We start from the raw sequence: 72,089 nt of genomic DNA, 5'->3' as shown, positions 1-72,089 counted from the left end.
TTTGTTCAAATAAATGGAGAGTCATCCAAACAAATTTTTGCAATTAAATGGGTCCACACTGGGGCAAATTTTTATTTGAGAGATTTTGCAAAATAGGCCCATACTGGGGCAAAATTTTTATTTGTGAGATTTCGCAAAATAAGCCCATACTGGGGCAAAAATTCTTGTAATACATTTGAGAATTTCGCACAAGAGTCAAATAATATACTTTCAAATCAATCACGCTGCTCTTTTCATGAGTAATAGTTGCATTAATTTAAAAAAAAATAAGGAATTTAAGTGCATGTCGTACTTTGTTAAGCCCCCTGTGCAAGTATTTATGGCTGAAATCGACGAAAAAGCATATGATGATATGGAAGGCCGATATCGAAGAAAAAGAAGAAAGAAAGAAAGCCCCACACTGGGGCAAATTTATTTTGAAAAAAGATGATCAGAAAGAAAAGGAAAACTCCACACTGGAGCAAATTTATTTTGAAAGAGAGATGAAAAAGAAAAAAGAATCCCACACTGGGGCAAATTTAGTTTTTGAAGAAAAATGCAAAATTGAGAAAAATGCAATGAAGAAAATACAAAGAAAGAAAAATCCAATCAAACTGGGGCAAAATTCCTAGATTTCGTTGAAAAAACTGGAGATAATTTCAAAATGATGCAATCTCAGGTAATTTCACACCTTTCATCAAAATTTGCTTTCAAGCCTCAACCTTTTTTAAAGCACCCCACCGGACCTCATTACAAAAAATTTAAAGTCTTGGCCTTCGTCACTTGCTGTATTTCTATTAGAAATTTTCTAATCAACTGGCAAGTGATGTCCATAATGCCTTCATCTAAGCTTAAAAGAAAAGCGCGTTTACTGATGCCAACAATCTTCAACTCACATTCTTGAGTCGATCATGACCGAGATTTTCCGTTGTTCTTTAGACGAAAACCCGAAAGGGCACCTCAAAAAAAAAAAGAAAGAGAAAAAAGAAAGAAAAGAAGAAGGAGAAAAAGAAAAAAGAAAAACAAAAGAACGAAAAACAAAACAATAGGGGTGCGGGTAACCTTGGTGAAAACCCGAAAGGGCGCCAAGGTAGGCTTTTTGCAGTAAGCAAGCACGAGGAGGAACAGCTGGTGACTTGGTTCATTTGAATTTCTCTTCGTTTTATAATACTTCTGCCAACGTTGAATTCCAGAACAAAGATATCCGGAGATTCGAATATGACATCTGTTGGCCGAAAGCTATGTCACTTTGTAAAAATATCTTTTCTGCAAAATACATTCTTGTGAAGCTCATTTTTCTCAATCGCTTGTATTCATGGCATTTTGTAGGTTTAAGTACAGTTGGCTGTGTTGGCATATTCATTTCTGCATGACATGTGAAATTCCCTTGCATGCATCATTTTTAATCATTCGAATTCTGGTGAATAACAACCCCATGGTTTACTCGAAGCATACTTGGATTCAGTCCTCTTTTGGAAATGGTTGAGACCTAGCAAAGTTGGCTACGAAGGTTTCATGATACGGCAAGTGCATACCTAGTCAGTCTGGAAAAATGCCGTAGCAGAAGTTGATGAAGGCATCGAAAGACTCATATTTACACGATTCTCAAAGGAAGACGGAATCAAATGATGGTGGCAATTTCTTCATTCTTTCTCTTTTGCAGAAGAGTTTCATACATGGATGAAAACAACCACACCTTGCACCGGAGTCGGTATCGGAAAGAGTTCCGTAGTGAACAAATGCATACAAGTTCGATCAGAAGGTGCTACAACATGGCATTGCAGAATCAACTATGGACTCAGATTGCAAAAACTCAACCTCTACTGGGGCAAAATTTTGGGCTATTGTCAGGTAAGTATACTGGAAAGTCCCATGTTTAAATTCTCGTTCGGGCCAGTCCTATGATTTAAAGTTTGTTCGGGTCAGTCCCATGATTTAAAAGTTTGTTCGGGTCAGTCACATGATTTAAATTTTGTTCGGGTCAGTCCCATAATTTTAAATTCTGTTCGAGTCAGTCCCATGATTTTAAATTCTGTTCGGGGCAGTCCCATGATTTAAATTTTGTTCGGGTCAGTCCCATGATTTTACATTCTGTTCGGATCAATCCCATGATTTTAAATTCTGTTTGGGTCAGTCCCATGATTTTAAATTCTGTTCGGGTCAGTCCCATGATTTAAAAGTTTGTTTGGGTCAATCCCATGATTTAAATTTTGTTCTAAATTTTGTTCGGGTCAGTCCCATGATTATAAATTTTGTTCGGGTCAGTCCCATGATTTAAAGTTTGTTCGGGTCAGTCCCACGATTTAAATTTTGTTCGGGTCAGTCCTATGATTTTAAATTTTATTCGGGTCAGTCCCATGATTTAAATTTTGTTCGGATCAGTTCCATGATTTAAAGTTTGATTCGGGTCAGTCCCATGATTTAAAAGTTTGTTTGGGTTAGTCCCATTTTAAATTTCTGGTTCGGGTCAGTCCTGTTTTAAATTTCTTGTCTGGGTCAGTCCCATTTTAAAATTTTGTCAAAGGGGTCAGTCCCCATTTCTAAAGCGTCCATCGTTCGAGACGTTCGCAGCCGAATAACGCAGGTGAGTATTTGGTGTCTACTTTTTTATCTCAAGTTTTTCCAAAACTCAGACAAAGAGGGGCAGACTGTAGACACCAAATTTTTAGGATATTTTTGTTTACTATTATTTTTTTATTAGTTTTATTTACTTTAGGTATTTTATTTTTATTTTTTCAGTCATTTTAGCATAGAATTTATCGAAAAAAAGAAAAATCGTTCACAAAAAATATGCTTTATTTCTTTTAGATTTGAGTTTACTGTTATTTACCCAAAAAAAAAGAGCTCGTGCACCCGAGCTACATAAGATCCGTGCCCATTTCTTCATATAACATTTCAAGCAGAAAATGAGAAATGAAAAAAAAAAGAAGAAGATCAGGAAGGCACCGCAACTCCTTGTTTTTTGTTCACCATCGGATGATCCACAAAGCTAATGACTTGGCTTCCATCAGAACCCTTTAGAGGAGGGTTTAGTGTTTTTGTTTGTTATAAAATGGGTGGTTTTTGACGGTAAAAGAAGGAAACCAGAGAGAGGAGTGACGGCTAGGGGTTGAGAGAATAGAAGAATGAGGTACGACGGCTGGGGTTTGAAAATAGAGGTGACGGGCCAAGAGGAAAGGTTAGGTTTTTAGGAAAGGAGAGAGCCACCAGTAGAGAGAGCTAGGAGTAATGGGCTGGGGGAGGACGGCTGATGAAAGAAAAAGTTGGCGGCTGGGTTGGGTAGGAAAAAGCAGAAGAAAAGAGGGGAAAGGAGGAATGAAAAAGTTTTTGAGAGGAAAGAATCTGATGACGGCTGAAGGGAGAGTTTGAGGGCTAGAGAGAGCAAGGGGAGGACTCCAGTAGTGGCTAGGGTTTGGAGAGGAAGGTGACGGCCAAGAAAAAATGAGGGAGAGAGATTGCTGAGCGAGGGAGTGAACAGAGAGCAAGGGAAAGAGGTAGAAATCGAGGGTAAGAGAAAACTTGAGAGGAAAGACTAAGTAAACGGAGGCCGTTGGTTGGGGAAGAAACAAGGGGAAAGGAAATAGGAAAGAGTGGGTTCGGCGGAGCAAAGGAAGAAGAGAAGGGAGCTTGGGCAATTTGGATGAATCAAGAAAGAAGGCCAGGGGAGGAAGATCGTCAAAGGGTTAAGAGGAAACAAAGATCTCAGAAAGCTTCAGACTTGCGTTGTCTTCGTCAAAGCCAGTAGCCGGTCCTCTTTCATTTCTGTGGGTTCGATCATCTTCCAATCTTAAGCATCTCCATTTTCCTCAAGCTAAGACCGTCAAGGTAACCTTTTCTCCTTCCACCTTCCTCCACCTACACATCCTCCTCCTCCGAAACCAAAAGTTTCGCTACTTGATTTTTGTTTTCATGATCTATTTTTCTTTCTTTCGGTTCTTTCATTTTCATGCGCTGATAGATTTAGATCTTGGCTCCATACCACTACATCTGAGTTTTTTTTGTGTTATTGTAGACCCTAAGAGTTTTTGTGTTGAGCTTTACTGTTTTTCTCCTAGTTAACAATGAACTTATTAGAAGATTTGTGAATAAATCCGAATCTGCAAGTCGCTTCCTCTTAACTCCGAATTCACTTTCTGTTGTGGGTGCTCAATCTGGTATTTGGGCAATAGGTTTAGTAAAGCTTTGATGTTTGGTTGAAAAGGTTTTTTGCTCAAAGTGGTGTTTTGAGGTTGAAATCTGCAAGTGAAAAATGAAAGTTGTGGCTGTGTTTTTTTTGGATCGCAGAAAGCCTTCATCAGATGCTTCAACGATTCTTGTTTTCTTGTTGCAGAACATTTCATGGTGTTTTGCATGCTTTGCATGAAAAGAGTTTCCAAAATTGCACTTTGACCCCCAAGTCTCCCCTTGTTTCACTATGGCCCAAACAATTGAAAAATCAATCAAATTGACCCCTCAAATTTCTTTAGTTTTTGCAATCGAAGTCATTACTTGTTTTAATAGGTTGTTCACCTTCCTTTAAACGCCTTGGATTGATTCAATTTCGTGCTTATTCCTATTTCGTGTGATTATTTCTTGATTAAAGTGATGCCTTGACTCTTTTATTATTTTGGAGGGTAAATAAGTGATTTCACTCCATTAGGGCTCCATCTCCAGGGAGGTACACTCTATCCCTTATTTCTTACTTTATTTGACCATACGTGCCCTATGTGATTTTACGTGTTTAATTGCATGCCTCTTAAATGTTTTTATTATTATTTTATTTTATTTATTTTATTTGTTGGCTTTAGTTTGTACATTTATTTTTAGTTTAATTTTGATCATTTGAAAGGCATTTGATTGCCAAAGTTGTAATAGCTAGGTTAGTATTTTATTTATTTTATTCCGTTTCCCCTCTTAGATTGTAGTAGGCTTCCCCCGAATGTAATAGATAGGGCTTGTGTGTTATGTGCTTGTGTGTGCCTATGTATTTATCGCTTTCCTAGGCCTTTGCATCTAGATAAGCATGCTTGTGTGCTACGTGCTATGTGAAACTAGGTGCTTTGCATGTCTATTTGCTTTAGAATTATATTTGATTATGTGGATGAATGCACGTTACCGTGGCTAGTCCAATGCTAGTCATGGTCTTCCCCTCGAACCCTCACAAGTCCAATGCTTGTGAGAGAGCGTTAGTAAATGGCTAGTCCAACACTAGACCCTTAGAAATCATTTTACGCGTTAGATCATGATTGTGTGATAAAATCACTTCATCTCATGCATATCTTTACTTTCTAGGGCCTCTTTTTTCATGTTGCATGATACTTTTCTTATATATGTATATCCCTTCCTCCATATTTTCCTTTATATGTATATTCCTTACCCCTTTGTATGAAAACATAACATTAGACTTGCATTTCATATAAGTATTAGACCTAGGTTAGTACATTTGCTTGATTAGATTAGGGAAAACTCCTTGGATATGGGATATGGACGAGTTTGGCTTTCTAACTTTAGCACGCTCGTATTCCCTCTATTAAAGGGGAAATTGAGTCACGAACATTAGTCCCCCGTACCTGACATGATTGAATCCTTTAGGACATGTATATTTTTATAATTATTTTTATTTTCCTTTTCTTTTCTTAGAGTCTCATAATTTTGTATTATTCGTGACCTCTCCAAAGAGTCCACATTGGGCATCACAATTAATGTGATTGGCACCAATTGAGTTTTGAAAAGAAATTTCGACCCCCCGATACCCTCTTAGGTTTAGGGTTTACATTCATATAGTACATCCAAATGTGATAAATCTTTAGGTTAAAAATAAGAAAATCTTTGACTATATCGCGCAACTAGCCTTGGCTTGGTTGAAATGGTGCCTTGGATTCTTATCCTTGCCTTCCCTTTCTTCAAATGTGATTCTCGAATCTTTTTCTCTGATTTTCGTAGACTTGGAATCGTTTAAAAAGGGTTTTCTACTTTTTTTTTTTAAAAAAATTCATTCTTTAGGTGACTTGGTACATCTCAACTCAATACCAAGTGGCGACTCCGATTTTTTCATTCAAAAACCTTTTTTAAACTATTATTTTGGGTCAAATCGTCGCTTTTTCAAGTCCCATTTAGACCCATGTTCTTCATTTTCTTTTTAAACCAAAAATTCATTTTCCAATCAAAAATTGAATCAAAAGCCATTTTTCTAAATTCGTCTTTTATTTTCTTATTCAAAAATGGGGCGCGACAGGAATTACCGTTGAGTTTATCTCGAATCCATAATGTGTTTCATGTATCTATACTTAAGAAGTACCACCCAGACCCTTCACATGTCTTACAACCAGAGAGTATTGAGATTGATGAGACCTTAGCCTATGAAGAGAAACCGGTTAAGCTTCTGGATAGGAAGGTGAAGGAATTGAGGAATAAACAGATACCATTAGTAAAAGTCCTCTGGAAGAACCATGGGTTGGAGGTCGAAAAAACAATTCAAGAAAAGTATCCAGACCTGTTCGCCAATCAAGGTAAATTTCGAGGACGAAATTTTCTGAAGGGGGAGAGGATGTGAGGACTCGTAAAAACTATTATTTTCGACTCCTATTTTTTGCTCATTTAATTATTTATCTAAATATTTACTCCGATTATTATTTTCTAACCTTATTAGATTTAAATATATGGAATTATAGTTTCATTATATTTTTAAAGTGACTCGTATCAAAAATTAATTTTTAGAATCTCGATTAATGAAAATAGTGAAAACGTGTTTGAAAATTCTAACCAATTGGGAGTACAATAAGCTCGGAAATTTGGAAACTTGTACAATGGTTCTAAAATAAGTAATTTTAGGTTTAAATACTCAAGTGATAGTTAGTGGTATCATCGTTATAAGAATTTTTCGAAAGTTTCACTTTATCGCGTCTAAATTGAAAATACGCGTTTTCACGGGCACGATTAATTGAGGAACTTTAGACCATTATTTTGGGACAATTAAGAGTGAATAATATTTATGCGAATATAAGTGCATTATAGATTTAGTACACTAGTGAAACAAATGCAAGAGGAATCGAGCACAAAACACGCGTGTATGCGCACTATTAGAGAGTTGACTTTTGTACACTTGAAACCAAAATTTGCTAAGCTTCTCACGGAAGCTTTATCATCAGCAAACACTCTTTTTCCCTCTCAATTTGGTCGAACCATCAGCTGCAAAAACAACACCTAAGTTCTTCATTTTTCATCCTCATTTCTCCAACAAAAACACCACCAAAAGCCACCAAATTTCACCCACACCTAGCTCTACACTTGGAGACCTTATTAAACTGCAAAAAGGAGCTAACATTCACGGTTTTGCTGGAGCAAAAAGGACCAAAAATCACTGCCTTGGACATCAACTAGAGTAAGTGATGATCTAAACCTAGAAACTTGGTTTATGGAAGTTGATTTACAGTTATGAGCTCTTGTATTCATGTGGGTGGCTTGTTATTGTTGGAAAATTTGGAAGGTGGGCTCTATGAACTCCCACTCTTGGATTGATGGCTGATATGATCCTTGATGATAGTTTTAATGTTGGTTTAGTGCTCAAAATGGTAGATTAATGGTGTATTATTAGTATAAACTTCAAGGAGTGCATGGGGTAAAAAGTTCCGATTCTGCCCCTGCTTTGAACGTACCTATTTCTGCAGAATTTCGGGGATTTAATGGCTGGTATATGATGTATATATGTTTTATAGATGGTGTATAAAATTTCATTGAAAAATATTGAGGTTTGGTTGGTCAAATGGATTAATTTTGTGAAGCTAGTCAATCTGGAAAACTGTTCCCGTAATGCTCAGACAGTCTACTTGTTTCGTCCATAACTCTGTGCTCCGACATCAAAATCAAGTGCCGTTGGTGGCATTTGAAACTAGACATTCCCAAATTTCCAACGGTATAAAATCCAACCCATAGTTACACCCGAGTAGCCCGTACCAACCATTTTAAGATGACTGTCCTGTTTCTCTATTTTCCTGGAACGAAGTACAGAGGCTGCAACTTGAGGCTCAAATTTGAGCTAGTTGGGTGCTGAATTTCAAAACGAATTCTTCTGTGAAATTATAGTTTTATGAATTTATTTTCCAATGCCACCAATCATGCTTAATTCTGAGTTGAATTGAGGGATTTGTGATCAAAATACGAAACCTACTCTGTTCTTGAAAACCCTAAATTTTGGGCAAAATAGATGCTAGACTTGGTGTAGACTTGCCAATTGAATTTCTTGGAGTTAAAACACTTACCAAATATATCATGAATATTCCTCAGGTTTTTCCTACACAAATGAACCATGTTTGAAGGATTTTCCTTGACCAAATGTTTGGAATGGAAAACCAAAAAAGCTCAAGGCAGTTCTGCCTTAGGATTTTCGAAACTTTGGTTGTTTGGTTGACTACCTTCCCGAAGGTATTTTTCTATGAAATTTGATAGAGGGATACCCTTTATATAGGAGTATTATACTACCAAATTTGGTACCAATCCGAGTCCATTTCACTGCTTGACTAAATTGCCAAAGTTCAAGACTTGATATTGGAAAACCCTTGTTTAACAAGGAAATTTGGGTAATTTTGAGCTACCATATCTTGGTGCTCACAACTCCGTTTCTTGTTCCGCTTGTTTTGTTGTAAACTTGGATTACAACACTATTAGATTTACAAATTTCAAAGGCTAGTTTCAATCAAGTGAATTTTTCCGAATTTTCAAAGTTGGCTAAAAAACCAACTTAAATCTGCCTTATGAACCAAAACAGCAATTTTGACCTCATTTTTGAATATTTTCCATTTGGAATCTTAGAAAAGTGTATTCTAAGAACTTTTACTACTTTCAAATAGGTTTCCAACGGCACCAAGTTTTCCAATTTTTGACATGTAGAATGTGAGATACGATTTTTCAAAGTATCGTATCAAACCTGAAGTTTTTCCAAATTCCAAGGGAAGGGAGTTTTCAAGTACTCCTTATTCCTTCAATATTTCTTGAACATTTTATACTTGATTTCATAAAATGAAAACTCGATTACCCGTGTACTTTAAGAAACTCCATTTAAACCAAGATTTACGAGTAATTGAGGTACGTTTTCATGAAATTTCCTTAGATTGTACTAGTGTACAATCTTCCTTGATAATTAGGATATATGAGTGATATTTCACTATTATTTGCTCAGGCGCACATGAGGACCCTCAAGAGGATCCCACGGTGAACGCTTAAATTTCGGTTGAGACTACTTACTACTTGGTGAGTGTCAAGTGCACGTTTACTTGAACTCCTGTGAGCTTGATACATGCTTGTCTTACTTAATCTACCTGGTTTTGATAAAATGGAGTCGAGTGTGTATTTTATCGCATTCGTACTCATTTGAAATAATTGATTCATGCTTGGCCTGGTTTGCTAGACTTACATATCCTGAATTACATGCTTGGACCTGTCAAATACTTGTATACATGACTTGGTATGCTACGAGTGCATACGTCGTTGGAGAGAATCTCCTCGACATTTACATGTACATGGGGGACGCCCAAACTCATAGGCCGACCTTGGAACTCGAGCCGACATGGGCTTGGTCGAGAACCTCGGTGAGCCATGAGATTCACATGATAAGTTTGATCTATTTAGAGATCTTGCTTGGCATACTCGTGGAGTATCGACTTATAAATGTCGTGCGGGCCCGGAGCGGTGTACGGAGGACGGATTGGAAGTTAGTGGAGTTCTACGGATTGGAAATACCGATCCGGTTGACAGAGTGTCACCGCGGGGAGGCATACGAATGTCATCGACACAACAAGTGAAACTTAACTCCTGAGAGTTACTATATCCTTGAATTGTTTCTGTTTAATTTCACTGGTTTTATTAATTACTTGCAATTATCTCTTAAACTGTTATTTGGGACTGTTATCTGGACTACGTGCTTGCATGTGTGTTTTTGGCCTCACGAGCATTCTGCTCACCCTGTAGATTTGTTTTCCTTAACAGGTTTGAACTCGGAGATGTATTGGAGAAACCCTCCTGATGTACTTTTGTTTAGGATTTCTATTATATTTTGGCTATGCCTTAGTTTTGGGTGTACTTTTGGAATTGAAATATAACATTTAGGGCGTGATGTATATTTGGGATTTATGATGTACTTTGAACATCCGACGTGCGGGTTGGATAATGGATAACTATTGTTAAGGTTGAACGCTTTCGCATTTGCTATATTTAAGTTATTTACTTGTGTTGTGTAGACTGGTAATAAGCTTGAATAGATTTGCTTGAGTCCTGGCGAGAGTTGGGCAGGCGTCCCGCGGATACCCTCTAGTTCGCTTTAGAGAGAAGTGGGGGCGTCACATGTTCTCTTTCCTATTTCAGTCTTATCACATTCCACCAAGAATGGGCTACTCCCTCCAATTGGAAGACAACAAAAGTCACATGTCTCTCCTCTGTATAATGCAGAGCAGCAAAAATGTTGATCATCTTCTCTAACCACCTCTCGGCCACGTCAGGCTCTGGTCCTCCAAGGAATTTTGGTGGGGAGAACTTCTGAAATCATTTGAGGGCTCTATCCTCACCCTCTACATGGTTACCAGGGTTTTAGGTTGAGAAATAGGGTTTTGGTCCTGATGTTCCACTACATGGGCTAACAGATCGGTCATACACTGGATAGCGGCAGCTACCTGAGCATTAGGATCGACTTTAGGTTCAAGATTTGGTTCAGACATTGGTTCTCGATTACCCCCTTCATTTAAGGGTTGCCTACGTCCACACCCACGGTCTCATCCACTACGAGTACCCTCCATTTGGTCTAACCAATCTAGAGTCGAAGCGCGAATATAATATTAAAGAGAAATAAATACATGAACAAGTTACAAAGGTATATACAAGTCAAAACCAAACAGTCAACACAACTTTAACATACATATCACACAGTAACAGTCAAATACAAACAAAAGTAATCCTATGAAAGTAGTGGAGTCATATCCAAAATACAATATACAAAACTAGGCCTAAAAGTACAAAACAGCTAACTAAGAGCTTTCCCCCTAACTAACCTCACACGGGATTAAAACATGGCTCAAAAGAGCTCTAACTTAGTTCCCAATTGAGCCAACGGATTCTCCCTCATGGTTAGAACTAGGTGCATCTTCCCCTCTAGGGGCCCCGTCATCCGGAACCTCCACTTGTATATTAACGCCAATCACTCCCTGAATTAGTGCCTCACACTGGTCTATATACCTCCGGACCAATCTCTAACCTCCCAGACCACCCTAGTGAGACGGTCGTTGGCTACTTGTAACTGCTCTCGAAGAGCATTCGTCCTTTCTTGCTCCATAGCTATGTCCCCTTGGAGCTCCTGAATTCTATCCGCTTGCATCCTCATGATGCCTCTCAATCTTACCATCTTGGTGTGATCCCTAGCAGTGGCACACCTAAGCCTCCGCCTCTTGTCTAGTACCGCCACAACCACACGATCAATATAATAATAGTTCTGGCAATGGCTACAACGTCTAGTTCGACTAGCAGTACTTGTGACGTCCCCACTTCTCCCAAGGGCGAATCCAAGGGTATCCATAGAATGCCTGCCCAGCTCTCGCCAGGACTCGGTACAAATTCAATTCAAATTTAAAGTCCAATACTAACAATGAAAATCGGAATAAAAGTACGAAGTCATTTCCATACGTAAATATTCAATCTTACATCACAATTTCAAACTTACAATTACTTTTCTCAAAATATACAACTTCCAAAAGTTGTCTAAACAAATACATTCAAAATTCTAATCAAATGAGCCATCAAGTAAGCTTCTTCATAATTCCTCCCATTTCGGCTCCTGTTAAAGGAAACAAATCTAACGGGGTGAGCGGATGCTCGTGAGGCCAAGAAAACATGAAAGAAACGTAGTTCAATAGCAATACTACTTACACAATAATGAAAGTTATAACATTCAAGTAATTCGTAATTTATAATAAACACACTTGAGTAGGATGAAAGAGCTCTCGGGAGCTAATTTTCAATTGCTTTGCCTAAGGTTAATTTAATACCTTCTCGTAACGACACCCCATCACCCGGCTAGATAATCAATTTAGTAGCATTTCACTTATTCCATTTATGTTTCTGAAACGACTCGAGAGGCACCTCCCACCCAAATCGGTGTGGTACTTACTATCGTTAAGTTTATAGATCTGAGACAATTCGAGAGGTACCTCCCACCCAATTGGTGTGGTACTTACTATTGTTCAGAGGTCGATGAGACACTGCTCTAATCGATTTCGAATGCTTTAGGGTTCTGAAACGATTCGAGAGGTACCTCCCACCCGAACCGGTGTGGTACTTACTATCGTTCAGTTTATAGATCTGAGATGATTCGAGAGCTACCTCCCACCCAATTGGTGTGGTACTTACTATCGTTCAGAGGTCGATGAGACATTGCTCCAATCGACTTATGCAGCCATAGCATTATTAATCATTTCATGTCATTCAAGCATTTGATACATTCAAGCAGTCATTTCATTTCCATCAAGTCATGTAATTCAAGCACGAGTCATTTATTTCAAATGAGAACGAGTGCGATAAAGTACACACTCGAGTCTATTTTCAAATCTCAAGTCATTGATAACAAGTAAACACGTATCAAGTTCTCAGGATTTCAACTATTCATGCATGTAATATCCATGTACAATTACCAATCATATTCATTCAAGTAATAAGTATCACGTAGTTACACGAGAAAGAGGATGAGGGAGATAAAGTTCACCCTCACCTCGGCAAGTTTACGTATCATGTATAACATTCGTACAATTAATATCTGAATCACATAAGCATTTAACATACACTTGACACTCACCAAATCAACCAAGGAGAAATGTTAGTTGAAGTTCAAGCGTCCACCGTAGGACCCTCTTGAAGGTCCTCGTGCGAGCCTGAGTAATTATTAGTGAATAATCACTTATAAACCCCAATTATCAAGAAAGATTGTATGTTTGTACAATCCTAGAAAAGTTTCCTAAAATGAGTCTAAATTACTCGAAAACTAAAGTTCAAAAGTGGGGTTTTAAAGTACAAGAGAAATCGAGTTTTTATCTTTGAAATTAAGTATAAAATGTTCAAGTAATATCGAAGGAATAAGGAGAATTTGAAAAACTTCATTTCCTTAAGATTTGGAAATTTCAGTTTTGATACGAGATCTTTGGAAAGAATCGTATCTCACTCTTTACAAGTCCAAAATTGGAAAACTTGGTACCGTTGGAAAACTCTTAGAAAGTACTAAAAATTCCTAGAAGACACCTTTCCAGGATTCCAAATGAAAGGTATTCAAAATTTAGCTCAAAGTTGCTGTTTTGGGGCAATGAAAACAGGTTTAGGTTGGTTTTTGGCCAATTTTGAAAATTCGGCAAAATTCACTTGATTCGAACTAACCCCTGAAATTTGGAACTCTATTAAAGTTACTATCCAAGTTTACAACAAAACAAGTAGAATGAGAAACGGAGTTTTGAGCACTAAGATATGGCAACTCAAAGTTACCAAAATTGCCTTGTGAAACAAGGGTTTTCCAAACTTGAGTCATGAACTTGGGTAATTTAGTCGAGCAGCGAAATGGACTCGGATTAGTACCCAATTCATAAATATAATACTCCTATATAAAGGGTATCTGTCTATCAAATTTCATGGAAAAATACCTTCGGGAAGGTAGTCAACCAAACAACCAAAGTTTCAAAAAATCCTAAGGCAAAACTGCCTTGAGCTTTTTGTTTTCCATTGCAAACATTTGGCCAAGGAAAATTCTTCAAACATGGTTCATTTGTGTAGGAAAAGCCTAAGGAACATTCATGGTACATTTGGTAAGTGTTTTAACTCCAAGAAATTCAATCGGCAAGTCCACACCAAGTCTAGCATCAATTCTGCCCAAAATTTAGGGTTTTCAAGAACAGGGCAGGTTTCGTATTTTGATCACAAATCACTCAATTCAACTCGGAATTGAGCATGGTTGGTGACGTTGGAAAATACCTTCATAGAAATATAATTTTACAGGAGAAATCATTTTGAAATTCAGCACACAACTAGCTCAAATTTGAGCCTCAAGTTGCAGCTTCTGAACTTCGTTCCAGGAAAACAGAGAAACAGGACAGTCATCTTTAAACAGTTGGTACGGGATACTCGAGTGGAATTAGGGATTTCATTTTATACCGTTGGAAAGCTGGGAATGTCTAGTTTCAAATGCCACTGACGGAACTTGATTTCGATGTCAGAGCACAGAGTTATGGATGAAACAAGAAGGCTGTCTGAGCATTACGGGGAAATTTTTCCAGGTTTACTAGCTTTGCGAGATTAATCCATTTGACCAACCAAACCTCAATATTTTTTGATGAAACATTATACACCATCTATAAAACATATAAACATCAAATAAAAGCCATTAAAACCTCAAAATTTCGTAAAAAGAGGCACAATCATAACAGGGGCAGAATTGGAAACTTTACATCCATGCACTCCTTGAAGTTTATACTAGCTATGCACCATTAATCTACGAATTTGAGCACTAAACCAACATTAAATCCATCATCAAGCATCACATCAACCATCAATCCAAGAGTGGGAGTTCATAGAGCCCACCCATCAATTTTTCCAACATAACAAGCTACCCATGAGAATCCAAGAGCTCATGAGTGTAATCTAACTTCCATAAATCAAGATTTGAAGGTTCAATCGTTTGTTACCTCTTTAGATGATAAAACCAGAAATTTTGGTCACCAAAAACTCCAAGAAAAACCATGAGATGATGCCCTTCTTCTAGCTTAAGTTGCTCTCCAAGTGAAGTGGAAGTTATGTGATGATTTTGAGAAGATTTGATGAAGGAATGAAGCAAGAAGTTTGGAAATCTTTGGGTTGTTTTTCTTCTCTTGGTGCACGGCTGGAACAAGGAAGATGAAGAGTGGCGTTGGTGATGAAGAAGCTTCCTTGTGAAGCTTATAAATTTGTGGACAAGAATTACTCCAAAAGTCAACTCTTCATTCGCGCGCGCACATGCGCGTTTCGTGCTCGATTCTTCTCGAGTTTGTTTCACTAGTGCACTAAACCTCTAATGCACTTGTATTCATACTATTATTATTCACTCTTAATAGTCTAAAAGTAATGGTCTTAAGTCCTTCAATTAATCGTGCGCGTAAAAACGCGTACTTCTAATTTAAGCGCAATAAAATGAAATTTCTAAGAAATTCTTATAACGATAGTATAACTAACTAACATTTGAACATTTAAACATAAAATACCTATTTTAAGACTATGGTACAAGTCTCCAAATTTTCAAGCTTATTGTATCCTCGATTCAATTATTATTTTCAACCGCGCATTCACTATTCACACTTAACGAACTTCCAAAAATTAAATTTTGAAACAAGTCACTTTAAAAATATAACTAAGCTATAGATCCATGTAATTAGGTCTAAAAAGATTAGAAAATAATATTCGGGGCAATTGACCAAATAAATAATTAAATGAACTAGAATTAGGAGTTTAAAATAAGAAAATTTGTGAGTTCTCACACGAGTCTAGTATTAATTTCTCAAGTCTCCAATTTGTTGTGCGGTACGACTTTCGAGAAATTATCGACGTACGCATAATAAAACTTTATTTAAATCGATCACATCTAAGTTCTCAATTAACTTGTCTTAACCTACTAGTAATCATTCATAATCCTCCAAGATTGTTGCACTGTCGAATCAAATATTATCTCGAAAAATATATATTCACTTATTCCTCGATAATCGAGTCACAAAAAAAATTAATTTGCTAATAGGATGTTTTAATAGTGTAATGAGATATGGTTCCATAAAATTGAATTTAAAATGGTTAAAATAAATTTATTTGGAGAAAACGGGTGAATAGACAATTTATTAAGCCATTAAAATAAGCAAAATTTTGGGTCTTCATAGTACTCCAACACCGGATCGGTCTTCCAGGCCTCTCCTCGTAATCTATGACGCGAAAGCGCCTTCGAGACGGCTCACCTCCGCCCTCTCCGCTAGCTCCATCCATGGCCTACAAAGATAACACAGTTTAAAGTTTAGGCAGGGTTAATCATACTTAATGACACCCTAACACACCCGAAGTTCTTAAGAATCAAATTTCTAGTCCGCCCAAGTCATTTCTAACCTAGGCTCTTATCTCTTTAGTATTCGGGTACGAGAATCCAAAATAAGATAATTAATAACTCGAGCTGGCCTGTCCCAAGAGTAAATCATTTACATTTGAGATTTCTACCCAATATACATATCTAATGTCCCCAACAATAGACATTTGTTCCACACTTAACAAGTCAATCCCTACAGTCCGAGAACCCTTTCTTGACATGAGCTCGATAAGAGCTCTGATACCAACTGTGACAGCCCCACCTTTCCCTAGGGCGAACCAAAAGGGTTCGGTAGACTGCCTGTCCAACTCTCGCCAGGACTACTAAGTCAAAACACACGTAAACCTTACATAATACGTGAAAGAACTGCGAGAAATGAACGATCGAAAACAGATTCCTGATGCCACGTCACAATCGGCCCGGATTGCAGGCCGAATTCAAGGTAGTGACCATCCAATTTTTTTTTTCAAATGCCCTGTCAATTCGGCCAAATATCCAACCAAGATTTGGCCGGATATACGACCGGATCCCTTGAGAAACTTTCCCGCCAAAACTTTTTTTCCTCGTTCAAGATCCGCACTCACTTGATTCCCCAACGGATACAAGTAAACTTCACATAAACCCAGAGAACATACAATCTCAATCAAATCCACTGAAGAGACATGATTAAACATTTATATACATACATTGGAAACTTTACAAGCCAAAACGTGATACTTGATCAAAATACAATTAGGGTTTCTGTTACAGAGGAGCATAAACAAAAGTACGTCAATAACTAGCTCAACTCTTATCTTCAAAAATCATAGTTCCCAAAATATTATCCTTTGTAAGGAAAACAAAGATAACGGGGGTGAGTTTTCGCTTAATGAGGTACCAAAAGTTCAAGCAGTCAAGAATCATGGAACTTCCCTTTTCATCAATTAAATAGAAACAACGGATAAAGAGATGAACAAGCGCCTCAGTTAAACATAGTAATTCACATAGAAAGGATACAGATGGCTCTCAAGAGCCAAATTCCTGTTGCAGTACTTGATCCAACCTCGTTGACTCTCGATCAACTTTTAAAGAACAAACATGACCGTATACCCCACTTTACACCAAATTTCATCTACCAAACATACCCTTTACAGGGCCCGAACATCAAATAGAAACAGAGGGAGGGGGTAGTACTCGAGTATATTAGAAATCCAGAGTCTCCAATACTGAAAGATTTCACAGAAACAGTCCCCATGGCTTGTCAATTTACCTTGACCAAGCCCCTTGCTAGCTCGATTAAATCAACTATCAATGAGGTTGAGCTCAAATTTCATATTAAGGTCGTTGGATACAAGCCTCCAAATGACATCAAATCAGGCACAAGTACAAATTCAAATTTATACAGTAACCAGTCAAACAAGCAAGAGAATGAGTGTGATAAAGTACACCCTTGTCTCATCCAGAATAAACAAAAATCACAATCATTCAAGTCGCAAATTGAAAGTACCAGTAAACCAGTTAAGCAACAAGTCATGTGAGTGGTACACTCACCAGTTCAAGCAAAAAGGACTTCAAAAGTTTCCTCCTGAAGTACGTTCAGGATCGCCGGCACGTCCTAAAACAACCAAGGAAAAACAATTGAGACTCGATTACGAGTCGTATGCCTATCCAATGAACTACTAATGCAAAGCAAAATGTGGCTTGGGAGTGAAAGTATGTAACAGTTGGTTCTCAAGACTTCCAAACCAAAGACTTTAAGGCTCAAAAGTAACAAGGGGTAAATTTGCCTTTCAAACCAGATTTTTTGCAGTCATGACACAAGTGAAATCATGAGGTTTTTTACCCCCCCTAATCAACATAGTTTTCATTCAAATTCAAGCACAAAAGGCTTAACCAATGTTTGGAACAAATTTTGGCCAAAACCAATCATGAAAAGGTTAGAAAACAACAAGGTAATAGACTTCGCTAGCACTTGACCAACAAATGGAAATTTCAGCCAACAAATTGGAGGAAAATACCAATGAAAATCCTTCCATTTCAACCAAAATTCAACAGTGGGGGCAATCACACCGATGAAAATTGCTGGAAAAATAGTTCGGTACGAAAATGCTTCAAATGTGGCAGCACTGAACATTTGATTGCCCGGTGCCCTAAGATGCAGAAGGAAGGACCCAAACCACCAACAGAAGGGACCACAACGAAGCCATCAAACGCAGGGGAAAATCGACCCAAAGGGCCAGCAAGAGTGTATGCAATGGGTCAATACGAAATGACTGACCCTTCGGCGGATTTCGAAGGTACGCTTTGATCAGAGAAGTAATTTCGAGGACGAAATTGTCCTAAGCGGGGGAGATTGTGAGGCCCCAGTCCGTTCGTAAGTTGATATTAGGGTTTTCCATTATTTTGTGTGGCTAATTGGGGTTTTAGGGTAAGAAGGAAACCCTAGTTTATGTATTATTCGTAAACTCGAGCTATAGTTTCTATGTGGTATTCTAGTGTGTGTTTCGGCACAAGTATAAAAAATAGGATTCGTTATCGTTTACCGAGATTGAACAAGTTTGAAAATGGTTAGCAAACCTTAGATTAGTAAACCTCTAGTGTTATAAATTATTAGAAAGCCTAAGTTGGGTTTAAAACCCCTAATTTTGCCAATATTATAAAGTTGTTGTTTAATTGTTTTATTTAGAAAATAGATAATTTATGGAGGAAAGCTATAAGTACCTGGTGCTTATTTTGAAAAATAGATTTATTTTTATTTTATCAAATAAATAAATTAGTTTATGAAAAATGGGTACTCTGTTCTTATAATGGAGGAATGTCATAAAGAACTAGTGTTTTATTCAAAAAGGATCTATTTTTATTTTATCCGATAAATAAAATTTTTGTATGCAAAAATGGATACTCTATTCTTATAATAGAGGAAAGTCAGGAAGAGCTAGTATTTTATAGAAAAATGTGTTTATTTTTAGTTTAGCCGATAAATAAAATGTTTTATTTATAGAAAAATGGGTACGCTGTTCTTATAATGGAAAAAAGTCATAAAGAGCTAGTGTTTTATTGAAAAACGGGTTTATTTTTATTTGATCTGATAAATAAAATTTTTTATGAGAAAAACGGGCACTGTGTTCTTATAATGGAGGAAAGTCATAAAGAGATAGTGTTTTATTGGAAAATGGGTTTATGCAGAATTTTATTTTATCCATAAATTTTTTTTATGAAAAAATGTGTACTCTATTCTTATAATGGCGGAAAGCATAAAGAGCTAGTGTTGTATTCAAAAACAGGTTTATTTTTATTTTATCCGATAAATAAATTTTTCTATGGATGTCTAGATAAAATTTATTGATCGGATTAAAAGAAAATTTATTTTAACACTCATTTTTCCAAAAACAAATTTTCTTTTCGAAAAAAAAAAAGAAAATAAGCCCGTTTTCTAATAAAACAGTCGCTGTTTATGGCTTTCCTGCATTATAAGGAAAGAGTGCCCATTTTCTCAAAAACAAATTTATTTATCGAAATAAAATAAACATAAAGGCGTTTTACAGTTAACCACCCACTATTTACGGCTTGCCTCCATAAATTATCCACTTCACTATTTTTCATAAGTTAATTTACTAGTTGGATAAAATTGGAATAAAATTAGGTTGAACAGCAAATTACCCTTTAGGATAAAATTGAAATACAGGAAAGTAACTTATAGCAAGTTTTAACTCCGTTTCCACTACAAAAAATCTTCTGCAATTGTTTTTGCAAACGCAAGAAGAATAATTCATAAAGTCTCAAGAAACCTTTACAACCGTTATGCAAGAGCAACTTATTCATTCTAAAATTTTAACATCAATTTGATTACCTATTGGACGTATCAACGTCAATAAGATAATATGTATTTTCTGATACACGAGACATAATAAGAATTAAACTTGCATTAATGTAGACCTAACAAAATGAGAAAAGTGGCATAACAAATAATACAATAATAAGAATAACATATTTGGTATAACAAATTTAGTATAGTCTAAAATTTTATTTTTTTTCTGCAGATAGTTCACGAATATAATGTGCAACCACTAAAAAGAATGACATGCATATGTAATGTAAAAATGAATATAAAATGAATGTAGTTACATTGTGTTATCCGGTATTCGGGTCCATAGTGGAAGCCGAACTTCAATAATGGAAAGCCAAAGTTGAAGCTTACTTCAGACGCTATGGGGAAGAAGTAGGGTCACCAAATATTTGGTACAAAGGAAAGACTTGCAATAACATAGTACGGAAGTCAGTCTGCTGTTTGCTTCCATCCGTACACGCTTCTACTTGATTCCCTATACACGCACTCTCCAACAATTTAACGTCTCCGTTTGGACCATTTTGCCCCCAACACGTGTCGCTCTCTGCCGGCATTCCTACAATAGACAGGTTCCTACCATAAAGGTTTCCTGCAAACAATGACCATATCTCAAGGGGAATAAAAAGGAAGGACCCGCATGAGTTCAAATGCCCGTTTGAGAAAGGGGTACAAAAATAACGATTAATCTTCTTTACATTGATAGTGTATATATTTTTACTATTGAATGCATGACACATAATTTAAATTCAAATTTTGCATATGTATCATGCATTTAGTTGTGAAAGTGTATATACTGTCAGCGTATATAAGATTTATTCAAAAAATAATCATTGAAAAGATTACCCAATAAAAGATTGCTGTAGATTTACTAAAATCACATTTGTTTGGATAGAGTATTATTTGGAATATTATTTGAAATAATTACTGTAGTACTTTTTGTGTTGTGATGTATATGAGATAAAAATGTGGTTGGTAATATAAAAAGGTAGATTAAAAAATATGTTTATGATGCAAGTAAAATATTATTTGGCATAATTTCACTATCCAAACATACCGCTAGAACTAGTAGTATTATTTATTAACCACTCCACCCGTAGAGCTTTTGACTTGTTCATTACAATGCCTGTAAAATGATTAAAATTCTTATAAATTCACCAATTTTCAGGTTTCATTTTAAAATTAAATGCATTTCTTAACTCTCCCCAACAAAGCGCCCTTCACCAATAGTAGCCAATAGTAAAACAGAAATGTAAAAACGCCCTTCACCAAAAAAAATAATAATAATAAAGGGGAAATGAAGCAAGGATTTCTCATCTTCCTATTTAACATGACTAGTTCTTACCACCCCCATTCCCTTACAGCAACCAAATTATTTTTTAAAAGTAATTATTCTTGTGAAAAGCTGAAATCAAGTTACTTTATGTGAATAACTTCCCTTTTAAGGAACGTAAATGGAGATGATCCAAATCTGTTAGTTTAATAAAAAAAAATTGTGACTCTTCATGAAATGTCTGCTATTTTCTTGTGCTGTTATACAATTATATCTTTTCCAAATATAGCAAAACTAGGACACAACTTTGTGCAATAACTAAATATACTAAAATCAAATAGATAAATAAGGAAACAATTGGAGAAACAAGAATTGTAAGATTCAAAATTTATAAAAACGAAAGGACATAAGTTTTTGAAAATTCGTAAATGAAGTGTGAAGTATAAATAAAATAAGAGTAAATTTTATATACACTAACAGTATATACACTATCACCGTTGGATTCATGATATGCGTGCAAAAGTTGAATTTTAAATTCAAATTTTACATAGTTGTCATTCATCTAATGCTGATAGCATATACACTGTTAGTGTACGAAAAATTAATCCATAAAATAATTAATAAGTTAATTGAAATTAACTAAATCATTCTCGTAGTAATGTTCACTTCATTTAATAAGAACAAACACATTAATGAAAAACAGAAATGTTCATTTTGATAAATATAGACATATATTCGAATGTGCGCATTTCTATTGCTATGTAAATATATGAAAATCCAATTATGAACAATGAATATATATGAGTAGGTAGGCACATAGAATCTGATGAATACAATATATATATATATATATATATATATATATATATATATGGACGTACAAGTGTGCATGAAGAGGTGATTTTCGTCCCGCTGGAGTGAGTCACCCAAGCTGAAGAAGTACTTCTACCTTGGGTGGAACACTTGGACGAGGTCACCTGCTTAGGTCAAACAAAGGGGGGGCTGGATCCCCCGTTATATCTCCGAAGCTTAAGTTAGTTCAGTGTTGGGAGAAGTGAAATAAAAGAGTAGGGTAGTTTGTTGCTAGAAATTGGTCATCCCCCTTCACGATGGGCGCTTCAAGTATTTATAGAGGAAGGATGGGAGAGAGGGACTGCTATCACAGGTTCCTAGAGATCTGATACGGTCAGTGCATCCAGTGAACTTGACCGGTCTCTGTGAAAAGACGTGATGGGACGTTCGTCAGGTTCTGGCGGCGCGTCAAGGCAGCTTTCTGTCAGGCGTCAGAGGTGCCAGGGGTCACATCCAACCTTTGTATTGAAGTCGAATGTCCAGGAGTCACCTCGGCTACGATGTTGACCGAGGTGATAAGGAGGTGGGATGTTACGTGACGGACGGTGGCCAAAGTGGAAAACCCGGGGTGAGCCTTTGGACTACCCGGACCGAAATAACCATCCTCACTAAGCCCCCCAAGCTTCGAGAAGGGCGAGGTCGTTGTCGTCCGAGGTCGTACCTTGTCGAGGCTGATGATCGTGTAGAACACGAAACACAGCAGGGACACGTCGACTCTGTGTGGAAGGAACTGAGAAAGGAGTGAAAAGATGGCTGTCAGCTTTAACGTCGGATCTGTAAAATCAACCGTCAGATGAACAGGATCTGCATTAATGAGGAGAGAGAATAGGCGTTCCAGGAAGTTCGAAGGGTGTCGCCTCTTCAGCCTCCCTCTGCTGCCTATAAATAGGGGTCCTTTTTCACCGTTTTATTCTTCACCAAAAATTGAAAATCACTTCAGAGCCCTGTTTCGTCGTCGTTTCACTTCGGCAATCATTTCGAAATTATCTTCAGCGATTTCTTCACTTCGCATTCCCTAAGTAAGTTTACTTCTTTTTTCTGCACTAATTGCTAGAACAGCTCATACCCACAAAGAAACAGTGAGGCCCAACTTCACCGAGGCAGAGAGGCCCGACCCTTCCGAAGAAAGGACCACATCTGACGCGGGGGAAGGAGGTGCGGAGGTGTCTGACCGAGCCGAGACTTTGGAAGAACAGGCCGAGGAGATCGAGGTTGAGCCCGAGGTCCTGTACAATGATGACCTCGGGAACGAGGTCCCCAGGGATGAAGGTGCACAGGAACCTTCCACCCCCCCCAAACGTGGCCACGATGAATTACGGCCAGATGCCAGCCTTCAGCAGTGCTATGTCACAAGCCTCCGTATCCGGGGTGATCGGTAAATACCCCTGGAGAAAGGACTACAGTATTTACGTACCCCAGCCGGACCAATCCGCCGCGCTGCCACCGAAGGGAAGGGTGGCGATATATGTGGAGCAGCTAGAGGCCGGGCTCAGGGTGCCCACCACAAGGTTTCTTCGGGATTGTTTGAGGTACTGGGGGGTGAGGATCACTCAACTCACCTCGAACGCAATCCGCGTCCTAGTCGGCTTCCAACTGCTCTGCCGACATCAGAAGATCGAGCCCACCGTCAACCTCTTCCGCCGTTGCTATTCACTTAAGAATAGCGGAAGTGAAAAGGGTTGGTTTTACTTCGGGAACAAGGTTCCGAAGTTGGTGTACGATGCTCCGAGCTTGATAAAGGAGTGGAAGAAGAACTTCATATTCGTCCCGGCCGAGGACTTTCCCAGAGGGTTTTGGTGGAGGCCTCCCACTTCGGTCAAAGAGACCTCCCCGGGCAAACTGGAGGAACGCAACTTCCAAAAGCTGACGAGGTCGGGCCTCAAAATTAACTGCTGGGACTTCCCTGAAAGGGTGCTCGTGGAGGGCGGCCTCAGCCGAGCCTTGATCAGCTCGGATCATCCCATCCTGATCTCCACTAGGCTTCATATACCCTGTACTTTTCCATTTTTCCTTTCTTGTTCCTTCTTCTTGAATTCTAACTAACTTCATCTCGTGCTTTGCAGTGAGGAAGGTTTCTGACTTGATAACCTCGGGAGAGGTCGAGGTGGCGAAGAGACCATCGAAAAAGTGCAAGGATGGTGCCGAACCCTCGTCCAGGCTGGCTAAGAAGACCACCACAGCGGCAAGCACTCGCGAGCCCGCCGTGGTGATTATAGGCGAAGGCTCGCACACGTCGGGCACGCCAGGGAGGTCCAAGACTTCGTCCATCCCGACGGGAATTCCTTCCCAGGGAGTGACACTGGTCTCTTCACCTCGGGGACGAGGTCGAGGTGCAACCGTTCTCCAGGGTAGCCCTGTCTCGGGGAATTCATTATTCAACCTCCACCACGTGCCCTCTCTAGCAGCTGGGGAGGACAAAAGGCACTCCGGGGCACAATTTTGCCCGAAATGGGAGGTCAATGTCCATGACCGCTGCAAGGACCCCAGAGTTGCGCACGAGCTCCTGACGAACTCGGTCCTGCCCCGGGACAACACTTATACCAGAAAACTCAACCCGGACGAACTGATGCAGAGCGCCGCGGTATCCTGGGCTTCCACCACGGCATTTTTTGCAGAGATGCATCAGCGTTTCGGGCACTTCATAGAGACTTACGAGTCAACAGCCGAGCTCCAAAAGAAGATCACCGATCTGGAAGAGAAGCTGAAGGCCACCGAGCAGGAGCGAGATAAAGCCGAGGCGGCAAGGGAGAAAGCCGTGGTCGAGAACAACTCCCTACTCACCGCGCTTGACGAGGAGAAAGGGAGAAGGGTCCAAGAAGAGCAGTCAGCCCAGGAGGCAATAAACAAAGCCGGGGCCACCGCCGTAGAGGCGTTCCGCCAGTCAGAGTCCTTCACCCGTGACCTCAGTGAGCTCACCCGGCCGAGCTTCATGTTCGGCTATACATCGGCCATCAACGAGGCAACACTCTTCCTCTCCTCTGAGCAACTGGAGTCCCTTCAGAGCGCCTTGCATTACAATGAAGATGCCAAGGAACTATGTGACCGCATAGCTGAGGGCATTCGGGTTGGGAAGGACCTAGCCGAGGTCCGAGCTGAGTTCAACAAATGGCTCCTAGAATTTGAGCTGGATGAGAATAGTGCTGAAGGGAGTCAAACCGGTAAAGAAACTGAAGGAGGTCAGGCCGGCGAAGGAGCTAAGGCGCAGCAAGATGTTGAGGCGGGGGGTGAAACTGTAGGGCAGAGTGCCGGGATAGGTAGTGCTTAGAGGCACTCATTTTTGTAATAGGTGGGCCGAGGTCATGGATGACCTCATCCATCCACTTTTGTAACCATGAGCCGAGGCCGTATGCGGCCTCGGCTTATTGCTTTTTCATACTTCAATGCAATTGGCTTTTCTTACATATTTTTGCTTTTTTGCTAATTGAGTTCGGCTTTCTTTTCTTCGGTTTTCTTTCTTTTTCTTCCTTTGGCTACTGTTTTGTCCCCTTATTTTTCACTTAAGATGAATGAGAATAAGTGAGAAATAACAACGAAATGAGATTTAAGAATACGTACCCCTTCAAGGGTAATACAACTTAAGATTCTCAGCATGCCAAGTTCGGGGCACCCGCGAACCATCTCGGTAAGCTAACTTACAATATCCATTTTGGCTGGACTCAACAACACGGTAGGGCCCCTCCCACTTGGGATTAAGTTTTCCCTGGGGTTCGGTTCGGCTAACCGAGTTCTTCCAGAGTACAAGGTCTCCCGGACTGAACCTTAGACGTTTGACCCGAGTATTGTAATAGCTAGCTAGGATATTTTTATAGATAGCCACCTTGGCTGCGGCCATATCACGCTTCTCTTCGGCAAGATCGAGGTCAACTCGCCGCTCCTCTTCGTTGACTTCGGCAGCATACGCGGCCATCCGTGGACTGGGTGTAATAAAGTCGGCTGGAACGACAGCCTCAGATCCATAAGTCAGGGAAAAAGGAGTTTCTTGGGTGGCCGACCTCGGCGTAGTTTGGTATGACCACAGCACACTAGGGAGTTCTTCCATCCATGACGATCCAGCCCGGTGGAGCCTGGTTTTGAGGCCATGGAGGAGAGTTCGGTTGAAATTTTCGGCTTGTCCGTTAGCTTGGGGGTGTCCAACCGAGGTGAAGTGTTGTTTGATCCCGAGATTTTCACACCAGACCTTGAAAGGATTGTCGGCGAACTGCCGGCCGTTGTCCGAGATGACCACCCGGGGTAGGCCGAAGCGACAAACCACGTTCTTCCAGAAGAATTTTTGGACCGCCGACCCAGTGATATTCTTCAAGGGCTCGGCCTCGACCCATTTGGTGAAGTAGTCCACTGCTACCACCACATAGGCATAATTGCCCGGAGCTCTGGGGAATGGACCGATTATGTCAGTCCCCCATTGCTCGAATGGCCATGGCGAGGTGATAGGGATCATTAGATTAGTCGGTTGGTGGTGCTCAGGGGCGTGGTGCTGACAAGAAGGGCAACAAAGAACCATGACCTGGGCATCCACCCTCATAGTGGGCCAGAAGTACCCGAACAACAAAACCTTTTTCACGAGCATCCTGAAGCCGACGTGAGCACCACAGAGTCTCTCATGAATGTTTTGAAGAATCATGTTGCCTTCTTCCGGAGTGATGCACCGCAGCCAGGGGCCGAGGTAGGACCTCTTGTACAAGAGGCCTTGTCGAAGTGTGTACCGAGCTGCTTTACGTTGAATCTTACGTGACTCGGCTCGGTCTTCGGGGAGCTCACCTCGGCTAAGGAATCGGACTAACGGTCCCATCCAGGTGTCCCCAGGGTAAATGGGGTATACCTCTTCTCCTTTATACCCCGGCTCAGCTAAGACTTCTACGAGAACCGTCTTGTTCAGGTCGGCAAAAAAGGTAGAAGCGAGCCGGGAGAGAGCATCAGCTCTCCTATTTGTGACCGCGGTATCCTTTGGATTTCGAAGGACTCGAAGTGCGCCACCAGCTGGAGGACCTTGGAGAGGTAACGTTGCATTGCCTCGTCCCTGGTCTCGTATTCGCCTAGTATTTGGCACACGACGAGTTGTGAATCACTGTAGACCAGAATGTGCCCGGCTCTGAGCTTGCGAGCCAGCTGCAGTCCGGCTATAACCGCTTCATACTCGGCCTCGTTATTTGAGGCTACGAAGTCAAATCTGAGGGCGTATGAGCGCACCTCTCCCTGTGGATCTTCGAGGAGCAGCCCGGCCCCACTACCCTCACTATTGGACGAGCCATCCACATGTAAGATCCAGCGCTAAGTCTCGGCGGCGGACGGAGTGGCAGCCTGGGTTGTAGTCAGGGTGGCCACATTCATTTCGTCAAAAGTGAGTTCGGCAAGGAAGTCCGCGAGGGCCTGGACTTTGATCGCCTTGCGCGGCTCATAGGATAAGTCGTATTCTCCCAACTCGATGGCCTACTTGGTAAGGCGCCCAGAGGCCTCTGGTCGTGACAAGACTTGCCGAAGCGGTTGGTCTGTCCTCAAGTAGACGTGGTGAGCCAAGAAGTAGGGCTTGAGCCTTCGAGTTGCGTGTATCAAGGCCAGCACAAGTTTCTCCGCTTGAGTATATCTGGTTTCCGGACCTCGGAGAACTCGGCTGACATAATACACAGGTGTTTGGACACCTTCCTCCCTAATTAGCACGGCACTTACCGCTTCAGTTGCAGCAGACAGGTACAAGAATAACTTGTCCCCGGAACGAGGTGAAGTGAGTGTTGGGAGGTGGCAGAGGTATTCCTTTAGCTGCTCAAACGCCTGCGGACACTCTTCAGTCCAGGAGAAGTCGTTGGCCTTTTTGAGTATTTTGAAAAATGGCAGAGCTTTGGAAGCGGACTGCGATAGGAACCGATTCAGGGCGGCCAACCGCCCCGTAAGCCTTTGGACGTCGCAGACACACCGAGGTGGAGACATTTCTTGAATTTCCTTCACCTTGTCTGGATTTGCTTCAATACCTCGACTAGAGACGAGGTAGCCCAAAAACTTCCCCGAGGTGACCCCCAGGACACATTTCTTGGGGTTTAACATCATTCGCGTCTTCCGAAAGACTTCTAGGACCTCTTTCAGGTCGGCTAGAAATGTGGAAGTGGTTCGACTTTTGAGAAGGATATCATCTATGTAGGCCTCGACAGTCCGGCCGATCTGAGATTTGAAGGCTTGGTTGACCAAGCGCTGATATGTGGCTCCAGCGTTCTTCAGTCCGAAAGTCATGGTAGTGTAACAGTATGTGCCTTGATCGGTGTAAAAGGCGGTCTTCTCCTTATCTTCCGGACTCATTCCGATTTGGTGATACCCCTTAAAGGCATCAAAAAAGCAGAGGATCTCATAACCCATTGCTGAGTCCACCAAGGTGTCCACCTTGGACAATGGGTAGCAGTCCTTGAGACAGGCTTTGTTGAGGTCGGTGAAATCTGTGACGCCCCACATCTCCCTAAGGCGGACCAAAGGGTATCCGCGGACGCCTACCCAACTCACGCCAGGACTCAAGCAATTCCATTCAATTTCAAACCGAACTAATCACTTCGATGAGAACAACATGAATACAATAATGCGGAAGCGTTCAAGCTTAATAAGTCACTTAATGTATATCCAGTACATCGGGTAATCATGAAACGACTTAAATTCAAAGTACACATCAGGGCCCAAACTTTTCAAGTTTACAATTTCCAAAAGTACAACCCAAACCAGGGCCTAGTCAAAATATATAACAGGAGTCTTAACAAAATTACAACGGATGGTTTCTCCATATTTCTCCAAGAGTCGGTCCTGTTAAGGAAAACAAAACTATAGGGTGAGCGAAACGCTCGGGAGGCCAAAAACACACATGCAAGCACTTAGTCAAATAACAAACCCAATTTAATAAATAAAACCATGTCTTTTCAATAATCAATTATTCAAACAGGAAAAGTAATCAGAAACAATTCAAGGATATAGTAGCTCTCAGGAGCTAAGTTCCACTTGATCTGCCGTTGTCATTCGTATACCTTCCCGCATTGACCCTCCTGTCAACCGGGTCGGTATTTTCATTTTCGTAGATCACCACTTACTTTCCTCCGTCCACCGTACACCCCAAGGGCCCACAAGTCTATTATTGGGCGATACTCTACGAGTATGCCAAGCAAGACCTCTTATTAGGTCGAGCTTATGTGTATCTCATGGCTCGTCCAAATCCCCGACCAAGCCCATTGCTGGCTCGAGTCTAAGGACGGCCTATGCGTTTGGGCGTCCCCCATTCATTTGAAAGTCGAGGAGGTTCACTCCAACGACATAAGCATCATGACATAACATTGCATTTCATTCATTCATTCAATACGTTTCATTCATTCATTTGAAATTAGAACGAGTGCGATAAAGTACGTACCCGCCCTTATTTTTAAAACTTTCAACAAATACCACAAATAAACAAGTATCAAAATTCACACACTTGACACTCACCGAGCAATTCAATAAGAATTATTTTCCGGAAGTTCAAGTGTCCACGGTGAGATCCTCTTGAAGGTCTCCTTGCGCGCCTGGCAATTTAATAGTGGATAATCACACAATTAACCCACTTATCAAGGAAGATTGTACACTAGTACAATCTAAGAATTATTTTGCAAAAAGGAACCTCAATTACACGTAAATCGAGGTTCAACTTGCCTTTTATTAGGTACAATATTATTTGAGTTTTTATCATGAAAATCGAGGGCAAAACGTTTGAATAATACTAAGAGAGTTAAGAGTTTTGGAAAAACTCCTTTACCTTGAAAAGTGAGAATTTCAGTTTTATCCTAAATCTTTGAAAAATCGTAACTCACTCGGTATAAGTCGAGAATTGGAAAACTTTATACCGTTGGAATCCTCTGAGAGAGTACTATAAGTTCCTAGAAGACGCTTTTCCATGAATCGAAGTGAAAAGTGGTCAAAAATGGGCTTGAAGAGGCAGGGTTGGTTTTCATGGCAGAATTAAGTTGGATTTCGGCCAACTTTGGAAATTCGGCATGATTCACACGTTGCAAACCGGCCTCTGAAATTTTCAGCTCAATTAGTGTTACAAGTGAAGTGTATGAAAAAACAAGCGGATCAAGAATCGGAGTTTCGAGCACCAGATACGGTAGCCCGAAGTTGAGCAAATTCAAGACTGGATGAGAATTTTCCAGATTTGAACCTCTAACTTTAGTAATTCAATTGGGTATCGAAACGAACTTGAATTGGCACCAAAATTGGCAGTATTTCAATACTATATGGAAAGTATCCCTATATCGAATTTCGGGGAAAAATACCTTCGGCAAGGTAGTTAATTAGGCAACCAAAGTTCAAGAAAAATCCTAAGGCAATCTGCCTTGACTTTCATTTTCCAAATTTCCAATCGTTTAACCAAGAAAGTTATCCAACCATGGTTCATTTGTGAAATAAGGGTCTAAGATACATCCATGATACCTTTGGTAAGTGTTTAATATCAAGAACATCAACTAACAAGTTCACTCCAAGATTTTGTTCCAAACCAGTCCAAAGATTAGGGTTTTCCAAAACAGAGCAGTCCACTTGTTTCAGTCACAACTCAGTCATTATAGCTCGAAATCGAGCATGGCTTACGCCGTTGGAAAATACATTCATAGAGTTAAAATATCACAGAAGAAATTGTTTCCAAATTCGGCACCCATCTGGTTCAAATTCGGGCATCAAGTTGCTGCCTGAACACCTCATTCCAGATGAACAGAGTAACAGGACAGCGAATTTAAAACATTTCGTTCGGCTTGCTCACAAAGAATCAGAACGTGCATTATATACCAAATTAAAGCTAGGAATGTCTAGTTTCAAACGCCACCGACGGCACATGATTTCGACATCCGAGGACAGAGTTATAGCCAAAATACTACTGCTGGTCAGAGCATACGCGAATCAGTTTTCCAGATTTGCTGGTTTCTAAAAAAAAATTCATTTGCCCATTCAAACCTCATTATTTTTCAATGAAATTTTTCACACCTCTAATACATCATATAAGCATCCAATTCAAGCCATTAGTTCATTAAAAACTGGCCTTAAAATGGCCGAATAAAATAGGGGTAGAATCGGAAGTTTTTGCTTCTTACACCCAATGAAGTTCCTACTAATTACCCACCACTAAAGCATCATTATAATCACTAAACCAACAATATAATCACCATCAATCATCAAATCAGCAACAACAACCCAAGTGTGGGAATTCCAAGAGCCCACAATCACATTTTTACACCATAATCAAGTAACTAAGTGATGCATGAGCTTAATCTTGCCATATAATCTCCAAAAGATAAGAATCCAAGGGTTGATCATTACCTACTCCTTTGGTTTGCAAGGTCAGAATTTTCAGCCCTCTTGAAGCTCCAAGAAACCGTGATTTCCAGCCCTTGTTTGCAGCTCAAGATGATCCTCAAGTGTCAAGCTAGGTGTGGTGCAAGTTTGGTTAAATTTGGAGATGATTTGGGGTGGTTTTGAGTGAGATTAGTGAGCAGAATTTTTGAAGCAATTGTGTTAGAGAGAGGAGGGAGTTTGGTCGGCTGTGAGGAGAGAGAAAATGGAGGGAAATCTGACTTCCTTTAGCTTCCAAGAGAAGGTGAAATAAGTGGTGGTAATTCACCCAAAAGTCAACTCTCATTAGGGGCCGTTTGGTGCGATTACGGCTCGATTTTCTCGCGCGTTTGGTTCACTAGTGCACTGAACCTCCAAGGCATATATATTCATGTAAATATTATTCACTCTTAATTGTCCCGAAATAAGGGTCTAAAGTCCCTCAATTGAAGTCGCGCGCGTGAAAACGCGTACCGTCAAATTTAACGCTATAACGCGAAACTTTCGAAAAATTCTTATAACGATTGCACTACTAACTATCACTTGAATATTTATTCATAAGATTACCTATTTTAGGACCATAGTACAAGTCTCCAATATTCCAAGCTTATCGTGCTACTACGCGGATAAAATCTCCAAGTACTATTCACTATTTTTACTAAACGCGCTCTAGGAAATTAATTTTCGAAATGAATCATTTTAAAAATATAACGAAGATATACTACCACTTATTTAGGTCTAATAAGACTAGAAAATATTCCTTGGAAATAAAATCCAATTAAATAATTTATTAAGCCATAAATTAGGCATAAAATAATAGTTTTTGCGAGCCCTCACATCCTCTCCCCCTTAAGAAAATTTCGTCCTCGAAATTTACCTTGGTCGATGAACAAGTCTGGATACTTCTCCCTGATTGTCTCTTCAACTTCCCATGTTGCTTCCTCTACTCCATGGTTCTTCCATAAAACTTTCACTAGTGGTATCTGCTTGTTCCTCAATTCCTTCACCTTTCGATCCAGAAGTTTTACCGGTCTCTCCTCATAGGTCAGGGTTTCATCAATCTCAATATTCTCCGGTTGTAAAACATGAGAGGGGTCTGGATGATACTTCTTAAGCATGGACACATGAAACACGTTATGGATACGAGATAAACTCGGTGGTAATTCCAGCTTATAGGCTACATTCCCAACTCGCTGAATAATCTTATAAGGCCCTACAAACCTTGGTTGTAGTTTCTTCCCTTTTCCGGACATCAAACTTGCTTTTAACGGCGTAATCTTGAGAAATACCATATCTCCAACAGTGAACTCCAAATCCTTCCTCCGATTGTCGGCATAACTTTTTTGTCTACTCTGAGCGGTTTGAATTCTTTGCCGTACCAATTTCACCTTTTCATTAGCCTCCTCGATCCAAGATACAGTAGTCGTGTCTAAGATTTTCCGTTCACCTACTTCATCCCAACAAATTGGGGATCTACACTTCCGACCATAAAGTGCCTCATACGGAGCCATTTGAATAGAAGAGTGGAAACTATTGTTATAGGCAAATTCCACTAAAGTCAAGAACTTACTCCAATTCTCTCCAAAGTCCAGTACACAAGTCCTCAACATGTCCTCAAGAGTTTGAATTGTTCTTTCAGATTGTCCATCAGTCTGGGGATGATAGGTGGTACTAAAGTTCAACTTAGTCCCCAACACTTCTTGCATCTTTTGCCAAAACCTCGAAACAAATCTTGGATCCCTATCCGACACAATACTCACAGGTATACCATGTAGTCTGATGATCTCATCCAAGTACAATCTGGCTAACTTCTCCAATGGATATTTCATATTAATCGGCAGAAAATGAGCCGATTTAGTCAATCTATCTACTATCACCCAAATGGCATCATGGCCTCTCTGTGTCCTTGGTAAGCCTGATACAAAATCCATGGTAATATTTTCCCATTTCCACTCAGGTATTTCTAGAGGTTGCAAAAGCCCAGATGGTTTCTGATGTTCGGCTTTGACCTGTTGACAAACCAAGCATGTCTGAACGAATTGGGCAATTTCCTTCTTCATATTTTCCCACCAATATAGACCTTTCAAGTCTTGGTACATTTTGTTTTCTCCTGGATGTACTGTAAACTTTGATCGGTGTGCCTCTTCCAAAATTTCTTTTCTAGGCCCTTCATCCTTTGGCATAACCACCCGATTTCGAAATCTTAATATTCCATCTGATCCCAAAGTGAAATCGGTCTGGTCTCCCATCTTGACTTTCTCCACCAACTTTTGCATTTCAGAGTCCTTTTCCTGAGATTCCTTAATACGTCCCAATAAAGTGGAGGTTATCACAATATTCCCCAAAATCACTTTCCTTGGTTCTAATCGAGGATTCCAATAGCTAACTTCCTCCAACAATCGAAATTCCTTAACCATCAATCCAGCCATTTGTACCTGACGGCTCAAAGCATCGGCCACTACATTGGCCTTCCCAGGATGGTACTTAATAATGCAGTCATAATCTTCCAGAAATTCCATCCATCTACGTTGCCTCAAATTCAGTTCCTTCTGAGAAAATAAGTACTTAAGGCTTTTGTGATCTGTAAAAACCTCAAATGTCACTCCGTATAAATAGTGTCTCCATTTCTTCAAAGCAAAGACCACAGCTGCTAACTCCAAATCATGGGTCGGATAGTTTCCTTCATGCGGCTTCAATTTTCTAGAGGCATAAGCTATCACTTTATCATTTTGCATCAAAACACATCCCAAACCTTCCTTAGATGCATCTGTGTAAACCACAAAACTATCATGTCCATTTGGTAGAGCTAGAACAGGCGCTCTAGTCAACCGTCTTTTCAACTCCTGAAAACTTCCTTCACACTTAGAACTCCAAATAAACTTTCCATTTTTCTTGGTCAACTCAGTCATAGGTCCAGCGATTTTCGAAAAATCCTGGATGAATCTCCGGTAATACCCTGCCAATCCTATAAAACTCCGAACTTCCGTTGGATTTTCCGGTCGTTTCCATTTCGAAACAGCTTCCACTTTAGCTGGATCCACTTTAATCCCATCCTTAGAAATTATATGCCCTAGGAAAGTCACTTCCTTTAGCCAGAATTCACACTTGCTAAACTTAGCATATAGCTGATGTTCCCTCAAGATTTGTAAAACCATTCTCAAATGTTTCTCATGATCTTTCACATTCTTAGAATACACCAAAATGTCATCAATGAAGATCACCACAAATTGATCCAAGTAAGGCTTAAAAACCCTATGCATTAAATCCATGAAAGCGGCAGGTGCATTGGTTAATCCAAAAGGCATTGCTGCAAACTCGAAGTGCCCATACCTCGAGTTAAAGCAGTCTTAGGTATGTCCTTCTCCAAAATCCTCAATTGATAGTAACCTTGCCTTAGATCCAACTTTGAAAACACTACCGCCCCTTGCAGTTGGTCAAATAGTTCATCAATGTGGGGTAGTAGGTATTTATTCTTAACCGTAACATCATTTAAACCTCGATAATCTATACATAACCTCAAACTCCCATCTTTCTTCTTTACAAACAAAACTGGGGCTCCCCACGGAGAATCACTCTCTCGTATAAAACCCCGTTCCAACAAATCCTGTAATTGTAACTTCAACTCCTTCAACTCAGCCGGAGCCATCCTATATGGTGTCCTTGATATAGGTGCTGTTCCCGGAGCTAAATCAATTTTAAAAGCTATTTCCCGTTCCGGAGGTAGAGACTCCAATTCTTCAGGAAAAACATCAGAAAATTCTTTTACTACCGGTGTGTCCTCCAGATTCACCTTATCGTTAGGGGTATTAATAAGAAAAGCCAAATACCCTTGAGCTCCTTTACTTAACAACTTTCTAGCCCGAATTCCCGAAATAAGTGCAGACGAGGCTAACTTACACCTCACATCCAATTTCAGGGTTGCCTCCCCTGGAATACACAATTCTACAATTTTCGTCCTACAATTCAGTTGGGCATTATAACGGGCTAACCAATCCATCCCTAGGATCACATCATATCCTTTAATCGCTAAGCCTATCAAATCGGCCAGCAATTTTCTTTCCCTCACGCAAATTTCACTATTCTTATACACCATATTAGCAATTAGACTTTTGTCCCCAGTGGGTGTTTTAACCTCCAAGTCATATGGTAACTTAATTGGCTTCAAGTCTATTCCACTCATGAAATCAGGGTTTACAAAAGAGTGCGTTGCACCCGGATCAATTAAAACCCTAGCTAGGCGGTGAAAGATTGGAATTGTACCTTCGACCACTTCGGTCGCATCTGGAGCTTGTGGATAGTCCAATGCGTAGACCCTAGCCGGTACTTTCGGTCGACTCCCTCCGGCACTGGTCTGCTTAGAGGTTGATTTTTCAGGTCTCTGCAGGTTTCCCCCTGTCTTTGACGATTTCGGACAATTTGCAATCTGATGCTCAGTGCTCCCACACAGTAAGCATTTTCCCAGCTTTCTCCAGCAGTCATCCTCAGAGTGATTGGGTTTACCACAATACCCACAAGTAACTTGAGGGGTCACAGTCGATCCAACAGATGGTGCTCCCCTAGCTTGAGTCGTCCCGCTACGACCTCCCCTAGATAGAGCTCCCCTAGAAGCTCCAGCAGTTCTCGTTCCTTCTTCCCCTCTTCCTTTTTTAGAAGGGTGTACAAACTTACTGGTCTGCCCAGTAGTGCGACTAGGGAAATTCCTTTTTCTATTGTGGAAATCCTTCACTTGAGATCTTGCATTCTCAACCCTTTGCGCTTTCTCTAAAGCCTCAGTAAAAGTAGAGATTTGGGCTGCAGCCAGGCCCTCCTAAAGTTCCACATTAACTCCCTGTATGAACCTTCTAATCCTTCTCCGTTCATTGGCTACTAGCTCAGGAGCATATTTGGAAAGTTTAGTGAACTTCCCTTCATACTCCGCTACAGTAAGGGTTCCTTGTTTTAACTTAATAAATTCATCCTCCCTCTTCTCTTGAATTAAGGGCGGAAGAAACTTTTCATTAAACTCCCTTGCGAAATTCTCCCAAGTCCAAGGGGTTTGAGCTCTTTCCCATTTTCCTTTTATCAAATCCCACCAAGCACGGGCTACTTCCTCAAATTGAAAAGCAGCAAAGTTCACTCGCCTATCTTGAGTATAGTCTAGAGCGGCGAATATGTTGGTCATCCTTTCTAACCAATTCTCCGCTACTTCGGGGTCAGGTTCACCCATAAACTTAGGCGGGTTAAACTTTAGGAATCTTTCCAGAGCTCTATCCTCTCCTCTATCCTGGCCCCCAGGTTGGTTAAATGGTCTGGGACCCTGTCTCTCCGCTAGACGTTCTAGGATATCAGTCATCCTATTGATGGCAGTAGCCACTTGGTTACCCTCAACGTTTTCCTGTCCCTAGGTCGGTCCAGTTGCCGATCCCTGGTCATCCCCCTGAGGTTGGGCCTGTCTAGACGCTCGCCCACGGCCTCGACCACTCGTTAATCCTTCCATTAGTCTAAACGTGCCTAGTGCAAGAAATAAATTAATTTAAGCAGAAAACAAGAATTATATCGAATTTAGAACTAACCAAGAAAGCATTGAAATTAACAATAATTTACATTTATAAGCATGTCAAGTTCGTACAATTAGCAAGTTAGGGACAATTCACAAAATATAGCACACAGGTGCTCAAAAGTATACTTCTAGTCATAGAAGACTAAAGTAAGAACAAGTGCCCAAAAGTAGGCCACACAAGCATGCAAAATACAATGGCCTCGGCACCCGCGTCACCCTAACTAGCCCTAACTGTACCAGTCAAAAGTCAAAAGGGAGTCAACGACTAAGATCTTAGTCCATAGCAGGGCTATCAGGAGGAACCTCCTCCTCGGGATCCTCCTCCTCCTCATCAGGAATCACCTCAGCAGCGTTCTCAACCAAACTAGTCGCATCAGCCAGAATCTCGAAAGCCCGAGTACGGACATCCCGTCCTAGCCTAGTAAGTCGAGCCCTAGTATCCCGAAACTCCTCGTTAACCAATGCAGATGTGGCTACCTCACCCTCCAGCACCTCCTCGAGCTCCGCAATCCGCTCACCCTAAGCGCCAACCATCTGCCTAAACTCATCTACCTCAGCCTGTAAATCACGGTTGGCATCCACCAACTGACGACACTCGTCGTCCAGAGCATGCACTAGATGGTTCGGGTAGGCGAAAGTCAACCTACACAAACATCGCGGGTATCTGTCATAGGGTGAGTAGCGTACACGAGCTCCTCCTGCTATAGATCGGTAGTAGATAGTCCTAAGGGGCTCATAATGACCATTCGCATGGCCATTCCCATTAGCTGCCGGGGCTCCATTTCCGTCATCCATACCTGCAAAATAAAATAATAATACCTTTCGGATTAGAAACTTAAACCACTACCTAATTCCAATATCCTGCAATGCATGCCTAACTTAATCGTTGGTTCATCCCAATCGTCACTTGAGGTAGGACTAACTTAGTTGCCAGCTCGCCTCAAGTATCACTTAGGGTAGGATTAAGTCATCCCATATCGAGTCTTAAAGGTAGAGTATCTAATATGTCTCCCATACAGACCTCTAACCTAGTGCTCTGATACCAACTGTGACACCCCACATCTCCCTAAGGCGGACCAAAGGGTATCCGCGGACGCCTGCCCAGCTCACGCCAGGACTCAAGCAATTCCATTCAATTTCAAACCGAACTAATCACTTCGATGAGAACAACATGAATACAATAATGCGGAAGCGTTCAAGCTTAATAAGTCACTTAATGTATATCCAGTACATCGGGTAATCATGAAACGACTTAAATTCAAAGTACACATCAGGGCCCAAACTTTTCAAGTTTACAATTTCCAAAAGTACAACCCAAACCAGGGCCTAGTCAAAATATATAACAGGAGTCTTAACAAAATTACAACGGATGGTTTCTCCATATTTCTCCAAGAGTCGGTCCTGTTAAGGAAAACAAAACTATAGAGTGAGCGAAACGCTCGTGAGGCCAAAAACACACATGCAAGCACTTAGTCAAATAACAAACCCAATTTAATAAATAAAACCATGTCATTTCAATAATCAATTATTCAAACAGGAAAAGTAATCAGAAACAATTCAAGGATATAGTAGCTCTCAGGAGCTAAGTTCCACTTGATCTGCCGTTGTCATTCGTATACCTTCCCGCATTGACCCTCCTGTCAACCGGGTCGGTATTTCCATTTCCGTAGATCACCACTTACTTTCCTCCGTCCACCGTACACCCCAAGGGCCCACAAGTCTATTATTGGGCGATACTCTACGAGTATGCCAAGCAAGACCTCTTATTAGGTCGAGCTTATGTGTATCTCATGGCTCGTCCAAATCCCCGACCAATCCCATTGCTGGCTCGAGTCTAAGGACGGCCTATGAGTTTGGGCGTCCCCCATTCATTTGAAAGTCGAGGAGGTTCACTCCAACGACATAACCATTCATGACATAACATTGCATTTCATTCATTCATTCAATACGTTTCATTCATTCATTTGAAATTAGAACGAGTGCGATAAAGTACGTACCCGCCCTTATTTTTAAAACTTTCAACAAATACCACAAATAAACAAGTATCAAAATTCACACACTTGACACTCACCGAGCAATTCAATAAGAATTATTTTCCGGAAGTTCAAGTGTCCACGGTGAGATCCTCTTGAAGGTCTCCTTGCGCGCCTGGCAATTTAATAGTGGATAATCACACAATTAACCCACTTATCAAGGAAGATTGTACACTAGTACAATCTAAGAATTATTTTGCAAAAAGGAACCTCAATTACACGTAAATCGAGGTTCAACTTGCCTTTTATTAGGTACAATATTATTTGAGTTTTTATCATGAAAATCGAGGGCAAAACGTTTGAATAATACTAAGAGAGTTAAGAGTTTTGGAAAAACTCCTTTACCTTGAAAAGTGAGAATTTCAGTTTTATCCTAAATCTTTGAAAAATCGTAACTCACTCGGTATAAGTCGAGAATTGGAAAACTTTATACCGTTGGAATCCTCTGAGAGAGTACTATAAGTTCCTAGAAGACGCTTTTCCATGAATCGAAGTGAAAAGTGGTCAAAAATGGGCTTGAAGAGGCAGGGTTGGTTTTCATGGCAGAATTAAGTTGGATTTCGGCCAACTTTGGAAATTCGGCACGATTCACACGTTGCAAACCGGCCTCTGAAATTTTCAGCTCAATTAGTGTTTCAAGTGAAGTGTATGACAAAACAAGCGGATCAAGAATCGGAGTTTCGAGCACCGAGATACGGTAGCCCGAAGTTGAGCAAATTCAAGACTGGATGAGAATTTTCCAGATTTGAACCTCTAACTTTAGTAATTCAATTGGGTATCGAAACGAACTTGAATTGGCACCAAAATTGGCAGTATTTCAATACTATATGGAAAGTATCCCTATATCGAATTTCGGGGAAAAATACCTTCGGCAAGGTAGTTAATTAGGCAACCAAAGTTCAAGAAAAATCCTAAGGCAATCTGCCTTGACTTTCATTTTCCAAATTTCCAATCGTTTAACCAAGAAAGTTATCCAACCATGGTTCATTTGTGAAATAAGGGTCTAAGATACATCCATGATACCTTTGGTAAGTGTTTAATATCAAGAACATCAACTAACAAGTTCACTCCAAGATTTTGTTCCAAACCAGTCCAAAGATTAGGGTTTTCCAAAACAGAGCAGTCCACTTGTTTCAGTCACAACTCAGTCATTATAGCTCGAAATTGAGCATGGCTTACGCCGTTGGAAAATACATTCATAGAGTTAAAATATCACAGAAGAAATCGTTTCCAAATTCGGCACCCATCTGGTTCAAATTCGGGCATCAATTTGCTGCCTGAACACCTCATTCCAGATGAACAGAGTAACAGGACAGCGAACTTAAAACATTTCGTTCGGCTTGCTCACAAAGAATCAGAATGTACATTATATACCAAATTAAAGCTAGGAATGTCTAGTTTCAAACGCCACTGACGGCACATGATTTCGACATCCGAGGACAGAGTTATAGCCAAAATACTACTGCTGGTCAGAGCATACGCGAATCAGTTTTCCAGATTTGCTGGTTTCTAAAAAAAAATTCATTTGCCCATTCAAACCTCATTATTTTTCAATGAAATCTTTCACACCTCTAATACATCATATAAGCATCCAATTCAAGCCATTAGTTCATTAAAAACTGGCCTTAAAATGGCCGAATAAAACAGGGGTAGAATCGGAAGTTTTTGCTTCTTACACCCAATGAAGTTCCTACTAATTACCCACCACTAAAGCATCATTATAATCACTAAACCAACAATATAATCACCATCAATCATCAAATCAGCAACAACAACCCAAGTGTGGGAATTCCAAGAGCCCACAATCACATTTTTACACCATAATCAAGTAACTAAGTGCATGCATGAGCTTAATCTTGCCATATAATCTCCAAAAGATAAGAATCCAAGGGTTGATCATTACCTACTCCTTTGGTTTGCAAGGTCAGAATTTTCAGCCCTCTTGAAGCTCCAAGAAACCGTGATTTCCAGCCCTTGTTTGCAGCTCAAGATGATCCTCAAGTGTCAAGCTAGGTGTGGTGCAAGTTTGGTTAAATTTGGAGATGATTTGGGGTGGTTTTGAGTGAGATTAGTGAGCAGAATTTTTGAAGCAATTGTGTTAGAGAGAGGAGGGAGTTTGGTCGGCTGTGAGGAGAGAGAAAATGGAGGGAAATCTGACTTCCTTTAGCTTCCAAGAGAAGGTGAAATAAGTGGTGGTAATTCACCCAAAAGTCAACTCTCATTAGGGGCCGTTTGGTGCGATTACGGCTCGATTTTCTCGCGCGTTTGTTTCACTAGTGCACTGAACCTCCAAGGCATATATATTCATGTAAATATTATTCACTCTTAATTGTCCCGAAATAAGGGTCTAAAGTCCCTCAATTGAAGTCGCGCGCGTGAAAACGCGTACCGTCAAATTTAACGCTATAACCCGAAACTTTCGGAAAATTCTTATAACGATTGCACTACTAACTATCACTTGAATATTTATTCATAAGATTACCTATTTTAGGACCATAGTACAAGTCTCCAATATTCCAAGCTTATCGTGCTACTACGCGGATAAAATCTCCAAGTACTATTCACTATTTTTACTAAACGCGCTCTAGGAAATTAATTTTCGAAACGAATCATTTTAAAAATATAACGAAGATATACTACCACTTATTTAGGTCTAATAAGACTAGAAAATATTCCTTGGAAATAAAATCCAATTAAATAATTTATTAAGCCATAAATTAGGCATAAAATAATAGTTTTTGCGAGCCCTCACAAAATCGACGCACATTCTCCAGGCCCCGGTGTCCTTCTTTACCATGACCGGGTTGGACAGCCAAGTCGGATACTGGACCTCCCAAATAATTTTTGCAGGGAGGAGCTTGTCCACCTCTTCGCCAACAGCTCGGCTACGCTCAGGGCCGAGGTGCCTTCTTTTCTGTTTGACCGGGCGGATTTGGGGGTCAACGTTCAGCTCATGTATCATGATGTGATGTGGGACTCCCTGAACCTCCTCTGAGTTCCAAGCAAAGACGTCCCGGTAGTCTCTGAGGAGGTCCAGCATACCTTTCTTGACAAGGCCGGGTAATCGGGTACCAACGCGAACCATCTGATCAGGCTTCGTGGGGTCCAGAAGGAACTCTTCCACCTCATCCCCAGTCTCTAGCCTTGGCACCTCCTCAGCTCGCCGAGGATCAATGCTGTCTATCGAGAGGATATTTGACCTCTTCTCAGCCCTTACCCCGGAGGTTGATGGGGAAGCTACTTGTAGAGTGGCGAGGTAACATTCTCGGGCAGCGCAGACATCGCTGCTGATCTCGGCCACCCCAGCAGGAATAGGAAACTTAAAACTTAGGTGGTAGGTAGAATATACTGCTCGCAAAGCATTAAGTGTAGGTCGACCTAGGAGTAGATTGTAAGGCGAGTCAGCCTTAACTATTACGAAATTAACGGGGATGGTCCTGCAGCGGGGGTGACGTCCCACGGTCACCGTCAGAGTCACCATCCCTTCGGGGTGCACAATGTGTCCCTCGAACCCTACAAGAGGGGTTCTCACCGGGGTAACATTCTCGGGCAGCGCAGACATCGCTGCTGACCTCGGCCACCCCAGCAGGAATAGGAAACTTAAAACTTAGGTGGTAGGTAGAATACACTGCTCGCAAAGCATTAAGTGTAGGTCGACCTAGGAGTAGATTGTAGGGCGAGTCAGCCTTAACTATTACGAAATTAACGGGGATGGTCCTGCAGCGGGGGTGACGTCCCACGGTCACCGTCAGAGTCACCATCCCTTCGGGGTGCACAATGTGTCCCTCGAACCCTACAAGAGGGGTTCTCACCGGGGTCATGCTCCTCCTGGCCAGCTTGAGGCTCTCAAAGGTGCGGAGGTACATGACGTCCACTGAACTCCCTGGGTCAATGTAAACCTTTTTCACAATGTAGTTGTTGGTGAGCACTTCAATCACCAAGGCTTCATGACTGCTAGAGGCAGCTGGAACGGGGTCACTGGGCCCGTAGGTGATCACCTCGGCCAGGCGAGAGCTCGACTTGGCCTGTTCCGGATTGGCTTGCCTGTAGGTCCTCTTCCGGAAGTTCTGACTATCTCCTCCCGTCGGACCTCCGGCGATAGTGTTGATCACCCCGGCGATATTTGGTCCGTAGCCCAACCCCTGACCTGATGATCCGTCTCAGGGAGGCCTTTTTGTCTCCCTAGGATCCTCAGGAGGTCGGCAGCTGCTACGTGACGTCCGACGTTCGTCTCGCCGTTGGTCACCTCGTCCGCCACGGCGGTTGTCTCGGCGTTGGTCACCTCGGCGGATAAACTGCTTTAAGTGACCTTGCCGGATGAGGTTCTCGATCTCCCTTTTTAGATCGTTACAATCCTCAGTCTCATGCCCGATGTCTCGGTGATATAAGCAATAGAGGTTCGAGTTCCTCTTATCCCGGCTACCGTACATCTTGGGAGGTGCCTTCCCGAGGTTGTGTTGTTCCATTACGGATAGCACATGAGATCGGGAGGTGTTCAAAGGAGTCAGATCAGACTCAGGGATGGAGGCTTTCCCCTTGGAAATCCTATCAAACAGGCTACGGCGGTCCCGGCCAGAACTTTGGAAACCACCTCCTGTTTTCACTTCAGTTCGGCCAGGCTCTTTCCCCTTTGGGGATCAGCTCTCGGGCGAGTAGCTTGAACTTCCTTCTTCATGCGGTTAAGGTCTTCGGCCTGTATGTCCTTCTCGACCTTCAACCACAGTTCGTGGAGCGTGCGGGGATACTTCTTGTGAATCCCTGTGTTGAACGTTCCGGAGACGAGCCCATGGGTAAAGGCAGCAATTGTGACCTGCTCATTGGGGTCAGATATTTGTACGCTTTCTTCATGGAACCTTTGAACGTACGACCGAAATGACTCACCCGGATTCTGCTGCATATTCAGCATGTAAGACGAGGTTCGGGTCATAGGTCGGGATGAAATGAACCGATGGAGAAATTTCTCCACCAATCCTCCCAGGGTTGAGATGCTCCTAGGTTCTAATCCCCAAAACCATTTTCGAGCTGTCCCCTGGAGGAACACTAGGAAGGCCCGGCATATGACCGGGTCAGGGATGCAGTATAGGCGGAAGGCCGAGATGAAAGCGTGGATGTGATCCTCAGGGTCACCTCGGCCATCGTAAGGATGTATTGCAGGGAGCTTGAAATTGGGAGGGAGCCTTTCCTCATTAATGTCATCAGTGAAGGGAGGTGCCTTCATGTAATTGGCCCCACGTCCTCCTAACGGCCGAGGTTCATCCTCAGGCCGTCGCCCTAGGAGACCTTGGGAGAGTGCCTTTGTCAGGGAGGCCACCTTAGAGGTAGTCTTAGAGGACGTTCGTTTCGAGGCACTTCGGCTTAAGCGCCTCCCATCCGACTCCTCTTCAGATGAGTCCTCAGGAGACCCATCCGACTTCCTCTTAGAAGATTCAGCTTTCTGTTTGCCTTGCCTCTTGAGGTATCTCCCCAACTCCTCAAAAATGTTGGGATTCTCAGTAACAAACTCGGCCATACGAGAGATGGCTTTTTCGTTTGCGGGCTGAGTCCTAGGGGACTCCTGCCCTTCGGGGATATCTTTAGGCTGTGCTGCATTGCTTTGCTCAGCCCCAATAGTGAGAGCCTTTCTGCTCTTAGAACGCGCAGGCTTCATACTCTAGTCTTTGCGTTCCTACAGACAGCGCCAATTGAAGAGATGATTTTTGTCCCGCTGGAGTGAGTCACCCGAGCTGCAGAAGTACTTCTACCTTGGGTGGAACACTTGGACGAGGTCACCTGCTTAGGTCAAACAAAGGGGGGGCTGGATCCCCCGTTATATCTCCGAAGCTTAAGTTAGTTCAGTGTTGGGAGAAGTGAAATAAAAGAGTAGGGTAGTTTGTTACCAGAAATTGGTCATCCCCCTTCACGGTGGGCGCTTCAAGTATTTATAGAGGAAGGATGGGAGAGAGGGACTGCTATCACAGGTTCCTAGAGATCTGATACGGTCAGTGCATCCAGTGGACTTGACCGGTCTCTGTGAAAAGACGTGATGGGACGTTCGTCAGGTTCCGGCGGCGCGTCAGGGCAGCTTTCTGTCAGGCGTCAGAGGTGCCAGGGGTCACATCCAACCTTTGTATTGAAGTCGAATGTCCAGGAGTCACCTCGGCTACGATGTTGACCGAGGTGATAAGGAGGTGGGATGTTACGTGACGGACGGTGGCCAAAGTGAAAAATCCGGGGTGAGCCTTTGGACTACCCGGGCCGAAATGACCATCCTCAGTGCACATTTCGATTTACACATTTGTACGCTTGTACGTGCACATACAAGTGCTCACATATGCTCCTAATGATAAATTTGAGATTTTGCCTACATCATATTGAATTATTTACAATTTATGAATAATATTCCACATTTCAATTTTCAAATTTTCAAAAAATTCATGTCTTTCTCGTAAATTTTAAATCTTCCTATCTCTATTTTTTCAAATTCCCAAAAATAAAATCAAGCACTACACGTGGAAGAGGGACTACTCTGTCCTGTCGTGTCCTATATTGCTGAATTAGAGATAAACAGAGCAGCCAAGCCAGAAGGCGCTACAACGTAAACATCTTCCAATTACCAAAAACCAAAACAACAAAATCCGGCAACAATTGCACCTCACGCTGACAATCTTCTTGGAATCTTGGACCCCATAGGTTTTGCCTCCACATGCCCATTTTCCCATCTTACATAGCGAAAAAGTTCACTTTCTCACGATTCTTGCAGAAGAACTAAGCCCATAATCCCTTTTTTCTTTTTTCTTTTTCCCTTTTTCTTTCCCAATTATCATCCTTTTGAAAAGGTCACAAGTATTCCTCTAACAGTTGTCCCCCGTCCTTTTCACTGATAGCTGGTTTGCTTAGGTTGGGTTGAAAGTTCAGGTGTAGCTTTCAATTGGATACTTTTCTGGTGGAACTTTCTGAACCGGGTTCTTGCTGATTTTCGACAATTCCGAGGATTTTGATAATTCTGGCAAATGGGATTCTTCTGATTGATTGATGAAGTTCTTCTGTTCAGAGGTAGAGTTGGTAAAATGGGCATTGATAATCTGAATATGGATTTTAAAGAACTAAGAATCCTTAATTTTGGCTTAGATTCGTTTTCTTGGAGAATAATCTGAACATGTTGGGTTCCTTTTGCTTAATTCTTACCTGACAATAGAGTTGTAGAAGAAGGGGTTCTGGTTTTCTGCTTGAATATATTTCTACAAGTCTGGAGATTAACTGCATTGACTGCATTTTATTTTTTTTGGTGGAAAGTTTTATGTTCTGAACGTATTTAGTTGCTGATTCGTTGGGATATTTGGATGCTTAGATTTTAGAAGAGACGCAATTTGTTTGCTTCAACTAGTTTAGGATTGGAGTTGGAGAAAAAGGGATAGAAAATGGACATATGGGTAGTTGCAGCAGCTGCTGGAGCTGGATATGTAGCTCAGCATTGGAAGAATTTTGTAAAGAGTAGGAGGAGTTTTCCGGATTCATCATGTGAGAGTCCTACTTTTAGACCTGAGTCCTTATCAAGCAATCAGCAAGCCAAGGGTGAGAACTCCTGGCCTTGTGATGTATTGTGCGGTAAAAAATTAGAAGTAGAGTTGTTTTTAGAAAAAGAAAGGCTGGCGCGAGATTCTTCTGTGCCAGATATAGCTTCTACAATCGGTGATTGTGCTGATTGTTATACTCACTCTGCTTCAAATCTTGTGCCTGGGTCCTCGAGCTATGAAGATGTACATGTGGCTAGGGAAGGAGTTGGAATGTGTGGTGATAAAGATGAGACTTATCAGGACTTGTCATTGCTACCTTCTACTCAAGAAACAGCTGTTTCTTATGGTTTTGCAAGGAAGAAGAGCAGTCTCAGGAGCAGACGAACTAATGGACAATCACTAAAGCCTCTAAACTCCATGGAAAGTTGTCTCTTGGCTCAGTTGTACAAAGAGCGAGCTGAAACAGCAGAGTACAGTTGTAGCTCTGTTAGTTCGCCTTGCACACCAACCATTAAGCCATTTGTTGTGACAGATGGGAGCAGGATAATCAGTAGAGCAATTGCTAATTCTTGCAATTTGTCCATTGGATCTGTGCAAAGCAAGCTTCACACAGCTACCAATCTTGAAGACATATTTGGAGTTCCTCGACTGCCTAGTCTTGGGTCTATGGAGTTCCGCAGAAAAGCTAAAACTGATATTGAAATGGAACAGCATAGAAGATCGAGCCTTTCTTGTGGAGTAAAAGGAAAGCACCAAAGACTGCAAGGTGGTTTGTATGCTTACTTTTAGGCTTGTTCAACTATTTATTGCAATCAGTTTATGGTGTATATAGTGGTGTGGTTATTGATTTGATGTTCCAAACAAATTAAAGAAGTGTGTCATTGCTACTATTTACTGCAATCAATTTGTTTTTCAGTTAGTTTGAGCTTTTAGATATGTTTTTAACATTGCTAAGCCTATTTCTAGTCCAGGTTGTTTGTCATCTTTGGTTCTTAAATTGTAAATGCAGTTTCTCTATAACTTTGTCCTTCAGTGAGCTAAATTATTTTTTCCTCCTTTTGTAAATATTGTGGCTTTCCTGATAGTTTGCCATCTTGAATCAGGGACATCACAGGGTGCTCTGTTTTTCTGTCTGGGATTATCTCTTGGCCTAATCTCTTCTTTCTTGACTAATAAACGAGAAGTAGACAAATTGAGTGACTTGTTGAAACAAACAGAGAGTTTGGTTCAGGATTTACAGGATGAGCTTGAGATGAAAGATTCGTTAACTGTGAAAGAACTTGCTGTTGAAGATTCTGAATCACAGGATACGCAGAATGATCCATTTAATAATGGGCCTCTACATGCATTTTCCTCTGAAGAGAAGTTGAATGACTGTGACAACGTATATAAAGATCAGAAAGCAGAGGAAGAATCTTTTAGCAAAATTGAAGCAGAGCTTGAAGCTGAACTTGAGAGGTTAGAATTAAACATGAGCACTAGCAGATTGGACAGAAAGATATCAAATCTAGTTGAGGTATGCAAATTATAAGATGTCTTTAGTACCTTGAGCAAATTATAAGATGTCTTTATTACCTTGAAATCGTTGGGTCAGTAATGATGAACGAATCTCAGTCACTCCTTGTGGATTGAATTAGATAATGTAAATTCTTTAGCAGATATATGCAGTCATGCATAGGTCGGTATGGAGATTTTGTTTTTCTTGTGGAACTCTATAATTGTCCACTCTTGGTAGTTTGACTTCTGATTTTCAACCATGTCACTTATGTGTTTTTTGTTATTTTATTATCTCATATATCTTCAGATGGTTAGTCAGTTTGTTATTTTTGGAAAAACGGAAGGGTTGTTCAAATTGGATATTGCCTCAAACCAGTCCCTCCGAGACACCTCTACCTCAATGGTGGTTATCTTTATCCCCTTGTACTTGCAAATAATGCAAAGTGGTTTTTCCTGTTTTTGGTTGAAGCAAATAGACAATCTGACAAAAATCTGACTAACTGGATGAATCCCAGTTTCAAATCTTCAACAATTCAGTCCTATAGGTTTCAGTCCATTGTCTTGTTTGGTCCCATCTTTGCATCGATCTATTTGCCTTTTAGACACATAATGAGACTAATTTTCCCAATCATGGAAGAGTAATAAAAAATGTGTTCATTATCTGCATGAATTGCAAAGGAAGCATTGCCAAACAAGTTTTGGCGCTTATATTAGGAGCTATTGCTATGGCACTTAGCTGTGCAGTGGATTCCTTGAAGGTCACTCTACACCAACACCCCCCCTCCCCACACACACACACACACACACACACAACAAGCCCAAAAAAAGGCTGAGAACCTGGGAAACAATTTTTGGTGGATTCTTGTCATATGTAGCGTTGTGAAAATGTCATAAATCATAGCCTTTTTCTTCATTTCTTGGATCAATGGCACCTCATCTGGTAATTGCAGATTGAAACTGTTGTGACATGCAGAAACTATAAAGTCCTGAAGTTTAGCATGTTGCTAGGAAATTGGTTGGAGTATTCGGCACATTCACATCCTTGTGATTTGATTTATGAAGTTGATTCTTTGTTAGGTTATTATGAGATGGATTAGTGGGAAATGGGCTATATATTATGTTGGTAATACAGTGACTCAGCAGGTGATTGTTCAAGGGTTGTAATAAAGAATATGGTGACTCAGTATGTGATTGTTGAAGGGTAAAATAAAGGATGCTCAATTGATAAAATTGTTCCAGTAGGTTCATCAATTGAGGGAATCGTAACTGCAAACTGTTTGCCTTCTTAGCCTGGATTAGGCAGTATGACTGGAATCTCACCTAGAACTTGAGATCTTCAATAATTTCCTATTTCATTATCTCATCGCCAAATGGTAAACACAGGGAAATGTGTGGATATCGTGTGCAGGTTGTGGATTGAAATTTTAGTGTAAAGCTGAGGTTTTTGAAGCTTTAAATAAATTTAGCATATATTTTTCTTGTTTTTAGTTGTTTCCCAAGCAAGAAGAAAAAGGGATGAAAATCTTTGAAAGATGAGGGAGTAAAGACCCAGGACAGGGTCTTGCATCACTTTCTTATACTGATGCAGTAATGTATGTGCCAGCTCATTTAGTTGCATAGGAATGGAATGTCATTTTCTCATTTTCTTTTGTATCTACAGATACATTCATTCGCTAAAGCTTAAAACTCTTATCAGTTCGTATTATATGTTTTTGCCAAATGAGAAGGTTATAAAATAATCTCCTTTCCCACTATACACCAGCCGAGTATAACATTGTCCTGGCTAACGTAGTGATATAAATACCTTTAGTTCTTGCTTCTTCAGAAGTTTAAGAGATCTTTCACAATTCTAAACATGCAGGATTTGCTTAACATCTGAAACAAATACATATGTCATTTAATATGTCAAGTCAAATTTTGTTAGTTCTGCAGTAGTTGAATTTAAATGATTATCCAAAATTCTGACAGAACTTTAAACGCATTGCCAGCTTGATGCAGATTATGTGCCAGATGCGGTAGAGGGAGTGCTGAAGGCTGGGGCCATTGCTAGACAAAGTGGTCCTCAACCTTATGCAGAGCAGGACAGAAGTGGCAGCTCCACCACTCAATCTGCTCATTATGCAGTCTCTCCCAGGGAGCTGACCTTGCGGTTGCATGAAGTGATTCAATCAAGATTGGAACAACGTATCCAGGAGCTTGAAATTGCACTGCAGAATAGCCAAAGGAAGGTTCAAAACATGGAATCACAGCAAACAAGTTATTGGACACAGTTGTGCAAGAGTGAATCTGCATGCTGTTCAACTGAAGGAAGTCCAGATTTTAAGGAACCAAATCAGGCAGACCAACCTGTGGTGATAAACTTATCAGCGGAAGCTCTTGATGCGGATAATGAGCCTTTTGATGAGTTCACAAAGGTAAATGAGCTTGAGGAAGCGGATAGTCCATCCGGGCTGAACTACAGCCACAATCAAGAATTATTGCAGACTGGTGGCCAGAAAGAATATTGGCTTCACAACAGTAACGTGATATATGAAGCACAAGGGAAGCCATTCACCGATAAAACACCATTAACATTTTCCACTCGACAAGTTGGGGTAGATGACTACTACCGGACAACTGGTATCGTTTCGAGGGGGGATGAGGATGACATTGGGTATGATGGGATGGAAGAGATCTTGATAAAGCATATTGTGGAACAAGCCCGAAAAGGCTCTCCTGTAGTTTTGAATGCTCAAAGGGCATTGTTTTCACCTGATGAAAATGAACATTCACAATAGGTTGACATCGATAACAGAGAGAGAGAGAGGCATATAGAATTTGAAACTTTAATCGTCTTATATAGAGATTAATCTTCGGTGAAACTTTTCTGGAGAAACCTTCTTTTCTAAACTTCTGATGCTGATTGCCTTTACCCAACTTAACTTCTTTTGGTTGTGTTGTTTGGAATTCTTGGATGCGATAAAACCCTGTTTTTATAGCTCAAGCAGCTGCTCAATGACTTCTTTGGCGCTGTTCTATTAGCCAATAAACTACTCAGGCAAAAAGATTATAAATTTCTCATCACAGATTTCGTTGTCGAGTGGATGAGACGTGCTACGTCTTCTGCAAAAGATGATATCAAGGCGGTTCTAATTTTAGTTGAAACACCATCCTTCGAGTCAAAACCAAATGGGCAAATATTTAACCTTGAAGCCTTTGAATGATAACCCCTGTTTGCCAAATATTTAACGTATCCAACACCTTTCTATACCAACAATAACCCCTGTTTGCCAAAGTCAATTGACAGATACAAAGAGCACCATAACTTTCTAAAATGTCAATTTTGTTTTAATAGTGGGTAAGAGGTACATGGCATAAATTTCTAGGAACGCAGATTTTTGCTTTCAAAATAGTTCAGGTGGTAAACAATCGAAGGGCAACCTATGTATAACTCTTCAGTTGGCAACTTTTCATCCAGACTTTGCAAGTCTTAAATTAGTTTGCCATTCAAAACACGAAGGCATGGGAACAGCATCCGTTGTGCATGAGCAGGTAAACACAAAAGATTTTAACCGTATGAGGTGTGAAACCCTTGGAACTAACATATGAAAATATTGCACAACCATAGAAGAGATTGTCTTGCATAACCTAACAGTACAGAACAAAATCTATAGCATGGAAAGGTATGATATGCCCAACTTTATCTATATACTCCACAATAGTTCAGGTGTTAAGCAATGGAAGTCCAACTCAACATAACTCTCTGAACAGTGAACGCTTTAGTTAGTAATCTTTGTTCAAAACACAATGCATATAAGCTGGTAAACACAAAAATTAGAGGTAAAACAACTAGGAAAATCTTCTAGAATTTTGACCTTGAGGTGTACCTCAAAAGTAACATATAAAAAAACATAAAACTAGGACTGAAATATGAATTAAGCTATTTGATACTCATATCAATCTTAACTCATTTTGATAAGAGCTCGCTTAAATTTGATTCAACAACTAATCAAATCAAAGTTGAGCAACATTTGATGCTTGATAAACTTTCAAATTTGGCTTGAACTCGATTCAATTAGTGTGATTGTGAAATTTAGTGTAAGAAGTTCAACTACTCAAACTTCATTCATAAAAGCTTAACATTTTGATAAGAGCTCGCTTAAATTTGATTCAACAACTAATCAAATCAAAGTTGAGCAACATTTGATGCTTGATAAACTTTCAAATTTGGCTTGAACTCGATTCAATTAGTGTGATTGTGAAATTTAGTGTAAGAAGTTCAACTACTCAAACTTCATTCATAAAAGCTCGTTTAAGCTCCGATCAATAAGTAAACAATCCAAATTTGAAAAAAATTTCAAACGCGCAAAATAATCAAAATTTCAAACTGCGTGTCATGGTCCCAATTGGTAGCTTCACCTGATTTCAGTCCCCCGTGGAGGTTTTCAGACGCCATCCCCCTTCTTCCTGCTCAACTTGAAGAACATTAATGAAGCTTGGGTCTACCGAATGTAGTCAAGAATTTGGCCTGCTCACCAATCTAGGCTTTATACTTCTACTGAAGCCGTTAGAAGGGGAGGGGATGTATATGGGTTGAGAAACGGCAATCTATATAAAACTAGTTATAACTGTTACTTCTTGTCACCCAAAGACTAGCTGCACAAATAACCTACAAGAAATTCTCAAAAAAAAACTGAAGAATGCTGCAATTTCCTCGCCAAGCTACATGAAACAGACTTCCATCAGAGCAAGCGGTTAAACATAACAGGATAAGTGCTCAGCACAGACAACCTAAGCCTAACTGGCATTGAAACAAACTTCTCATTACCAAATTGAGTTAAAAAATGTAACAATTCAAGTTTACATGGCCCAATTAAGAAGTACTAACAGATTCGCAATTGCGGGGACATAAAACAACTATAAGCCAACATCAAAAAGAAAAGGTTGAGAGCCACGGACATGGGGTAAGGAGAGCAAATTTCAGTGAGCACAAATGCAGGCAGACTTAGTATGGTTATGGGGCCCTTCTGTCCAAAAAGTCATGGGACTCATCATCATCCTGGAAACTCCCTCCTCCATCATTTTGGTCATAACTACCGTCAGCATTAACCACATTATTGTTCTCATCGTTACCATATTGATTCCCAGCACCATAGCTTAATCCAGAATTGCTGTTGAACCCAGTGTCACTGAAACCGCCGCCAGCATTATTGTTACCTGCAAAGTAGTTATCGCTTGCACCATCACCAGAAGCAACACCAAAATTCTGATTGTTCCCACCATCAAAGCCCACATTTGTACTCTCAAAATTATTGCCACCATAATTGTCTCCTCCACTAGCATAAGTGCTGCTACCACCATAAGACCCTTCAGTGCTAGCATAACTGCCAACCGCACCACCACTTGCATAGCTGTCTCCAGCAGTCGCACCATATCCACCGCCACTGCTTCCAGCACTCTGATTGGCACCAAAATTATTGTCATAGTTCCCACCACCACCATAATTACCACCTTCATAATTTCCACCACCATAATTACCACCACCATAATTTCCACCACCATAGCCACCGCTGCCTCCATAGCCGGCGCCGGCTCCATAGCCACCACCGCTATAGCCGCCACCATAATTTCTGTAGCCACCACCTCCTCGTGGTGCCCTATCATGAGCATGATTCACTTTTATGACACGTCCATGAAACTCCTGAAAGAAAATTTTATAGAACACACACAATGAACTGGTCAAACTGAAAGTTCAGATTGAAGAATGCAAATAATAAAACCTAAACTCTTTAGTGCCAGCGATTCCAAAGTGCAACCCTTTGCATCTAATGAAGCACATAACTTCACTTTATGTAGCACCACCAAATTGTATATTTCCATGTAGATTATGTAACTTATTTCGAAAAATCAGTGCAGATCCAGTCATGAAGGGAAAGGGGAAGAAAGGGAAGAGAATAAATAAAAGAAACATGCAGCGCTACCTTTCCATCTAAGGCCATGATAGCAGAAGAAGCTGCCTCAGCACTTTGAAAAGTAACAAAGCCAAAACCTCTGGAATTACCAGTTTGATGATCTGTAATGATTCTTGCTGCAGAATGGCAAAACAAACTCAGACAAATACATCAATGTCAAATAATTGAACAGAAAATAAACCTATAAACAAGGCAGCAAATAGCCAAATATCTCTAGGGTATTTGTCGAGAGAGGTAATCAAACCTGGTGCAGGCAAAAATCTAAAGGGAATTACAGTAAAAAAACAAAAGTTTTCCGCAATTTCAGGCCATGAAAGAAGAATGGATGTGCATATGCCAGCCCAATTATGCGGTTCAACCTATCAGAATAATTCTTCAACAAAACTATCAAAATTGATATATTTTCAGAGCAATTAGGTAAGTAAGCAGAACAGGTTTTTATCCACTCTAGGAAAACTGCTAGAATAAGTACGGAATATTGATGAACTGGCAGATTACTAATACGAGGAATTCAATGGCCACTCTTGCTTTGTGAGAACCATTACCTTCAATAACTTCTCCATACTTTTGAAAAGCATCTTCGAGACTTGCCTGATCGGTTTGATATGAGAGCCCTGCAAAAATAAAGGGCATCATCAGATTTAAACAGAACATTTGCAATGGCTGGTATTTCATCAATGACGACAACAACAACAAGAGTACCTCCAACAAAGAGCTTTGAAGACATGCATCGTATTGCTTCAAATATGGACGGTCTAGATGCAGAAATTTCATGATTAATATGCTTCCTTACTGCATGCTGGAGAATGCCTCGGGCTTTATTGAAGAAAGCCATCACTGTAAAATGCAAAAATATATAGCACTTACATTGACTTGCAGTGAAAGGCCTAGCCAGAAATAGACAACACATTCAGAAAGATATGAAGCCAAATACATTACTGGGCTAGATGAATTTGTAACAAAATTAGGTAATCAACAATTCAGAAATCCTGCCTCAACAAACCAATAGGATCATCCAAAATTATGGACTACTGGATAAAAGACCCAAGCAATTTGCATACAAGTAACCTGACAAGCAACAAACTGGCTGCCACCCTCATGCCTATACCTGATACCTCATCTCCTGACGTATCAAAAATGAAATAAAAAATGAAGTCTCGCAAGGCCATATGTACTTTAAAAGGTCATATATTCCTTTGCACACGTAAATGACAAAAAGCGTCTATTTCCATCAGCACCCACTTCCCCCTCCTTCCATTGGAAAATACCAGAACTAACATTTCCATTTGTTTCTTGAATTCCAGAAAACGTTACAATACCTCAGACTTGAGAAATTCGTCTTTGGCACAATAACTGCTCTTTGAAAAGCATAAATTAAAAGCACTACACCGCTATTACCCTACACCCCTTCTACAAGATTTAATGCCAAAAAACTCGCAAAACAAAAGGATCAATATCTTTTAACTGCCAAATAAATAGTACTGAAATGAATTCTGTTTCAAATAAAAGCATTTCAATTCAGGACTAAAGTCCATCGCTCTTTACAAATCACTAATCATCAATCTAGACACCATCCCGGCAACACCAAACCAACATTCAAAAAATAAATCATCAAGAACTAGAGCATGAAACCACATAAACATGAATTTTACATCATTAATCATCAAATCTAATATAATAAACACAAGATAAATGCATAGATAAATTTATATTCATGCTGCGTATGGAAATTAGGTTTTCATCGGGGTGCTTAAGAAGAAGTACCAGAGTTAGAGGGTTACCGAACGCAGAGTAAAAACCCTAGAAAGGGTTTAGAAGAGGAGAGAAGGGCTTACGAAAAAAAATGAGAGACTAGACTGTGGCTCTACGGCCTATTTATGGAAAAACATTCAACGTATGAGCACGGTTGGATTGTTGGTAGCAGAAATTTGAGCCGTTGGATGAGAGCCTAGTGACTGAAAACGTAATCTATTGGACTTTCTCATACGTTGGTATTGTATACAAAAACACCTATTCCTTTTTTTGGGTAATAAAAAGAGTATTCTAAAAAATCCCTCTTAATAAACCCTAACCTACATAACCAACTTTTACTAAATCTTAACGGGTAACGTTACGGATTTTAATTTTCATTATCAAACTCTCTCACTTGCGGATTTGAATTATTCATCGAGTAGCTTCAATCCGCTAATTTGTATAATTTAGAAAAGATAATGAATTATTATCAAACTAAAATTAATACATATAAAATGTTAAATCAACACATTATATTAAATTTTAAACTTTAGTAGAGTCGTACAACCTAAATGAGAGGAATTCAATATTTTATAAAAGATAAAATGCCTGTGTTATGTATGTCAGGTTCTGGATTTTTAGGGTTTTCTTACTAAACCCTATTAGATTATTCATCGGTTACCTTTCATCAATACCAAATGCTAATGGATTATCCATCAGTTGTTTAATCGGATTAACTATCGAGTCGAATACCTACGGGTATTATATTTTATCCTATTCATTGCCATCCCAAGTTTCAAGTTTAGTCACCTAGAGGTATTTATTGGCTAGTAATCGGGAATTCGATAAAAAATTTTAATAATTCGAGAATCAATTTTTTAAGACTAATAACCAATTACCACCCAGACTATAGTTTGGTAAATTGGATCGAAGAATGGGTAATTTCGTAATATTTGAAATCCAAAATGTTAATAGTGAGTTAAAATATTTTAATTTTCTCTATAAAATTGTCGTAACAAAATATTGTTCCCTATGTTTTTCCTTCAAAATTCAATCAACTTAACTCAAACAAACATGATATACAACAAAAAATTAGGTTCATAATCCTAAGTCCCAACTCATAATCTCATATAAAAGTGAGTTAAAATATTTTAATTTTCTCTATAAAATTGTTGTAACAAAATAATATTCCATATTTTTTCCTACAAAATTCAATCAACTTAACTCAAACAAATATGATATACAAAAAATTAGGTTCATAATCTTAAGTCCTAACTCATAATGTCATTTCTTAAACAACATTGAAATAAACAAGAACTCTAAATTTAATCGTCAAGCTAAACTCCAACGTGTCAACTTTCATCAAATTTGACTTCCAAGTTTTTTTTTTTTTTTTTTAAAGTGAGAAGACTCGAATCCGAGATCTTTCACGTACATTTCCTTCCCCCGATTCATCCAACCCACCCCTGCTCCTCGGCTTCCAGGTATAGTTATAGTTAAGTTAGTTAATTAGTAATTAGTATTTAGTATTTAGTAGACTTTCTCTTACATTTAGTAACACACACACACATATATATATATTATAATATATAATGTAAGGTTATAATATAATGCTATGTATATTAGTTATATATATATATAATTAATATATATAACATTATATTATAAAAATTTTGATAATTTCGCCGATAATCGGTAATTCAATAACGTATTCATAATATCTATTCCTGAAACGTTTTATCGAAATATTATTTCAATTTTTCTGAATTCTATTTTATTGAAATCTAAAATCCTCTTGGTGCTCTCTAGCAGGAGATTGTTATGTTGTGCTCTATTTTTCCATTTTCCCCTTCCGTAAATATGTGAATATATGCAGATTTGCACATGATTAAACTAGAAACCCCCAACATAGCTGTCTTGTGATGCTTGATTTTCCCCTTTTTTGCCCCAATTTGGCCTGTAATTGGAAAGACATTCTATTTCATGCTCTTGATCTTTAATTTCACTACCTTTTGTTGTTGTGTCTCAAACTGAGCTGCTAATCTTTATGTGAATATTTTTTCACATATATGTCCTTACCTTGATCTGCTTCTGGGACAGCTTTATGATCATATTTTCTATTATTAATTGGTAGATGAAAACACAACCCTCTTATCCCACATTGAGCCACGTAGCACAAGGAGAAACGAGAGGTGTGTTAAAATTCCTTGGTTTCCCGATTACACTCCTTGATTTTGAACTGGCCTCTGCAACAGTAGCACACCATTCGGGAGCCTTTTTGTCTGTTTAGAAGGCAAATGCCACTTTTGTTCTCTGCATTCAACTGCAAAGGAGAATAATAATTCACAACTATGAGAGGGTGTTTCTATAAGGATGCGTTACTTTTGGTATTTTGTTTAGTGACGAGACTTTTACTTCACACCAAATTACAAAAAAAAAAAAAATCTAAACATCCTATTTTTTGGAAGTGTACAAATCATTTAATGAGTATAAGGAATATTATGTGTCGATCCCACAAGAAAGATTGTCAACTACCAATGGTTTTCAAACTCCTCTATTATTTAGACCATCACAAATAAGCAAGTAAATTTATACTACAAACATGAAATAAAAATAGTAAACACAATAACAAAGACATTCGTAAGGTTATGGATTTACAAACTACTCTTGCAAGTGAACTTACAAATTAAAAGAGTTCATTTATCTTGGCTAATTATGGCATAATTTCTAAATGTACGTCATACTCACTTTCGCTAGAGCACCAACTATGCCTATAAATATCCCTCACCTATGTTTCATGATAAAGAAACTAGCTATAGATTTATTAAACTCTATAAAATTATTTGGTTGAAGCCATAAAGTCACAAAGGTGTAACCCTATGCTAGTGAGTTAGCTTCCTAGGTTTAACACTTCCATGAACTAGTTTTGGGTCACAATAATTATTGATGAAATAGCACCTTAAAATAATTATAACTAATAGTACAAAGTTAATCATGATTGTAACAAGAAAAGAGCTAAATAACTTGCTCAAGAAATAACCTCAAATAACTATGAAAATTTCACTTAACAATCATAGAAGTTAATCCATTCCCTAGGCTTACAAACTACCAAACCATAAAAGTTAAGAAAATAAGAACCCAACGTGTATTATAATTAAATATGAGAATCGATACAAGAAAAAAATGATATAAGAGATGCCACCCATGCCATTTTAACTCCAAACTCTCCAACGTGTGGGAAACGTGGCCTATAAGTTGGAATTACCGCCAAGTTTGTCTCAAATTCATAATATTTTTCATGTGTGTATGCTCAAGAAGTATCACCCAGATCTCTCCCATGTACTGCAACCAGAAAATATTGAGATCGACGAGACACTGACTTATGAGGGGAAACCAATGAAGCTTCTGGATCGTAAGGTGAAGGAACTAAAGAATAAGCAAATCCCTTTTGTAAACGTTCTATGAAGGAATTACGAAATAGAGGAAGCAACTTGGGAAGTAGAAGAAGAGATTCGAAAGGAATATCCAAACCTATTTCTAAATCAAGATGTGAATTTCATGGACGAAATTCTTTTAAGGGAGAGAGAATGTGAGGACTCATGTTTTTTTTCTTAATTTAATCTCTTTTATAATTATTTGCCCTAGTGTTATTTAATTATACTATTATTGCATGAATTTCCCTTAAATTAAGCTTTTATCGCGTTCGTGTCGAAAGTTTCTCGAAAGTCGCACCGGCTCGACTAATTAGAGATTTGAGAATTTAATACTAGACTAGTGAGTATGAGTAATTACAGTGTTAAAGGAATTACCTTGTGTGACCCGAAAACTAGGAGTATGAGAAACCGAAAATTTTTATATATTTTCTCGACATTATTTGTTTTCTTGTCTCTAAGTTTGTTTTCTTCAATATATTAATTTTTTATACATTTCTATAAGGAAATATAGTTTCCAAATCATTTTCTTAATCCAAGTTAGTCCACGTTAATTTTGAAGTGCGTTTTGAACGTGGGACCCGCAAGTGCGGTAAATGCATTATATTTTTGACAACTTGTTAGAATTTTGTATTAAGTGATATTATTTTACAAGGTGTTAAGATATTTGTATTGGAGAGACAAAAAGATAAGTTTTAAACATAAAGGTGACAAGCGTCACCATCTAATTTACTCTTGACTTTGACCATTTGACTTTACCTTTACCTTTACCAAATAAATATCAAAAATTGACCAAAATAAGCTCTTATTTCAAGCTCTCTTGGCCGACTTTCTTGCTCAAAGAAAGGAAGAAAACTCTCCACAATTTTGGTCTCCAATCTTGCTCAATCTCTCAAATCAACCGTTTAATCTTGCATTTGTTCCATAAAACTTCTTCTATTAGTGTTTGTGAGTTGTTTGGTGGAGTTATTTGGAAGGTTAAGGTGCCTAGTTGTTCTCTCTCTTCTATTTCTAAGGTGAGTTGTGAGGAACCACTCTCCTTCCTTAATTGATGCTTAAATCATGATTAGTGGTGGTATAAGGTGCAACTTTATGGATTATATTGTGATTTTTGGTTGAGTTGGTGAAGTTTTATAATTATTGGGGATTTTTCTGTTTTAATATGAACATGATTGTGTGGCTATATATGATGATTGGAAATGATGTTTAAGGACTCTATGAGGTGGAAAAAGTGGTTAATTACAAACAATTTCTGTTTTGGAAGAAATCTTGGAAAGTTAGGGTTTGATGTTCTTCATTCTGCCCGAATTTGTAGCTCATAGATAGAGGCCAAATTGGCCTTGGTTTAAAACATGAAAGTTGTAGGGAATGACATTTTAAAGGTGCCTACAAAATTTCAGGTCAATCGGAGTAGCGTGGAATGAGAAAAGTCGAAATTACTATTGCTGTTCTGGTTTTACCCGAATGTAAGAATTGCGCCTGTAATTGGTTGTTTTGGCTGGAATTGCTTCCAAATTGGTTGTTGAGGCCTTCTAATGAAATTTATCCCTGTTTCTTAGCTTTCAGCTGGTTTTAGAATTTCTGGATTTGGACTTGGATAGCCTGATTTATGATGTTTCCGCTAGAATACGTTCTGTGAATCTGTTTTTCCGGTTCTGGTGTAGTTTCTTGCATTTTTGACCTGGTTACACTCGAAACTGGGTTGAGTGACCTTCTGTAATATTGTAGCCCTGTCTCTTAGCTTCGAAACGGTGGGTCTTGTGCCTTCATTCGACAATCGTAACACCTTTGGTACCATTACCGTAAAATGACGTCAAAATTATTTTTCTGGTTTTGAGCTTAACTTTCATTTCCGAACTTTTCCCAAGCTTGAATTGTACTCGTATTACTTGGAGCTTGCTGAATGGCTATTGGATGAACTTGTTGTTGTGTGTGTACCTTTGGGACTGGCTGAAGATATAATGAAGCCATGATGGCTGGGAAAGTAAGCAAATTTAGGGGAAGTGCTGTCCGAAGTTTTAAAGGGTTTGATTGCTTTGAGTGTGACGCCCCCACTTCTCCCTAAGGCGCACCAAAGGGTATCCGCGGAACGCCTGCCTAGCTCTCGCCAGGACTCAAGCAATAAACGTTCAAGCTTAAAGCGATACTAGATACCACAATCAAATTAGTGCAAATACATATAGTGCGGAAACGTTCATGCTTAACAATATCCATACAGTTCTCAGGGTCACATCACAAGGTACCTATCAGCTTGTCACCCGCACGTCGTGCGTTCATAATACAACTTAAATTCCAAAATATACACCCCATATATCCGAATGATACATTAAACTTCCAAAAGTACAATCATAAAGGGGTCGAGCCAAAATACACTTGAAACCCTAAAACACAATATATCCAAAAGGAGATTTCTCCGCGTTAACTCCATTTCCAGTCCTGTTAAGGAAAACAAATCTACAGGGTGAGCAAAACGCTCGTGAGGCCAAGGACACACATGCAAGCACATTGTTCAAATAGCAATCTCAACTTTATTAAATAAAACCGTGATATTTCAATAAAGTACCATTTGAGCAAGAAAAATAATCAGAAACAATTCAAGGATATAGTAGCTCTCAGGAGCTAAGTTCCACTCGCTTTGCCGTTGTCATTCGTATACCTTCCCGCGTTGACCCTCCCGTCAACCGGGTCGGTATTTCCATTTCCGTAGATCACCACTTACTTCCCTCCGTCCACCGTACACCCCAAGGGCCCACAAGTCTATTTTTAGGGCGATACTCGACGAGTATGCCAAGCAAGACCTCTTATTAGGTCGAGCTTATAATCTCATGGCTCGCCCAAGTTCCCGACCAAGCCCATTGCCGGCTCGAGTTAAAGGTCGACCTATGAGTTTGGGCGTCCCCCATTCATTTGAAAGTCGAGGAGGTTCACTCCAACGACATATGTAACCATTACATAGCATTGCATTTCATTCATTCATTCAATACATTTCATTCATTCATTTGAAATCAGAACGGATGCGATAAAGTACACACCCGCCCTTATTTTTAAAATCTCTAATAATTACCACAATTAAGTAAGTATCAAAGATTCACACACTTGACACTCACCGAGCTAATCAATAAAGATTATTCGCTGGAGTTCAAGTGTCCACGGTGAGATCCTCTTGAAGGTCTCCTTGTGTGCCTGGCAGTTAATGGTGGATAATTAATCAAATATCTCAATTATCAAGTAAGATTGTACATTAGTACAATCTAAGGAATATTTTACAAAAATGAACCTCAATTACTCGTAAATCGAGGTTCAACTTGCGTTTTATTAAGTACAATATTAATTGAGTTTTTATCATAAAAATCGAGGGCAAAACGTTTGAATATTACTAAGAGAATTAAGAGTTTTTGGAAAACTCCTTTGCCTTGAAATTTGAAAAATTCAGTTTTGTTATGAATTTTTGAAAAATCGTAACTCACTCGGTACAAGTCGAGAATTGGAAAAATTTATACCGTTGGAAACCTCTTAGAAAGTACTATAAGTTCCTAGAAGACACTTTTCCATGAATCGAAGTGGAAAGTGCTCAAAAATGAGCTTGAAGGTACAGAATTGGTTTCAAGGCAGCATTAAGTTGGATTTCGGCCAACTTTGAAAATTCGGCACGACTTATACGTTGCAAACCAGCCTCTGAAATTTGTCACTCAAGTAGTGTTGCAAGTGAAGTTTATAACAAAACAAGCGGATCAAGAATCGGAGTTTCGAGTACCGAGATACGGTAGCTCAAAGTTGGGCAAATTCAAGACTGGAGAAGAATTTCCAGATTTGAACCTCCAACTTTAGAAATTTAATTAGGTATTGAAACGAACTTGGATTGATACCAAAATTGGTAGTATTTCAATACTATATGGAAGGTATCTCTCTGTAAAATTTCAGGGAAAAATACCCTCGGAAAGGTGGTGAACTAATCACCCAAAGTTCCGGAAAAATTCCTAAGGCAATCTGCCTTTTGACTTTCATTTTCCAAATTCAAATCGTTTAACCAAGAAAGCTATCCAACCATGGTTCATTTGTGAAATAAAGGTCTAAGATACATCCATGATACCTTTGGTAATGGTTTAGCATCAAAATTTCAATTAATAAGATTACTCACGGGTTTTTGTCCGAAACCAGTCCAAATAATACGTTTTTCCAAAACAGGGCAGTCCTCTTATTTTGGTCACAACTCAGTCAATTTAGCTTGGAATTGAGCGTGGTTTATGGCGTTGGAAAATGCATTCATAGGACTAAAAGTTCACAGAAGAAATCGTTTCAAAATTTGGCAAGCAACCAGCTCGAAATTGAGCCTCAAGTTGCTGCCTCTACAGACCATTCCAGCAGTTCCGAGAAACAGGACAGTGATCTTAAAACGTTTGGTCCGGCTCACTCACAAAGAATCAGAACATGTATTTTATCTCAAATTAAAGCCTGGGATGTCTAGTTTCAAACGCCACTGACGGCACATGATTTCGACATCCGAGGACAGAGTTATAGTCGAAATACCACAGCTAGTCTGAGCCATACGGGAACAGTTTCCAGATTTGCTAGTTTCCCCAAAAAATTCATTTGCCCAACCAAACCTTATTATTTTTCAATGAAACTTTTCACACATCTAATATAACATATAAACATCATGTTCATGCCAATAATTCACCAAAAATTGGCCTTATAGTGGCCGAACAAAACAGGGGTATTTTCGGAATTTTTTGCTTCTTGCACCCAATGAAGTTTCTATCAATTACCCACCACTAATCCATCATTTTAACCACTAAACCAACAATATAACCACCATCAATCATCAAATCAGCAACAACCCAAGTGTGGGAATCCATAGAGTCCACTTTTCAAATTTTACACCAATGTCAAGACACCCATACACATGCAATAGCTTAAAGATGCATTTCTACCATCATAATCCAAGTTTAAGGTGTAGGATGGTGTTATACCTCCTTGGTGTCTTAAACCAGAAATTTTTCGGTCCTCTAGTGCTCCAAGAAACCGTGAAAAACTCCTCCTTTTGCTAGCTAGATGAACTCTCCAAGCAACAAGCTAAGTGTAGTTCAAATTTGGTGTGAATCTATGAAGGTTTTGTGCAAGAATTGAAGATGAAAATGACAACTTTGTGTGGTGTTTTTGCTGATGAGAATTTCGGCCAAGAGAGAGACTAAGAGAGAGAGTGTTGGTCCAAATTTAGCTTCTTAAGGAAGACACAATGTGTGGTGCAAATTATCCCCAAAGTCAACTCTCATTAGGGTGCGTTTGGGCACGTTTCGGCTCGATTTCTCGCGCGTTTGGTTCACTAGTGCACTAAACCTCTAATGCACTTAGATTCATGTAAATATTATTCACTCTTAATTGTCCCGAAATAAGGGTCTAAAGTCCCTCAAATAAAATCGCGTGTGTGAAAACGCGTACCGTAAATTTTAACGCTATAACGCGAAACCTTCGAGAAATTGTTATAACGATTGTACTACTAACTATCACGTGAGTATTTATTCATAAGATTACCTATTTTAGGTCCATTATATAAATCTTTAATATTCCAAACCTATTGTACTCTCAATCAGGTAAAATTTCCAAGCACTATTCACTGTTCTCACTAACGCGCTCCCGGAAATTAATTCTTGAAACAAGTCACTTTTAAAATATAACGAAGTTATATTATCATGTATTTAGGTCTAATAAGACTAGAAAATATTTCTCGTGGCAAAAATCCAATTAAATAATTTATTAAGCCATAAATTAGGTTTAAATAAAATAATAGTTTTTACGAGTCCTCACATGAGTCGAGTATTAACTCCTCAAATCTCCAATAATTGTATCCATACATCTTTTGGAAAACTATCCACGCGTGAGTAGTATATGCTCACTTAGAACTTATTCACCTTTAATTCTCGATTAACTTTTCTTAATCTGCTATTGTCCGTTCTTAATTTCCCAGGATAATCATACTTTCGAATATAATATCACCTCGAAACACTCGTGTGCACTATTTCTCACCTAAACAATCCTTCCGAAAATTGAAGTTGTTAACGGGACACTTTCAAAACATAATGAAGACATTATTCCATACGAATGGATTTAAAATGGTAGTAATAAATTATTTGGGGAAAACAGGTGGATAAATACTTAATTAAACCATTAATATTCGATAAAATAAGAAATTTTTTCGGGTCTTCACATTGAGTTTGTGATCTAAGACTTGGATTTGAGCAAGGCAATGTTATATGATGGATGATTTCTGAGCCATGGAAGTGAGTGACCTCAACCTATTTCTGAAGTTATTTATGAACCATTTCCTGCATTATTTACTTTTGAACTGTTTCCAAAGTTACTTTTGTACCGTTTTCTTGCATTATTTACCTTTAAACTGTTTCCAAAGTTACTTTTGAACTGTTTTCTTGCATATCATGCGTGCTTGCATATGAGTGTTCCTTATTTGCTATATTTTCTTGACTTCATGACTTGTATTATTGATTGATAACGTGTTAAGTGTTTTGAATGATTTCCAAAACGAGCTTTCTAGGCGAGTGTACTTTATCGCACTCGACCTAAATAACTGTGCAATTTTCAAGAATTTAATTATTGAAATGCTAGTTGCTCATGATGTAAGTCTTTTGGGCTGAACTGGCCATTGCCCCTTGTTACCGGTCGTCTCGAGCCAGAAACGGTCTCGGTCGGGCGATTAGGGACTTGGGTGAACGTTTGGTATATTCGAGTATTACCTTTGTAGGTTGGTGGAGGTTGGTGGAGTCTGGTGAATGAAATGAATGACCAAATGAGCGAGGCATTTATTTATAAAAGAAACGAAAATGCATTTTTCAAAAGCTTGAAAGAAGGAGGAAATGTCAGGAGAACGAACGTATCTTTTTCATGAATGTTACTATCGCTTTCCATTATAAATGTTTCTTGAATTATTGATACTCCATATTTACTGTTTTGCAAATGTTGTAGTTGTTTCTGGACTTATCATTTGATTTATGACATCATTGAAATGAACTATTGTGAAACCGATTTGATTACTGATTTTTCTGGTTACTCGCTGAGCTTTTAGCTCACCCCAAAACTATTTTATTCCCCTCCACAGGGCTCGTAGCGAAGGAAGGCTTGTTGTGATTTTATTGTTATGGAATTTCTCTTGTATAAGAATTGGGATCATGGATCAGAGTGGCGCAGTGGAAGCGTGGATGCTTCGCTTTTGATATGAAAATGTTGGAACATTTGATGTAATATTTGAAATTTATATTGTAATTTATTTGAGAACTGTAGGGAACGACTGAGTCCCGGCGAGAGCTGGGCAGGCGGCCCGCCGAACCCTTTGGTTCGCCTTAGGGGGAGGTGGGGCCGTCACACCTTGGAGGATTAGTGTTTAAATGTAACAAACAAGAGAGAAAGTGGTAGTGCAAGACACTATTGTGCCACTATTGAAGGTTGAATTTTCCACAAACTTAAGGCCTGCTTTCCTTCATCTTTTCAACACAAAAATCAAAAGCCATACACTTCCTCACACTCTCTCTTGCTCGGCTGAAACTAGAAGGAGAAAAGAGGGAAGAAAAGTTTCACATTTTAGCTTCAATCTTGCTTGATCATCATCATCCAACCCACAAAACTTTTGGATTCTTGCTCTAACTAGAAGGAAGGTGCAATCTTGTAGTGATTCTTGGTGAAGTATTGGTGGAAAGTATTGCTTTCAACTAGGGTTTAGGAGCTTGAAGAGGTAACCACTTCATCCTTCTTTAATCTTTCAATTTTACCAAGATTAGAGGTTGAATTTCATGAGTTTGAAACCCTAATCAAGAAATTAGGCTAGAGGACTTGAGGAACTTTTATTTCTTACTATACATCCTAGGTAATGGTCTTGAGGTGACCTTTTAGGTAGTGGACTTGAGGCTTCTTGCTTGATTGTTGTTGTTGTGTGATGAGTGACTTGATGTTGGCTTGGTAAGATGAGAGAAAGTTGGAAGAATCTCACGGGAAGAGCTGGCCGAAACTGCTGCTTTGTTGCCTTGCTTGGATTTCAAATTTTTGTTGCTTATATGACTACAAAAATGCTTGTTATATATTGTATTATGTGTGTTAAAATTGTCTTTCAAAAATCATTTCAATCGATTAAATAAAACTTGGGTTTTGTAAAAAGGAAGAAATCTGGAAAATAGCTGCTAGGTCAGCCGACCAAGGGTACTTTGTTTGAGCATAAATCTTTGCACAAAAGTCAAAATTGAGTGTCGTTTGTGGCATTTGAAACTAGGCACCAAGAGCTTTCGAATGGTATAAGATTCCCCTGCTAATTCATTTTGAGTGAGCCGTAGCCAATCAGCAAAGTGGACTGACCTGTTTTATCTATTTGTCCGAGAGAAACTGTGTAGCTGCATCTTGTGGCTCAATTTCGCCCCTCTTGTGAAAGGAGTTTGAAAACGATTTCTTTTGATGAATTGTAGTATTTTGAATCTAGTTTATAACGCCATAACCCATTCCCAATTTGGATTTGTGTAGAGTTAGATATGACCTGATTTCAAAACTATATCAAAGCTGGTAACTGGAAAAAAATGCTGAACAGGTTGCAAAATCTAGCCATCTTCAAACTGTTGTATCTTGCTGTTAAAAAATCCAAATTTAGTTATTCTTCTTGTGTTTGAAACTTGACTTGAAACTCTTTCTGTATTATAAATTTCAGATGTTAATTAATTATCTATCAATTTTGCCGAATTTTCAAACTTTGCTGAAAAACAAGACTGGTTCTATCCTATCTTCATGAAATAGTAACGTTGATCTGAAATTCGAATGATTTTTGTTTGGAATCTGGGAAAAATGTCTTCAGGAAAGTTTTAGTACTTTGAATTTAGTTTCCAACGGTATAAAGTTTTCCATTTTTTGACTTTCCAAACTCAAGATATGATTTTTCTAATTTTGTCGAGTCAAGCTAAAAATTTCTAATTTCTTAAGAAATGAACTTTTATGAACTCCCAACTTCCTTTTGAGATTGATGTTTCATTTTAAATTTGATTTCATGAATGATACGAGTTCACTTGAAACTTTAAATCCTCATTTTTGAATTTCGATTTTGGATGAGAAAAACTTTTTTAAGGCGTTGTCTTAAATTTTAAGCAAGTGGATTTTCTTCCTTGAATGTTAAGTGGTCTAGAGTATATGTGAGTGATGGTTGGCCACTATTTCTTCAGGTGCTGAAGAGGGTTTCGAAAGGGATCCCAGTGCGGACAACTGAAGAGCTTTATTTGCTCACTTGTTTTTGAATTGGTGAGTGTCAAGTGCATGACTTGTTGCTAAATACTTGAATTGTTTCTTGTTAATTAAGTGATTTGGACTTGCCGAGACGAGTGTGTACTTTATCGCACTCGTTCTCTTTTACTTGACTAGACAATTGACTTGCGTGAACTTGGCAAATTGTACTTGTACATCTAGGGATGCCCAAAACTCATTGGCTAATCTTGCGACTCGAGCCAACATGGGTTTGGTCAAGAAGCTCAGTGAACCATGAGAAAATTATAAGTTTGATCTTTTGAGGTCTTTCTTGACATACTCGAGTAGTACTGCCCTTTCAGTGAGTGTTTGGTTATGGATCCGAGAGGGTGAAATGAGGGATGGAGGAAGTAAACAGGATTTCTACAGACTTGCTATCTACCCCGTTGACAGAGTGTCATCACGTGGAGGTATTGGATCAAACCTTGGCAAAACAATGAAAATTTAGCTCCTGAGATCTCTCGTATCTTTATTGATTGTGTTTTACTATTATTTGTGAATTATATGAACTTTCTAACTATAATTCTTGTACAAGTGTTATTGTTATTTGAACTTATTTGTTTGCATGCTTTTCTTGGTCACACTGAGCGTTAGCTCACTCCCGTAGTTTATTTTCCTTAACAGGGACTCGGATTTGGAAGATTTTGGTGAAGCTATCTTGATTACCTTTTGATTAGAATTTGGATGTAAATGGCTTAGTCAACTTTGGATAGTTGTAATTTTGGAGAAATTTGATGTACCTTTTGGAAACTTTGTGATGTAAGAAAGATGTTCAATAAGGGAGTTCAAGGGTATTTGGCTTTTCTTATAAATATTCCTAGTGACAAGGTGAGGTTGGAAGATATGTCAGTAGTAAACGAGTATCCAGATGTTTTTCCTGAGTAACTAGAGTCTTTGCCATCGGAAAGAGATATAGCATTTAAAATTGATGTGACTCCAGAAGTAGCACCTATCTTTAAGACACCTTATAGAATGGCTCCGGCTGAATTGAAAGAACTGAAGTTACAATTACAGGATTTATTAGAGCGAGACTTTACAAGAGAAAGTGATTCTCCGTAGGGAGCTCCCGTGTTGTTTGTTAAAAAGAAGGATGTGAGTTTAAGATTGCGTATAGACTACTAGGGCTTGAATGATGTTACCATTAAGAATAAGTACCCTTTACCCCATATTGATGAATTGTTTGACCAATTGTAAGGGGCGGTAGTATTCTCAAAGTTGGATCTTAGGCAGGGTTATTATCAGTTGAGAATTTTGAAAAAAGATATACCTGAGACTGTTTTTAATTTTGAGGTACGGGCACTTTGAGTTTGCAGTGATGCCGTTTGGGTTGACTAATGCTCATGTAGTTTTTATGGGTTTAATGCACCGAACCTTTAACTCTTATTTGGATCAGTTTGTGGTGGTGTTCATTGACAATATACTGGTGTATTCTAAAATTTTGGAAGATCATGAGAAACATTTGAGAATTGTCTTGCAAACCTCGAGGGAACATCAGTTGTATGCTAAGTTTAGTAAATGTGAATTTTGGTTAAAAGAAGTGACTTTCTTAGGTCATATAATCTCCAAGAAAGGAATTAAGGTGGATTGACCAAAGTTGAAGCAGTTTCTAAATGGAAGCAACCGAAAAACCCTATTGAAATTTGAAATTTCTTAGGGTTAGCAGGGTATTACCGTAGGTTTATCAAAGATTTTTCTAAGATCACGGGACCCCTGACTGAGTTGACTAAGAAAAGTGAAAAGTTTATATGGAGCTCTAAATGTGAAGGAAGTTTCCAAGAGTTAAAGAAACGTTTGACAAGAACACCTGTCTTAGTTTTACCTAATGGAAAAGATGGCTTTGTGTTTTACACAGATGCTTCAAAAGAAGGCTTGGGGTATGTATTGATGTAGAATGATAAAGTGATTGCACATGCCTCTAGAAAGTTAAAATCTCACGAGAGAAATTACCCAACTCGTGATCTGGAATTAGCAGCAGTAGTGTTTGTATTGAAGAAGTGGAGGCATTACCAATATGGGGTGACGTTTGAGGTTTTTACAGATCACAAGAGTTTTAAATACTTGTTTTTTTAAAAAGAGTTAAATTTGAGACAGCGTAGATGGATGGACTTTTTAGAGAATTATGATTGTACGATCAATTATCACCTTGAAAAAGCTAATGTGGTAACCAATGTTTTGAGTTGTAAAGTGCAAGTGACGGGATTGATGATTAAAGAATTGCACTTGTTAGAGGAGATTAGTATTTGAAACCCTCATCTTGAACCAGGAAAGGTAATCCTTGGGAACATTGTCGTGAAATCCGCTTTGCTAGATCGTATCAAGGAGGCACAAGAGAAGGATTCAGAGGTGCAAAAGTGGTTAAAAAAAGTTAAAAAGAGGGAAAAGTCGGATTTTAATTTAGGAGTATAGAGTGTACTAAGATTTCAGAATCGTATAGTAGTGCCAAAGGATGAAGGGTTAAAAAGAAAAATCTTGGAAGAAACTCATCATTCTAGGTATACGGTGCATTCTGGAGGAAATAAAATGTACCAAGAGTTGAAGAGTTTGTATTGGTGGGAGAATATGAAGAAGGAAATTGTTCGATTTGTCCAGACTTATTTGATCTGCCAGCAGGTTAAAATCGAGCATCAGAAATCATTTGGCCTATTGCATTTGGAGATACCTGAGTGAAAATGGGAAAATATCACTATGAAGTTTGTATCTGGATTACCGAGGACACAAAATGGTCACGACGCCATTTGGGTAATAGTGGATAGACTGACCAAATCTGCTCATTTTCTGCCGATTAGTATGAAGTACTCCCTGGAGAAATTAGCTAAGTTATATTTGAATGAGATTATAAAGCTACATGGGATACCAGTAAATATTGTATCTGATCGAAACCCTCAGTTTGTTTTTTGATTCTGGCAAAAGATGCAAGAAATGTTAGGAACTAAATTGAGTTTTAGCACTACCTACCACTCACAGACTGATGGACAGTCAGAGAGGACAATTCAAACTCTTGAGAACATATTGAGATCATGTATTTTGGATTTTAGAGAGAGTTGGAGTAAATACATGACATTGGTGGAATTTGCTTACAACAATAGCTTCCATTCATCCATTCAAATGGCTCCATATGAGGCTCTTTATGGCTAGAAGTGTAGATCTCCGATTTGTTGGAATGAAATAGGTGAAAAAAAGATTTAAACCCAACTGCAGTACCATGGATTGAAGAGACGTGCGAAAAGGTGAAGTTAATACGCCACAAGATTCAGACAGCTCAGAGCTGTCAAAAGAATTATGCAGATAATTAGAGGAAGGATTTGGAATTTGCAGTTGGAGATCAAGGTTTCCTTAAGATCACTCTTCTAAAAGCAAGTTTGATGACAAGAAGAGGAAAGAAGTTACAACCTAGATTTGTAAGACCTTATAAGATTTTCCATCGTATGAGAAACGTGGCCTATAAGTTGGAACTACTGCCAAGTTTGTCTCGAATTTATAATGTTTTTCATGTGTCTATACTCAAGAAGTATCACCCAGATCCCTCCCATGTACTGCAACCAGAAAATATTGAGATCAACGAGGCACTGACTTATAAGGAGAAATCAGTGAAGCTTCTGGATCGTGTAAGGTGAAGGAAATAAGGAATAAGCAAATCCCTTTGGTAAAAATTCTATGAAGGAATCACGGAATAGAGGAAGCAACTTAGGAAGTAGAAGAAGAGATTCGAAAAAAATATTCAGACCTATTTCCAAATCAAGGTATGAATTTCATGGACGAAATTCTTTTAAACGAGAGAGAATATGAGGACTCATGTT

The 72,089-nt window shown here is 39.5% G+C and overlaps 2 protein-coding genes across 5 annotated transcripts; one reads left to right on the top strand and one right to left on the bottom strand.

Annotated features, from left to right (window-relative positions):
- Positions 1 to 45,414: 45,414 nt before the first annotated feature.
- On the top strand, positions 45,415 to 50,758 carry LOC140005324 (uncharacterized). Of its 2 annotated transcripts, none has more exons than XM_072046166.1 (3): positions 45,415 to 47,169; positions 47,504 to 47,916; positions 49,886 to 50,758. In XM_072046166.1, exons 1-3 carry the CDS (start codon positions 46,305 to 46,307, stop codon positions 50,672 to 50,674), a joined length of 2,067 nt encoding a protein of 688 aa, XP_071902267.1. In that variant the 5' UTR covers positions 45,415 to 46,304; the 3' UTR covers positions 50,675 to 50,758. The 2 variants fall into 2 exon arrangements, with proteins under 2 accessions (XP_071902267.1, XP_071902268.1); XM_072046167.1 differs by having other exon boundaries at positions 45,416 to 47,166.
- Positions 50,759 to 52,668: 1,910 nt separating this feature from the next.
- LOC113722457 (uncharacterized) lies at positions 52,669 to 55,769 on the bottom strand. 3 transcript variants are annotated; one of them, XM_072046169.1, is made up of 5 exons: positions 55,630 to 55,769; positions 54,551 to 54,685; positions 54,394 to 54,462; positions 53,858 to 53,964; positions 52,669 to 53,577 (listed from the first exon to the last, which is right to left on the bottom strand). In XM_072046169.1, exons 2-5 carry the CDS (start codon positions 54,681 to 54,683, stop codon positions 52,891 to 52,893), a joined length of 996 nt encoding a protein of 331 aa, XP_071902270.1. In that variant the 5' UTR covers positions 54,684 to 54,685; positions 55,630 to 55,769; the 3' UTR covers positions 52,669 to 52,890. The 3 variants fall into 3 exon arrangements, with proteins under 3 accessions (XP_071902270.1, XP_071902269.1, XP_071902272.1); XM_072046168.1 differs by having other exon boundaries at positions 55,613 to 55,754; XM_072046171.1 differs by having other exon boundaries at positions 54,551 to 54,735; positions 55,613 to 55,684.
- Between the last annotated feature and the right edge of the window lie 16,320 nt (positions 55,770 to 72,089).

This window comes from Coffea arabica, chromosome 4c, assembly GCF_036785885.1.
Source record: "Coffea arabica cultivar ET-39 chromosome 4c, Coffea Arabica ET-39 HiFi, whole genome shotgun sequence".
Classification (NCBI taxonomy): Eukaryota; Viridiplantae; Streptophyta; class Magnoliopsida; order Gentianales; family Rubiaceae; genus Coffea; species Coffea arabica.
This window is presented reverse-complemented; position numbering and strand designations above follow the sequence as displayed.

Bases quoted from the DNA above. Each gene is read 5' to 3' on its own strand.
- LOC140005324 (XM_072046166.1), top strand. From the start codon at position 46,305: ATGGACATATGGGTAGTTGCAGCAGCTGCTGGAGCTGGATATGTAGCT. The intron at 47,170-47,503 runs GTTTGTATGCTT...ATCTTGAATCAG, and splicing joins GCACCAAAGACTGCAAGGTG to GGACATCACAGGGTGCTCTG. The intron at 47,917-49,885 runs GTATGCAAATTA...ACGCATTGCCAG, and splicing joins AGATATCAAATCTAGTTGAG to CTTGATGCAGATTATGTGCC.
- LOC113722457 (XM_072046169.1), bottom strand. From the start codon at position 54,683: ATGGCTTTCTTCAATAAAGCCCGAGGCATTCTCCAGCATGCAGTAAGG. The intron at 54,463-54,550 runs GTACTCTTGTTG...TTATTTTTGCAG, and splicing joins TTCAAAGCTCTTTGTTGGAG to GGCTCTCATATCAAACCGAT. The intron at 53,965-54,393 runs GTAATGGTTCTC...GCCATTCTGCAG, and splicing joins GTATGGAGAAGTTATTGAAG to CAAGAATCATTACAGATCAT.